The sequence below is a fragment of the Leptosomus discolor genome, chromosome 22 (genome assembly GCF_034619465.1).
Source record: "Leptosomus discolor isolate bLepDis1 chromosome 22, bLepDis1.hap2, whole genome shotgun sequence".
NCBI lineage: Eukaryota > Metazoa > Chordata > Aves > Leptosomiformes > Leptosomidae > Leptosomus > Leptosomus discolor.
Genome location: NC_141412.1, coordinates 8,223,767 through 8,293,363, shown reverse-complemented (window position 1 = coordinate 8,293,363; position 69,597 = coordinate 8,223,767). Strand labels below are relative to the sequence as shown.

General features: G+C 51.0%; 3 protein-coding genes and 1 pseudogene across 3 annotated transcripts in view; all 4 read left to right on the top strand.

Moving 5' to 3' along the window:
- LOC147413972 (uncharacterized) overlaps positions 1 to 2,458 on the top strand; it is a 16,554-nt gene extending 14,096 nt beyond the window's left edge. The window contains exons 23-25 of the mRNA XM_086476899.1: positions 1,880 to 1,942; positions 2,047 to 2,152; positions 2,343 to 2,458. Coding sequence (XP_086333025.1) covers positions 1,880 to 1,942; positions 2,047 to 2,152; positions 2,343 to 2,458 — 285 coding nt within the window. The remainder of the gene's footprint in view (positions 1 to 1,879; positions 1,943 to 2,046; positions 2,153 to 2,342) is intronic.
- Positions 2,459 to 12,849: 10,391 nt separating this feature from the next.
- Positions 12,850 to 22,884, top strand: LOC147413971 (phosphoribosyl pyrophosphate synthase-associated protein 1-like; annotated as a pseudogene).
- A 3,730-nt stretch (positions 22,885 to 26,614) lies between these two features.
- LOC147413970 (glutamine-rich protein 2-like) lies at positions 26,615 to 36,498 on the top strand. Its single transcript, XM_086476898.1, has 19 exons — positions 26,615 to 26,944; positions 27,979 to 28,083; positions 28,582 to 28,650; positions 28,803 to 28,913; positions 29,864 to 30,725; positions 30,856 to 30,950; positions 31,088 to 31,179; positions 31,317 to 31,431; positions 31,602 to 31,793; positions 32,061 to 32,186; positions 32,412 to 32,486; positions 32,794 to 32,958; positions 33,117 to 33,238; positions 34,263 to 34,319; positions 34,618 to 34,719; positions 35,273 to 35,392; positions 35,574 to 35,680; positions 35,813 to 35,917; positions 36,305 to 36,498. The coding sequence occupies exons 1-19, from the start codon at positions 26,615 to 26,617 to the stop codon at positions 36,496 to 36,498; spliced, it is 3,144 nt and encodes a 1,047-aa protein (XP_086333024.1).
- Positions 36,499 to 66,749: 30,251 nt separating this feature from the next.
- The window catches only part of LOC147413969 (glutamine-rich protein 2-like), a 9,916-nt gene continuing 7,068 nt past the window's right edge, over positions 66,750 to 69,597 (top strand). The window contains exons 1-4 of the mRNA XM_086476895.1: positions 66,750 to 67,079; positions 68,116 to 68,220; positions 68,719 to 68,787; positions 68,940 to 69,050. Coding sequence (XP_086333021.1) covers positions 66,750 to 67,079; positions 68,116 to 68,220; positions 68,719 to 68,787; positions 68,940 to 69,050 — 615 coding nt within the window. The remainder of the gene's footprint in view (positions 67,080 to 68,115; positions 68,221 to 68,718; positions 68,788 to 68,939; positions 69,051 to 69,597) is intronic.

Genomic DNA, 69,597 nt, shown 5'->3' with positions numbered 1-69,597 from the left:
CCCACGTGGTTCCTGGTACCCAGCTAAATTTAGCACCTTCCCCCCGCCTCCTGCCCAGCTGGAGGCGGATCGGGCCCCTTTTGCAGCCAGGCTCACAAGCAGAGGAACATCCCAGTGGGGACAACAACCACCTAGTCCAAAACTGGGTGGGCACCTGCCCTAAGGCCCCTGCCCCCTCTTTTATCTGGCAGGGAGCAGCGCTGTGCCAGGGGCTGCTCTGAGCACACGCGGGGGTGGGGGGCATCAGAAATAGCGACGCTTTGTCCAGCCCCGTCCCTGGGGGGAAAAACCTGTCTTAGGGGGCACTTCCCCCCATCAGAGCCATGGAGCAAAATTCCCCTGGGGTTGCACGGGGTATGTTGATGGGGAGGGGGGGGGGATGCATGGACCTGGAGGTGGTGGGTGCACGAGGGGGGACTTCACCCCTCTGGGTTAAATCCATCCCAAACCCCTGTTGCCCTCGTGGAGTCGGGGCCCGGGGCACAGCTCAGCAGCGCATCCCGCCGCTGTGCTGCTCACGGGGCTGTCAAGCAGCGCCGAGGGGCCGGGGCAGCATCTCCTGCCTCCAGCTTTTGCTGCCTTTAGCACCGGGGAATTGGGGAGACGCTTCTGACGAGGAGTAGCTGCTGCATCTTCCCCCTTCTGGGGCTTATCCCAGGATTTGCTCCTGGCTGCTGCTCAGCAGCCCCAGCTGCTTCCCCAGCAAACGCCCGAATCTTTCTTATAGGTTCCTCCTCATCCTCATCCCGGCCCCCCTTAGTGATCGCCGGCATCAGAGGAGCAGCTGGATGCACCGCAGGTGCTCCCCGCTCCCCTCTGCTGCAGCCAAACCCCAGCCAGGGGGGGTCCCAGCCGGAGCTGTTGGAAGACAGGGTGCTCCCCCAACCCCTCCGGCGGCCGGCAGACCCGTGCTGGCAGCGGGAGAGATGAGCTCCCATCAACCTGTGGAGCCGCTGCACCCCAAAAATGCGCTTTTTAATATAAATTTTTTTAATTTATTTTTAATTTAATTAATTTTTTAATTTAAAAACCCCAAAACCAAACAAGAAGAATTACCATGTAATTATTGCCTCGAATAAGGAGTGCCGTGCCCGTCCTTGATACGTCTGTGTAATACGTGGATACTGATAAGTAGTAAAGTTGGTACGTGGAAAGTAGAGTTGTGTGGTGAAGGAAGGAAAAGATAAGCGAAGGGTTCAGGTTTGAAAAACGAAAGATGGGGGGAGGAAAGAGAAAACCTTATGAAAAATCCCCTTTAGGATGTGTTCTGACGCATTGGAAAGATAGAGCAGGACAAGGGGGCCCAGAAAATAAGAAGTAGTTAAGGAAGTCTTGCAATCAATGGTGGCCGCTTTATAAGCTGGAAGATGGGGCAAAACGGCCTAAGGACGGTGGCACATTAGACTGTAAGACGCTCTGGCAGTTAATGCTGTTTCTGAGGAGAGAAGGGAAATGGGATGAAGTAACATACGCTGATATGTTCTTTGTTCTCCGGGACAATCCTGAGTGGCAACGGGCCTGCGGATTAGTACCCCCACGAACCCGGGGAAGGCAGATAACAGAAACAGTTCTCCAAGCTCCTCTCCGGGACGCAGTCGGACCGGATGGAGAAACAGTAAGAGTCAAAATACCATTCTCTTGTAACGATCCGAAGGAATGCAAAGATGCCGCCCGAAAATAGCGCAGTGACCCAGTAGGCGCTACTCAAAATCTCCAGTTTATAACAAAACAGTACAGCCCTGATTGGAATGACATGTAACTGTGATTGGACTGCTTAACCGAAACAGAAAAAGAGTTGGCTATAAAAACTGCAGGGGATTTGGCAAAAGAATATTGTGAGATAAAAGGGGGTGATGTTCAAGAATTCTTTCCCCTGCAGGACACAAACTGGGACCCTAATCGATCAGCTAGTGTGGAGACACTACAAGCATGCCGAGGACGGGTAGTGAAAGGAATGGAGAAAGCAATTCCAAAAACTATAAATTGGGCAGTGCTATATGCAGTGAAAAAAGGTCCCTCTGAGTCCCCTTCCGAATTTCTGGATAGACTAAGGGACGCAACGTGTCGTTATACACCACTGGACCCCGGGTCAGAAGTGGGAATACAACACCTGGTATCCCTATTTTAGGACAACTTCAGAATGATATCGGATGTAAATTGCAAAAATTACATCCACCAGATAGTTGAAACCTCAAAGTGTTATTGGAAGAAGCTTGGAGGGTGTTTAGCAACAGAGAGGACACTGATAAACAGAGGCGAGGCAAATTGATGGCGGTAGTTAGAGAAGAGAGAGAATAGAAACCTAAAGCCAGGATGAGATGCGGACCGTCGCCCATGAGCAGGGATCAACGTGCTATATGTAAAAAGACTGGACATTGGAAAAGGGAATGTCCGGAGCGACAGCGTCAGGGGAACGCTAGGTGGCGCGATAACCCAAGAAAAACGATCGCGCATGTGAAGGAGGACTGACTAGAGGATCCATTGATTGTAATGAAATTAGGAGAAAACCAAGAAAAAATGGAGGTTCTAGATGATACGGCGGCAACATACTCAGTTTTGAATCAAGCTTTAATGCCTTTAGGAAATGACTATGTCATGGTAAAGGGAGCAACTGGTCAGAGTGAAAAAGCTTATTTTTTGGAACCGTTAAACTATAAACTGGGCAAGCAGGTAGGCATCCATAAGTGTTTGTACACGCCAAACTCCCCGAATTCCCTGTTGGGAAAGAACCTATTGGAACAGCTGGGGGCCAGCATAAAATTCAAAAAGGGTGAGATTACTCTGGAGGTAAATGATGCTCAATAGGTACAAATAATGAGCTTGTCTTTGGTTAATATTCCCACAGAAGGAAAAATCGATGAGGAGATCATTTATCAGGTCTACCCTGGGGTTTGGGTGACTGATGTCCCAGGACGTGCCAAGAATGCCCAACCAATAATAATAAATTTGAAGGATGGACGGAGAGCGGTAAGAATCAAAGAATACCCACTAAAGAAAGAAGACAGGGAAGGGATTCGCCCGAAAATAGAGCGATTCCTAGAACTGGGCTTATTGAGGGAATGCGAATCGGAGTTCAATACCCCCATTCTCCCGGTCTGAAAACCAGATGGGTCCTATCAAACAGTCCAAGATCTGAGGGCCATTAACAAAATAACAGAGGATCTATACGCCGTGGTTTCCAATCCATATACCTTGCTAATCACCTTAACTCCTGATTTAATTTGGTTTACAGCTTTAGACGTAAAAGATGCCTTCTTTTGCCTCCCTCTCCATGAAGCCAGTCAGAAAATTTTTGCATTCAAGTAGGAAAACCCTAAGAGTGGTCGGAAGACCCAGCTCATGGGGACGGTGTTGCCATAAGGTTTCAAGAACAGCCCTACCATCTTCGGGAACCAACTAGCAAAAGATTTGGAGTTATGGGAACCACCATCGGAAGAAGGAAAGGTACTACAACACGTGGACGACATCCTCATCGCAACTAAAACCAGAGAAGCCTGTGCCACCTGGACTGTAAGTTTATTAATTTTTCTTGGGCTTCAGGGGTACCGAGTGTCCCAGAAAAAAGGCACAAGTGACTTTGCAGCAGGTTACATACCTAGGGTATGAGATCAGTGCAGGGCAACGGTCCTTGGGGCAAGCCCGGAAAGAAGCCCTATGCCAGACCCCTCGGCCACAGGCTGTAAAAGAGCTGCGGACCTTCCTGGGAATGACGGGGTGGTGCCGGCTCTGGATACATGACTGTGGCCTGCTGGTCAAACCACTGTATTCCCTGATGAAATCCAGTCAAAGGCACCTCCAATGGGATGCTGAGTCAGATCGGGCATTCCACCAGCTGAAGAAGGCCCTGATGTCAGCACCACCTGGTGCTGGGATTCCCTGATGTGAGTAGACCATTTCTCCTGTTTTCCCATGAAAAGCAGGGAATAGCATTAGGAGTACTGGCACAAGACCTGGGAGGACCATACAGACGAGCTGTGGCGTACTTCTCCAAACAATTGGACGCTGCTGCCAAAGGGTGGCCTGGCTGCCTAAGGGAGGTAGCAGCAGCCATCCTGAATGTTCAGGAACCTCGGAAGTTTACCCTGGGTCAGAAAATGACTGTTTTAATATCTCACACGGTGTCCACAGTCCTTGAAGTAAAAGGGAGACATTGGATCTCCCCACAGAGGTTCCTGAAATATCAAGCTATCGTGGTTGAGCAGGACCATGTTGAGATTGTGACCACTAACGTTGTCCACCCAGCTTCATTTCTTAGTGGGAAGACTGGAGAACCAGTGGACCACGACTGCCTCGAGATGATTGAGGCCACGTACTCTAGCCGCACTGGACCTAAAGGATACCCCCATGGATCGGGTAGAGCACTGGTTCACAGATGGGAGCAGCTATGTTCTGGGTGGAAAAGGACATTCCGGGTACGCCGTCACCACTACCGAAAAGGTAATAGACTCTGGACCACTACCGGCTGACACTTGAGCACAAAAGGCCGAGATCATAGCCCTCGCTCAGGCCCTGGAGAGGGCCGAAGGAAAGGCTGTGAATATTTGGACTGATTCTCAGTACGCCTTTGGAGTGGTACATGGCCATGGAGCAATTTGGAAGGAGCGAGGACTGTTGAACTCCCAAGGAAAGGCTATCAAGCACACAAAGGAAATTTTAAGACTTTGAATGCAGTCCAACTTCCTGAAAAGGTGGCGATTATGTACATTAGGGCACACCAGAAAGTGAGCACCGAATTGGAAAGAGGAAACGAGCTGGCGGACAGAGGCGCAAAACAGGCAGCTAAAGAAACGGTAAAGGTAGAGGGAGCACTAGTCCCAGACGCACAGATAACCCGAGAAGGTAAGCCAGAATACACTAAGGAGGATCGAAAGTTAATCACAGGTTTGGAAGGAACATCCAATGAGGACGGGTGGGCTGTAACATCACATGGGAAACTCATAGTCCCCTCTTATATGGTTTGGCCATTGGTCCGGGAGGAACACAAGAAGGGACGCTGGGGGACGGAGGCATTATACAAATACCTTCTCAGACATGTGACAGCTCGAAATTTATACATCACTGTCAGAAAAGTGACTCAGTAATGTGACCTTTGCCTCCAGACTAATCCAAAAATTGTCCCCAAACCAGAAATGGGTCAAACTGGGAAAGGAAATTGCCCGGGACAACACTGGCAAATTGATTTCTCGGAACTTCCTAGAAAAGGGGGGTATAAATACTTGCTTGTGCTAACTGATACCTTTTCAGGCTGGCCAGAAGCCTTCCCACGCAGAACAGCTAAAGCTCGAGAGGTGAGCAAGGTGTTGCTACAAGAAATCATCTCCAGGTTTGGAGTCCCAGCGGCGATGTCCTCAGATAGAGGGCCGCACTTCATCTCCAAAGTTGTGCAACAAATAAGCCACCATCTAGGGATCCACAATCCAGTGGCCAGGTGGAGAAAATGAATCACCTGATTAAACAACAGATTGTTAAATTAGGACAAGAAACCAATTGGGCCTGGCCACAATCTCTACCCCTAGCAATGCTACGGATACGAACTAGACCCCGAGCTAAAGAAGGGCTAAGCCCATTTGAAATCCCATATGGGCGACCCTATGGGGTACAAAAGGGAACCTCTTCACAAATTGGTGAAGAATTGATGACTTCCTATATGGTGGCATTAGGGAAACAGCTCCGTAAAACTGAAAAACAGGTGTTTGGAACCTGATGCAGGGGTTTGGAAGGGCCAGTGCCTAACATACAACCTGGAGACTATGTGTGTGTTAAGTCTCTTACAGAGAAAACTTTGGAGCCACAGGGGGAAGGACCATACCAAGTGCTTCTCACCTTTTTCACGGCAATCCAGATCAGGGAACAAAGCGCCTGGATTCACCACTCCCGAGTGAAGAATGCTCCTAAAACTCCCTGGAAAGTAACACAGGGTGAGGATGAACTGAAACTAAAGCTTCGCCAAGCGAAATGAGTATCTTGCACCCAGAAGTGTTTAGTAACTTGGCCTGCCAAGATTTAGTCAGGAAAATTATTGTATTTGTAGTTCTCGTAAGCCAAGGGTCGAACGGTAACACCCCAGAGTGGCCATGGACCCAAGCTCATAGTGAATATACTGGGGATATGGGACTGCTCTCTGATAGAAAAAGCTTAAGCCTTGCCACCGTGGTTATGCATAAAAATGAAGTGTACCCTGAAAATGATCGGAGCACAGACCTTCAGAGAACGATGCCCCAACTGCAGGGAATGCTGGGTCAAAACACAAGCGTAGGATGCCGAGTAATTAATGGAACTTCCTACGAAAGGGCAAACCAGATATCTGTATCCAATATAATAACAATATAATAACAAACACAACAAATAGAAAGCCTTGCAGTATCTTGGATTGTTGGCATAATTTTACTCTAACACAACCTGTCTTTGTAACATGTGTCTGGGCATGTGGTGGAATAGGATTATCATTGAAATTTAAGATAGATGCTGTACCTTCTACGACAAGGTACAGCCCTGCACAACCTATACAGCTGATACTAGCACTCAAACAGTCCAAACCCAAACCAAACTTGCATCTAAGATTTATGAGACTGGTCCGTATGTCATCAGAAATACAGGTCAGCAACAAGCATGATTTAACCCAGAGCGGTCTCTAAAAAGGGTGGAACTGATGATGCAAATGAATGTTTCAGAAATACAACCATTGTGTTCCCCTTTCTTACGGCCTTCCTATGAAGGGTGGACCACTTGGCTACGCAGGAGAACGGATAATTTTCAAAGGCGAATACCAAGGGACGTTAGGGACAGGACTTGGGGTTTTAAATACCACAGATTCAGAAGTAATAATGAACAAATAAGGTGCCTCTACTGCTGATCTGTCCAAATTACAACAGCCGTTACAATCCTCCCTATTAGCTCTAGGAGCTCACCACTGGTTGGTGTCAGAAGTTTTACCAGACTGGGAACGGATAAACATAAGGGATCGTAATATCATTATAGATGCAATTGGAGGGCTCCAAAGTAATATCTCATTAGCCCTGAGCTGTATCCAGGCAGGCCCAGCTGTGGATGCAATCAATAACTGCAATGTTATAAGGGAAGGAGAGGAAGGGGTCTTCCCCACAGAGATGAGGAAGGGGTCTTTCCCACAGATACACGGAAGACAGTTTGGGATAGTGCCACTGATAGGGAAAGAGAGCTCCAGTCCTGGTGGGAAGTGGTGAACTTTACCTATAACCCCACCACACACACAGTCACTGCCTTCGTGTTTTGCTCAACACAGGGACAACACAGCCTGTGGAGAACTTTTGTTTTACTGATTCAAACCCACCAGCTCCTCCCCTCACTCTCTTCCCCTTGAGTTGTGAATCATCCTGTGTTTGGAGTCATCTGCTCTGCTCCTTCCTATGTCTAAAAACAACAGTCAAGATGAAAGGAAAACCATCAGTCATTATTGTATATACTTTTCTTGTGCTTCCTTCTGTTAGATGCGTCTTTTGATTTTAAAAAATCGTGACTGAGTACATCAGAGATTTGAGACTTGAACAGTGAGTGCCACCGACTTTGCTGCAGGTGCAGGGGCAGCTGCCTGTGCTGGTTCGGGCTGGGATAAAGTTAATTTTCCTGATCGTAGCTGGTAGGGGGCTATGTTTTGGATTTGTGCTGGCAACAGTGTTGATAACACAGGGATGTTCTCTTTATTGCTGAGCAGGGCTTGCACAGAGTCAAGACCTTTTCTGCTTCTCACCCCACCCCACCAGCGAGTAGGCTGGGGGTGCACAAGGGGTTGGGAGGGGACAGAGCCGGGACAGCTGACCCCACCTGACCAAAGGGATATTCCATACCATGTGATGTCATGCTCAGCAATAAAACCTGGGGGAAGAAGAAGGAAGGAGGGAGACATTCGGAGTGATGGCATTTGTCTTCCCAGGGAACCATCATGCATGATGGAGCCCTGCTTTCCTGGGGATGGCTGAGCACCTGCCTGCTGATAGGAAGCAGGGCCTGAGTTCCTTCTTTTGCTTGTCTTGTGTGCGCTGCTTTTGCTTTACCTATTAAACCACCTTTATCTCAAACCGCGCGTTTTCTTATTTTTACCCTTCCGATTCCCTCCCCCACCCCGCTGCAGGGGTAGTGAGGGAGGGAGCAGCTGTGTGGTGCTTAGTTGCCGGCCTACAGCTGACAGAATCAGGCGGGACCCCTGGGAGATCAAAAAAGGCCAAATGTGGATCCCCACTGGGATCATCAACAACCCCAAGGAAGACAGAATATGAGGGATTTGAGAACATTAATCATACAGGGAATAAGGGAAGCAGTTCCCCGAGAGCAGAACATTAATAAAGCATTTAATGAACAACAAAGGAGAGATGAATCTCCAACAGAACGGTTGAAAAGATTGAGGAAAAGCCTACAGATATATTCTGGGATTGATCCGAATACAGTAGCCGGAACCGCACTCCTTAGAACACAATTTATAGCTAAATCCTGGGGGGATATAAGAAGGAAATTAGAAAAGCTGGAAGACTGGCAAGAAAGAGGATTAGAAGAGTTACTTAGGGAAGCACAGAAAGTATATGTTAGGAGAGATGAGGAAAAACAAAAAGTAAAAGCTAAAATCTGTGTAGCAGCAGTAAGAGAAAGTCAGGAAAATAAGATCCCGTCCAGAGAGAGGAGGGAAAAAGGAATAGAAAAAACACCCAGGGGACAGCCTTATCAAGAGAGACTCACAATTCCCGTCTGTTACTATTGCAACAAGAAGGGACATGTTCAGAGGAGCTGTCGTAAAGGGGAACAAGGTGAAAAAATGTTCACAGAAGAATAGAGGTCTCAGGGGCTATATCTTCTGGGGACTTCAACATCAACGGAGCCCTTGATGAAATTATTAATTGGTCCCCATAAAGAGGAAGTTTTCTTTTTAGTGGATACAGGGGCTGAAATATCCACTCTTCAAAAACTTCCAAAAGGAATAGAAAAAGGGAAGAGTTACACGTCAGTAGTAGGGGCAAAAGGAGAGCCTTTTAAAGTACCTGTTTTAAAAGATGTAGAAGTAGAAACAGAGGAGAAAATTTGCCTTAATGATTTACTTTTGCTCCCTGAAGCGGAATACAATTGATTAGGAAGGGATTTGATTTTGAAATTAAACTTGGGCATTCAGAGCCGAGGGGACAAATTGCAGATTAAATTATACACTCTCACACGAGAGGATGAAAAAGCCATGAATCCTTCAGTATGGTATAAGGAGGGGGAAACTGGAAAGAGAAAAATGGATCCCATAAGCGTTCAAACAATAGATCCACATCGCCCGATTAGAATCAAGCAATACCCTATACCCATGGAGGGTCGAAAAGGATTAAACCCCATAGTGGACAGACTTTTGGAAAAAGGAACTTCGGAACCATGCATGTCACCTCGTAATACACCCATCCTCCCCGTAAAGAAACCGGATGGGTCATACAGACTGGTACAGGACTTAAGGGCAGTAAATCAGCCAACGATCACTAAATTCCCTGTGGTGGTAAATCCTTATAGTTTATTAAGTCCTATTTCTCCCAGACATACTTGGTATAGTGTAATAGATTTGAAGGACACTTTTTGGGCCTGTCCTCTAGATGAGGGATCAAGAGATTATTTTGCTTCCGCGTGGGAGGACCCCGAGATGGGATGAAAACAACAATTAAGATGGATGGTATTACCACAGGGGTTTACAGAGTCACCAAATCTATTTGGGCAAACTTTAGAGACAATTTTACAGGATTTTACATTACCTCAGGAGGTAAAATTATTGCAATATGTAGACGATTTCTTAATAGCAGGAGAAACTGAAGGGGAGACCTGAGAAGCCACCATTAAATTGTTGAATTTCTTAGAGGAAAAGGGATTGAAGGTGTCCCGATCAAAGCTACAGTTTGTAGAACAGGAAGTGAAATACTTAGGCCATTGGCTGAGTAAGGGAAGGAAGAAGCTAGATCCTGACAGGATATCTGGGATTCTATCCTTAAGACCCCCACAAACTAAAAAGGAGATTCGGCAAACATTGGAATTATTAGGTTCTTGTAGGCCATGGCTTGAAAGCTAGAGTGAGAAAGTAAAATTCCTATACGAGAAATTAACTAATAACCAATTTCAGTGGTTTGTAGAAGATGATCAGAAATGTGAAGAAATCAAAAGAGCATTAACACAAGCGCCTGTATTGAGCCTCCCAGATATAGAAAAACCTTTTTATCTTGTTGTGAATACATCAAACCAGACCGCATATGGAGTTCTTACTCAAGACTGGGCAGGAATCAAAAAACCTGTGGAGGATTGTTCTAGGTTACTTGACCCAGTAAGTAGAGGGTGGCCTGCTTGTCTCCAAGCTTTGGTTGCTACAGCATTCTCAATAGAAGAAGTTGAGAAAATTCCCTTTAGTGCTCCTTTAAAGGTGTATACCCCACACAATGTTAGAAATGTTTTACAACAGAAGGTGGAAAAATGGTTAATGGACAGTCGGATCTTAAAGTATGAAGCAATACTAAGAGATTCCCCTGACTTAGAACTGAAGGTGACTTCTGCTCAGAGTCCAGCACAGTTTTTGTTTGGAGAGCCATTGGAGGAAGTACAACATAATTGTTTAGAGGTAATTGCGACTCAGACTAAGGTGAGGCCAGACTTAAGAGATACTGAATTGGAAAATGGAGAAGCATTGTTCATAGATGGCTTCTCCTGAGTGGTGGAAGGGAGGAGAAAATCGGGATATGCCATAATTAATAAGAATTAAGAACTTGTAGAATCAGGACCTCTGAGTCCCTCATGGTCAGCTCAAGCTTGTGAGCTGCATGCCCTTTGTAGGGCCCTGGAATTATTAAAAGGCAAAAGTGGGACTATCTTTACGGATTCTAACTATGCATATGGAGTGGTTCACACTTTTGGAAAAAATTGGGAAGAAAGAGGTCTAATTAACACTCAGGGGAGAAATCTAATACATCAAGAATTAATAGTGAAAATTTTAAAGGTATTAAGAGAACCAAAAGAGACAGCAGTGGTACATGTGAGAGGACATCAAAAGGCACTAGATTATCGAACCAGAGGAAATAACCTAGCAGATAAAGAGGCCCAGGAAGCAGCCCTGAAGACTCAGGTCGCTAAAATCAATGTAGTGCAAACACATTGAAAGGAAGACATTAGCAAAAAAAAAAAAAAAAAAAAAAAGAAAGAGAGAAGAAGTTTACCCCTGAGGAACAGGCAAAATTGGAGAAAATAGGAGCTAAGTTAGAACAGGGAAAATGGACTCTACCCAACGGGGGAGAGATGTTGCCAAAAGCCTATACTAGGCAAATATTGGAACATTTGCATGCACAAACACATTGGGGTACAAAGGCGTTAAGTGATCATTTCCTTAAACAATTTGGCTGCATTGGAATTTTTGAAATAGCAAAGCAAACTACAGAAGGTTGCTTAACTTGTCAAAAGAGAAATAGAAAGGTGTTTCGACAAGTGGCCACGGGAGGGAGAAAAATAGCTTACAGACCTTTTGAGAAAGTACAAGTTGATTTCACTGAATTGCCCGAAGTAGGGAGGATAAAATACCTGCTGTTAATAATAGATCATTTAACACAATGGATAAAAGCTTATCCTGTAGCACGAGCTACGGCACCAAGGGTGGTAAAATTTTTATTAGAACACTTGATACCTAGATATGGGATAATCGAGTACATCGATTCCAATCAGGGCACACGCTTTACTTCTGAAATAGTAAAATTATTATGTAAATCATTAGGTATTCAATGGGAATATCACATTCCGTGGCACCCACAAAGCTCGGGGAGAGTAGAAAGAATGAATCAAAGAATAAAAGAGGAATTGGCTAAATTAATGAGTGGGACACTGATGCCCTGGACAAAGTGCTTACCATTGGCACTATTAAACATAAGAACTAAGCCAAACAGTGAGACTGGATTATCACCATATGAAATGTTATATGGCATGCCTTACTCCCAAGGGATGTCTTTGGGGAGCAATGTAGTTGAAGATCATAGCATCCAAAAATATATAATGACCATTGGAAAAAGATTAAAAGAGCTGAGAGAGATTGGTAGGATGGCTCAAACACCACCATGAGGATTTGCAATTCATCAGTTAAAACCGGGAGATAAGGTTTTGATAAAAACATGGAAAGGAGAAACCCTGTCTCCCCTCTGGGAAGGACCTTTTCTTGTTTTATTAACTACAGAAACAGCTGTGAGAACTGCTGAAAAAGGGTGGCCACATGTGTCGCGAGTGAAAGATCCAGTACAGGAGTGGAGAGTCATCTCTGAGCCTGGAGAAACTAAGCTAACCATCAAACGGACTTAAAGAGGCCTTCATCAAAGAACAGAAAATAAATTGCTGTGGGAATTTCGTTACAACTACTCCCATAGAATTAATAAACAGGGATATTTTTGAATACATATCTATTAGGAAAGATAATTTGGTAATGACTGAGGGTTAATCTATTAGTGTATGGGAGGATTGGCAAGGAATCAAACCCTCTTAAATCCCTGGAGAAGGGCTGATACAAGGGCATGTCTGCTGTGTAACCGGTGTTCTTTGTTTTTAAGAGCAAAATATTCTAAATGTTCTAGGTATATCGTTTCCCCAGGGGGAAGACAAGGACATTATCTGAGGAACGGACTGGAATTCTTGAGCATTCACTGCTGTGAAGCCACCACCCCCTTATACAATTTACCGTGGGTGAGGTTTTATTGCTGCCAGTTTAACCAGGAAATATTTCTTGATTAAAGGTTACCTCTTAAAAGTGAAAAGGAGGAGGGCAAGACCGGAGGGGTACAAGTGGTGTGGCTTGAAAGGTCTGCCAAGGGCTGCAACCCCTTGAGGCTGTGACCGCCGATCACTATGGCCCTGACCGCCGATCACTATGGCCCTGGCCGGACCTCTTCTAGTCCTACTTGGGATAAGCTCCTTAACTCTGGTTATGGCAAGCAATTGCAGTCAATGCGTAGGAACTACTAGGAGAGGACGAATAAGCTCTCAGACCTTGGTTTCTCATACTATTTATGACTGTAAAGATCAGAAAATAGGACACTGCGTTTATAACCAAACCCAGTATGCTCTATGCAAAGAAAATGAAAAGATTGTATGCTATGATCCAAAGGAACTCCCCTATCAATATTGGGTAGAAATGAAGACAAATTCGGAAGTAGAAAGGTTCATTGGAACAAGTAAGGTTATAACCAATTTGAACCCCTGTGTGTCAGTAATTTTTGATGCATGTGCTATTATAGGTGATGATCTAGACACTAATTGTGGGAATTTAGAGTGGAGGCGATCCTATAAGGATCAGCCTAAATACATTTGTGCAGGCAACGGTGCTCCAGGATGCTCAGTAAAAGCCAATCGCGACCCATGAGTAACGGGAAGAGGACGCTTCTGTGGAAGAAAGGGATGGTCTTGTGTTTGTTGGGATACTGCAGGCTGGGGATATGATAGTCAATGTGGGGATTTATAAGCCCCCATCACTAGGGTGCAAACAGATAGTAATTGTACAGCCCGTGCCTGCCATTTAGTAAACTTAACCCTTATAGATTTAGAAACTTGGAAACAGAAAGAAGAACCAAAATTGGACTTAAGATATGAGGACCTGGAGAAGATCCAGGTGTAGTCACTAATATTGAAATAAAAGAAAAAATAAAGGAATCAGTACAACCTAGACTGTTGTTCAACACATTCTAACATGAATTGGAAACAGGAGTGAAAGATGAAATTCCCACAGTTGCTAAAAATTTATTCATAGAACTTGCTGAAAACATTGCTAAGTCGTTAAATATAACTAATCGTTGTGTTTGTGGTGGAACAAATCAAGGTGAACGATGGCCATGGGAGGCTATGGAGAGCAATATAAGCAATCCCCAAATATGGAAAACAATGGAGAGGGATAATAGGAAACAACAATGGGTACTTCAAACGAGTATAATTGGAAGGAGCTGTTGGCAAAATCTGAAAGAAAATGGAAGACAAAGAGGTAACCTGGAGTGTGAAGGAGGTTGCCTATGGAATGAAACTCAAAAGAGCTGGGATAAATGGGGAAGCCCACTAGAAATGAATAATCAATTTAAGAATTGGACCAATGGAACAAACATACCAAATGGTTGGCCAGCTCCTGGGGGACATTATTGGATTTGTGGCAAACTAGCCTATGCCTGTTTACCAAAGAACTGGACAGGATCCTGTGTATTAAGAACTATAAGACCCAGTTTTTTCCTATTACCCATAGATTGAGGAGAGCGGTTAGGAGTCCCAGTGTATGCTGAAGGTGATGAGCTAAGAAAAAGGCGCCATAAACGGAGCCTGCAAATTGGAAATTGGAAAGATAATGAATGGACTCCAGAGAGAATCATCGCCTACTATGATCCAGCTACATGGGCTGAAGAGGGATCCTGGAGCTATACAACCCCAATATATATGCTAAATAGAATAATTAGATTACAAGCTGCGGTAGAAATAGTTGTGAATAAAACTGGAGATGCACTTGGATTAATTGCAAAACAAAATACCAAGATGAGAACTGCTTTATATCAAAATCGCTTAGCTTTGGATTACTTGCTAGCACAAGAAGGAGTCGTCTGTGGAAAATTTAACCTTAGCGACTGTTGCTCAGAAATTGATGATGAAGGAAAAGCTGTAAGTGAACTTGTAAAAGAAATGAAGAAAATTGCACATGTCCCAGTACAAACTTGGAATGGGATCAATCTAGAAGGATTGTGGGGAGATCTTACGGGCAGTGATTGGCTTATTAAAATCGGAACAGTTGTATTGGGGCTATGTGGAGGATTGTTAATAATTCCATGCTTAATACCTTGTTTTACTAGAGGAATACATTCGGTTATACAGGGGATGCAAATATCTGCGGTACCTGTTGACCCAGAACCAGGGAAAGAGAAAGCTCATTCTCTGATGATAATAAAAACAAAAGAAGATCCAAAATTGATACCAATTCGGGAAGTGTTGACTCGATTGGAAAGGAAAACACGAATCAATACCATGAAAAAGCAGATGAGGGATTGTGAAATGTGCTCATCTGATTCGTGTTAAAAATAGAACGCATCTAACTTGGCATGGACAAACATATTCATTTTTCGCATATACAGGGGAACAAGTAGCAAAATTTTGGCATCATGAGAGCTTAAAATTGAGTCATGTAAGTTGATCTCCAAAAAAAAATAAGTTGAACAAGATCTTAAATCAATCCCAGGAACTTTGAGAACACATTCAAAAAAAAAAAAAAAAAAAAAAACCAAGGCGAAATAAACCACTAGCCGAGTCTATCGTTAGAACAGTGATAGCCGGAGACAGACTTGTTGGACTATCTAGTCAAATTAAACCTGATACTGCCCATCATGGGTGGGACATCTTTTCAGGATACTCACCCTCTGCAGAAAAGGCATTGAATGTTTTAATTCACCCACTTTTAATATTGCTAGTATTTGTCATTGTACTAACAGTCGCCATTTGCCTTTTGTGGTGTAAGATAAAGAGATTGCCTATGAGAGTTTGGGCTTTGCCTAAGGTAATGAAGTATGAAAACTTGGAACCTTTGTAAAGGCATTTACAAAGTTTAAAGGAAAGGGGGGGAAGGATGTTTTAGCTATTTGATGAGCAAAATTGGTTAATAGATAACATCTTGCCTAACACCTAGGAGACAAAGCTCCAGATATCAAGGAGCCATTACGGAGACATCAAGAAGATAAAGCTCCAGATATCAAGGAAACACACCTACACACCCAGGACACATCTACAGGATTGCTCCTTACAAGAGGAGTTTGCATCAGAAAAGGGGCCCTGGCTTGTGCTCAGAGAGGAAGATTCGACTAATGCAAGGAAGACTAAGAGCGATCAACAAGGATGATTATGAGGGAACACCGGAGGCGGAGAGGTTTTTTTTGGAAGAACACACCTATTATGAATATGTAATTAATGCTAGACTATAAAAGAAGTTGCTTTGTTTTTCACGGTGTGCCTCTTGGTTGAGCAGAGACTCCCGGCGCACCCAGCACTGTTTGCTTGCCTCTCTATCACCTAATAAATTGTAAACTTTAATTGGAATCCTCTTTGGGACAACATCATTTATCACAGTGTGGTTAGTCTTGGCCTTTTCCTTCCCCTCCTACTCTGAAGAGGATGCTGTCCTCCACAGTATCACAAGCTGATACTTGTCTGCTACCGGGGCATTGATGCAACTGTATATGGATTTCCAAGCATGTCACTTCAAGGAAGCTCAGCTGGGGGAGCTTGTGCTGCTGGAGAGCCTTGTAAGAGGTAGCTCATACAGAAAGGGGCCCTTGTCCGGTTTAGTTATAATTCCAGTGGAAAACTGGTTTCAGTCCTCACCTATCCAAATGCAAAGTAATTTGCTGTGTATCACCACTTTCTTACTTTATCTCCTGCAGAAACTCAAGCACTTGATAATGACCTTACATTCCTGCATGCCTTAGGCACAAATGTAAAACAATCCAGCTGTGGCTTGGTAGCTGTCTTTTGGCAAGATGTGGGGTAGATTATGGGGTGAACTTGTCCAGAACTCTCAGCAGAAAGTTGCTCTTCTCTCCAGTTTTCTAATCTGATGGGTACCTGGTTTTGAGTGAGACGGATAAAGTCTGTTACTGGAGGTGTAAAATACTGAGGTAACATCTGCCTAAAAGCAGCCTGTAAGCTTCTAGTGCATCCTGGTGGTGTGGCAGCATCTGCTGTGGAGCTGTGCTGTGCCAGGCAGAGGTGAAAATGCAGCTAGGCTTAGGGCATGCTGGGAGTGTCTGTACTTACCCTCTCTGCTACACGTTTTTTCTTGTCCAGTTGAGCGATTTGAAAAGTGTCTTCCCACCTCAAGTGGCCCGTCAAACCAACCCATTGATCAGCTCTTCCTGCTCTGTTTACCATCACCTGCAATTCTGGCGGTGTGAAGTCCGACGGCAGAGTGAAGCAGGGTTCAGCTTTGTCCCTGTGTTGCTGGTTGTGAAAGGTAGGACGTGTGCTACTCGCCCAGAGCTGTATGCTTCCCTACACCAAAACCGGACAGAAAAAACTCCGGTTGTTGAAACACAACCAATCTCCAGGTCTGCCTGGCTCAGCTCCCACAAAGCTGGGTCTGGGCAGTTAGGAGGTGGGGGTACTCCTGTGGCTGAGACTCACCGTGGAGCAGCCTGCTCCGGGCTACAGTGAGATCGGTGTGGAGCATCCTGTCCCCCCTCTCCAGGCTCTGCACTTCAGGATCCCTGGCAGTGGTGCTACAGCCAGAAGGGAGGTGAAAGCCGTGGCTGGGAGCAGCCCCAGAGCCCTACAGCGGTGACTTGTACTTTGTGCCGTTCTTTGTGGGCTTCGTAGTGAGTTGGCTGGGCTCCTGAGTCCTGGCTCGCACCTTTTCGCCCTGTTCTAGTAGAAATCATGTGCCTTGTTAATTAACGACTGTTATGCAGTGTAACGGCTGATTTATTGTCCTGAGAGTGTAGCCTGGTGTGATACCCAGATTTGGTATCCTATGGAGCCCTAACAGAAAAATGCCAAAGGTGCTTAAAATTGCCCTTCTTAAAGGGCTGCGCTAAAGCAGCAGCAACAGGTCACGTCACTCAAAACGCAGAAATCGGAGCCTTTGAGACAGGATGTCACTGCGAGGTTATGCTCTCTGATTGTGTGCTCTTTGTGTCTCAGAGCTTGCAGCTGGCTTGGGGCTGTGCTTTCACAAATGCCTGTGGACTCTGGATGTTTCCTCATCCTCAAGAAAAGGAGTGGAGCACCATCTGTTAAATCATTTCAGTGGCTTTGAAACTCAGTACTTTATACAGAGAGCTGATGGTCTGCTTCAGACCCAGAGCCCAGCAAACTGCCATGAAGGAGGAGAGTGCGGGTGAAAAACTGGAGTGAGCGTAGGTCTGTGCCTACTTCCCCACCCCCATCTCTTTCCTAGGTTTAGAGGGAGCACAGGGATGTTATCTGTCCTTCCAGCTCTATCTCTTCACAAAACACTTTGTTCTTCCCTCTTGCTCATAGACTCTGTTGTAAATGCAGCACTATTGTTCTTGGGGATTATCACTTTAATGCACACTGTTAGCTCCAGAGTTTCTTTTAGCATTTCTTAACCCATTTGTCAGCACTTCATGAAAGCAACAGGATTATGCACCTGGGAATGCTGCTTCTTCGTGCCAGTGATAGTCTTGCCTTGAACGTGTGGTGCTTTATTACTCACATCAGAACGAAAGCGCAAGTTAGAGTGTGCAGGTTATTTCCCCACCACCCCTCGGTGTTCTTTGGTATTCTTGTTTTATAAAAACGGTGGTTTGGGTTTTTTCTCTTCTCTCTTGTTTTTTTTTTTTTGTCTTTTTCCGCCCAGAAGGTAAGATACCACAAGCATCTTTTCTGACTCTCCAGAAAAAAAAACCAGCAACTCTTTTAACCAGCCTTGTAATCCAAGGGGTTGTGCCAGGCAGAAGTACAGCTGTGGCTTGCTTCTGTTGCCCTCTTTTGTCTATGTACAAATAGAGGTTTTGTGTCCGGGAGAAAAATGTTCTTTATTGTTTGAACCATTTTTTATGCCAACCTCTCGTAACAGTTCTGACTTGCACGTCTTGATATGTCCAAAGATTTTGAAGGAAAAGAAATGGACCGTGGTAACCTGTGCATAAGCTTTGATGTGGTTGTGGGTAGATCTTTGGCTTGCAATTTTTTTCTTTTCTTTGCAGAGAAAATTGAACAAGAAAAAGGGAGAACTTCTCTTTAGGATCCAGGTAGGTCTACATGTTGCCTACCATTCTCTAAAAGTAGAGCAAAATTGCATTTAAAACCAGACATTTGAAAACTTTGTTTAAAACCAGAGTGATGCAAAGCACTGCTGTTGTTGCTAGCTGATGTGTTAGCCTTTAAGCGTAGCAAGGAATGTGTCTGCTTTCTTTGTGGAACAGAAGGAAACTGATTGGCTGAAACGTCATGTGTTTGTGAGTAAAACAGTGCTGAATTTCAGCTCCCTAGGCCAGTACACCATTCGTTTAAAAAAGTGTTTTCCCTAGCCTGGCTGTTGTAAACAGAAATGGTGCTCATCTGTGGCTGCACACCAAGGGTGGGATGGCAGCCAGAGGTAATCCTTTTGGTGTTTCACGGCTCCTGCCAGGAGTTTTGTTACTGTCCAGACTAGATAATAAATTAATAACTCATCTAAGCAGGTAGGCAGTGCCTGTAATTGAAATTGATGGCCTGCTTCTCTCTTGTGATGCTTCATCTTAGTTTATTGCAAATATTCTTGCTTCTCATAAGAATATTTTCCCTTCAGGATTTAGAGGTGACTTTGCATTTGAAAGAGGACTCGGAAAGAGCAGTGCAGGGGAGGCTGGGGAATTTGTGTCCAAAGAGCAATCAACCCTTAAGTCCAAGGTAGCTGTGCCTTTAACTGCAAAACCTGGCAAGGAGTAAGGTCACTTTGGCCAAAAGAGAGCCATTGGACATCTTTTATAGAGTTCTGGTAGGTTTAGAGCAAACCAGCCTGTGGAGTAGGTCGTGTGTGGGAAGGACAGCTCTGCACATGAATCTCTGGAGCTGTGGTCCTTCTAAAGGACCTTCTTTCGTCACATCCCTCAGTCTGACTCGCTCACCCAGCTGGGCTTGCACTCTGGGCATTCCCAGGCACTGAGGAGTTGTGGGAGTAGTACTGGATCAGCCTGCTGTGCCGGATGAGGAGTTTGGTGTAGGACTTTTTTGACCCAGGAGGGCTGAAATCAATATTCAGATGGGCTTTTTGATGGGCAGTGGCTTGTGTTCTCATGCTGCTCAAGTGTTCTGTTGAAGGAGGTTACCTTCAAGGAGAGAAATCTGGCTATCTAGGGTGTCCAAAACGCCTCGGCTCTTGAGAAGCCTCTGTGGCCAGAATCCTGGCAAGACCTGAGCTGACGAAGAGGAGGGGTACCAAGTGCCTCGGTAGGACACTTTGCTGCGCTCCCTGTAGAGAGTATCAGTCCGGGGGGTGCAAGTGGGCCAGGTAAGTGTTACAAAATGCTGGATGTTCCTCTCTGCTTCAGTGGTTAGATCAGCCCAGATTACCACCTGGTGACACGTGCATGCCCACCACCACGTCCTTTCTGTGCTGGGAGGTTTTGTGCTGAGTTCACTACGTGAACCGGCACGCTCTGGCAAGTGAGAGGTCTGGCTCATGGACAGCAAGTCCCTGGGCTGTATCAGAGGCTGATTGCTGTTTGGTGTGAGTCTGAAGACTCTGTTACATCTGGACACTCTCAGTGCATCCTAGTTCATACCTCTGTTATTTTTTTATAAGGCTGCTGGAAGTTTTTCTGGATAAAGGTTAAAGCCTGTTACACATGTAGTTATTGCATGAACCATGTGAGTGCCAAAGTAGCGTCAGGAGGGAGTGGAGCCTTATTTCCCAGAGCATCTCTTCGCCATGTGTCAGGTAGCACAGCTTATCAGTGTATCTTTTTCCTTCTAATTGCTGGTTGCTCTGAGCTTGCAGAACTGCGTTTGAACTGGTGTTGTCCTGCTCTTGCCATTAATCCGGTTTAAAAACCAAAATCAGCAAATTTGTTTCTGCAAACTTCCTTCAGCTTTCTTTGCCTGAGCAGGTCTTTTTGAGGTCCTTACGCCCTCTGAAAGAGCCTTGTGTGTTTGGTGATATGAGAGAAAGCAAGCGAGCCACAGTGCGAGTCTCAAATCCTTCAGATGAACTAGTGAGTCCAGCAGGTGAAAACCAGCCCGGTGTAATAAAGCATGTGCCCTTGGAGAGGTGTTACTGGGAGAAGCCCATTTGTTGTTCCCAATCATGATACCTCTTTCTTCAAGTCCTGTTCTGGAGCACAAAGGAAGTCACTGCCATTTTCCATAAACTGGGTGCTGCTTTGTAGCTCTCCTTGCACAAGGGTCTGTTAGATATTTGGATTTGCTTACGGTCTCTGATGTCAGTGTGTGGTCTCCACAGAAACGGAGGGTTTCATCTTAATGTGGTGGTGCTGTTCATTTAAGGAGGAAAACGATGCTTAAACCAGTGGTTACCCACACAGGTGGGTGTCAGGATAACGTAAAGCACGTGTCTGTATCTGTGTGCCAATACAAGATGCAGTTAAGGGCTGGGCCCCTTGTGTGGTGGAGCTGTTGCGGTTTGACTCAGGACTAACTAACCTGGGCTGCTTTTTTTCTTCTTCTTTAGTGATGATGGCCAAGGAGAAACCGCCAATAACTGTGGTTGGAGATGTTGGAGGAAGAATTGCCATCATTGCGGTATGAGAGAGATGCGGGGGGGGGGGGGAGTGGCTTCCTCCCAGCATCTTTTCTTGAGCTGGTTTGTCCCAGAGGGTAGGAGGGATTGCTGATGTGGGGGTGGGAGTATCATTGTTACCACATTTTCTCCAGTTTTGCTGGTGGCTTTGGTGATTTCAGCTTCTGTTGAAAACCCTTTGTACTTCAATGTTTTAAGCCCTAAAATCTCCTTGAATCTACAAATGTCACATGTCTACAAGTACTCAACAAATACAGGACATGCAGAGAATTCTCCTGAAGTGTTTAAATAAAAAATAACCACCCAACAAACGAAACAAAAAAGCTTGCTAAGCCGCTCGTAATTGTGCTTGTGCTGCAGTGTACATAATCAACATGCAGCTACTATCACCGTGAAAAAAATACTTTGCTGAAGATAAGCTCTGTGTGTGTGTGTGCACATGCAGTGACTAATCTGTTTCCAAGACACACTATTTGTTCTGCACGCTAGCAAAAGCGTCCATGGATTAAGGAAATGGTGTTCACAGATTTCAGTTGTGCATGTGTCTGTCCTTGCATCTCAACAGCAGCTGAAGTAGCCAGGGGTGATTTTTTGTTCAGCTGCATGCACAGCCAAACTGCAGTGCCTTGCAGATCCACTCCTGCCCCGCAGCCACAGTGATCTTCTGGTTTTGATGTTACTTCTGTTTCTTCTCAGGATGACATCATCGATGATGTGGAAAGCTTTGTTGCTGCTGCAGAGATCCTGAAGGCGCACGGAGCCTACAAGATTTTTGTGATGGCTACTCATGGGCTCCTGTCAGCAGACGCCCCCCGTCTCATAGAGGAATCCTCCATCGATGAGGTGCGTCCGCTTTCTGGATTGCGGAGGAGGGGCTGGCGCTGCCGGCTGGGTTCCTTTAGAGCACCAAATGCCACAAACTGATGTTCTTCCCCTGCCACATGGCTCATCTCGGAAATGACTGGTTTCATCAGATGCTTTCAGTTAGCTGGTTCTTCACTGGGGGGGGAAGCCTGTGTGACTAATACTTGTTCAGGTCAGATCTGCTTCTCTGTGTGTGTTCTCTCCTGGTGCACAGAGAGTAGTCGCCCCCGCCTGGACGCTTCCCTTCCCACAGCTGGGTGCGTGGGACTGCTTGCTCACTGTACAGACCTCCTACCTTCCCTCTTCCCCCGCTGATGACGGGCTGCTGGGTACATGAAGAGGATGAGATTCCAAACCTCACCCCTAGTGACAAACATGTCAGATCCTGCCGTCTAAATGGACTCGTCAGCCTGGGTGGAGGTGGCTGTTGTAGAGTGCTGGTTGTGCCGGTCCCATAAGAGAATTCCTGTCCCATGGGGAAGACCGTTTCTCTTAATTTTTTTTTCTAGCATCCAAGGATTTCTCCTCCTGAACTGTGACACAGCAGGTGCACAGCCCTTGTGGAGTTCCTCTAGGGTGGCTGTTCAGTGAGAGGAGCCTATCAGCAGCACAACTAACAGACTTTGCTTTCTGTCGCTCCGTAGGTGGTGGCAACCAACACGGTTCCTCACGAGGTGCAGAAGCTGCAGTGCCCCAAGATAAAGACTGTGGATATCAGTTTGATTCTCTCTGAAGCCATCTGACGAATCCACAATGGCGAGTCCACGGCCTATCTCTTCCGCAACATCACTGTCGATGACTAGACCTGGCGCTGCCCTTGTCCTGGCTTCCACAAGAGGAGGAAATGTGCATGAAAAGGCAATCCCATGAATTATAGGCATAACCCAACTGTTTATTCTTGTAGGAGCATGAAGGTTTTCAGGGTCTTGAGCCGTGAGATCTAATAGAAAAAATCATCCTGACCAGCACTTTACAGGTGAATAGAAGAGGCAACTGGTAGTGGGGAGGATTACATCCTAATTAAGAGAGGTGGAGAAATGAGGTGGTGTTGAATTTTTAAGTTGCTTTAATTTTGTTTCCTTTTCTTTTTTTTTAGTGTGTTATCTCTTGCCCTGTAGGGGGGAGGGAGACAAGGGAAAAAAGAAGTAGTCAGCTTATGAGAAGGGACTAGAGAGGGCTCCTTGCCGTGTGGGCAGCATGAGGAGACAGCCTTTGGGTATCTGCTTCTGACTGCGACTCGCCTGAGGGCGCGGAAGGGAGGGCGCAGGCAGCTGGGCCGGGCTGCCGGCTGCTGGCAGAGCTGATCAGCAGAGCAGCTCCTTGCCAGCTGAGCAGCCTCTCGTCGCTTGCACAGCATAGCAAGGGCTTTCATCCAAACTAAGGCAGCGGAACATCCAGAAAGGGCAGCTTAGGGCAACCCATTCGCAGGGCTGCTCCCACCCTTGTGTCAAGGCGCTGGGAACAAGCTCACGTGTGCCTCCCAGCAGGGCAAGGGGTGCTAGTTAACGTGCTGGCCTTTGCATCATTTTGCTAGCCTTGGATCATTATTGTTCTTCAGTGGCAAGTGACGTGAGGGTCTAGTCCTCACTTGAATACTTGTCTGCACTGTGAAACCCCGCACAATTTCTGGAGCTGCCTGGGGCTGAGTTGTGGCAGTCTCGTGGGGAAGGAGAGTTGGAACGATACCTGCCTCTAATGCAGCTGTGCTCTCCACAACACTAACCCCAAACCTGCAATAAAAAGCACAGGATTTTTCATTTTTGGTGCTTCCTGTGAACCCTCTGAACAGCTGCTGCTGTGGCTGTACTGCGGGGCTGGTGCTGTAACCGGGCAGCTTGTAGCCGCCTTCCACGGGGAAGTAGGGCTTGCTGCTCGCTGCTTTCTTGAGTGACACTAATCCTTGGCTGGAGGGGACGCTTGAGAAAGCCGTACAAGGTGCTTGCGAAGGGCTTTGTCTGCAGGATGATACAAGAATAAATTCCCAAACTGTCATCTTCTCCCTTGATGAGGCCAACAAACACCCTCTGGTAAAACCTATACCACTCTCTAGCCAGCTGATGTGAGGAACAAATCCTGCTTGGAGGGAGCACTGCTGCTGACGGGCTGTCTCTAGCAGGCAGTTGTTTAGTTTTGCTTATCCTTCAACTTCTGCCTTCATCCTTCTCTTCCACTCCAGGATCTAAAATGGGTACGGTGCCAAGGGGCAGGCGGTGACTCTGAGAGCACGACTCTTGAACACCAGGCAGACAAGCGTGCCTTGGCACGGGGGCATTTGCCTTGCAGAATAGCGTCCTGCCTCGTAGCTGGTGAGGGTACACAAAAGCCCAGAGCGGCTGGATCATCCCCAGTGTCCAGCACAGGGGAAACCTCCCAGCCAGATCCCACGGGGGCTGCACAGGCCTGGATGAGGTCTTCAGGCTGTTGATGGTTTTCCTGCATTTGCCAAGTGCTACGGTCAGGTTGCAGCTGTGCTCCGTGACCACAGCGTGGGACTATCCCAGCCCTGCACTGTAGGTGTTACTGACGGGACCGACTGACGGGTGTGAAGTCTTTGCAGATGTCTCTGTGCCCCCTTGTTCCGAGCCAGTACCAGACCACGCTCTTTGTGCTGGAAGCCAGCGTTAAGAGTGTGAGCGGCACTGCTCTCGCCTCCCTCCCTCAAAGCGCTCGTCAGACCTGCCCGGAGCAAGGTCAGGACTGTTGAGCACTGGTGCCCCATTCAGGCTTGCTTTTGCTGGGCTGTGTTGGGGTAGAAACAGTGGATCCGCGGCACCAGCGAGCAGAGGGTTGTGCTGGTGTCACCTTGGTCGTACTGGGACCACAGCCCCAGTTATCCTTGGGCTTCACTTCAAACCTTACCCTGGCCGGAAGCTAAAAGCATTGGTCAAACTGAGGCCAGGAGACGTTCACGTCTCCAACTCCCTACCTGCTTTAGCAAACTGGCACCCTGTGTTCACTGGGCCCTCGAAGCCACAGGCAGATGGTGGGTTGGGGCCGGTGTAGGCTAGAACACAGCATCTGCCCGACCTGACCCAGCCTGGACCAGGTTGCCATCCCACCGGCATCAAACCCCCGCATTTTCCCTCCTGCCCCACCACCCTCCCTTTGCTGTTACTGTAGCACTGTGCTGGTGTGGCCCTGGGTGATTTGAGGTCTTGCAGCTTTTCCCGCCCGTCCTGAGGGCTGTCTGGAAAGCTTCCCCAGTCCCTGGGTGTAGCCTGAGAGCTCCTGAGCCTGCGACTCTGCCAGGGACTGGAGTTAGGGCTTGGGATCCCTCCTGCGAGGGTTAGCTGCTTGCTTCAGCACACCTTGTTCCCATCTCTCAATCTTCCTATTCCCTCTTTGAATTCAGTCATCCCAGCTTGGCAAAGGCAAATACACAGAGCAGAGCTGCATGCTTTGTTTTGAATGCCTGAAAACGGGTATCTCGTCTCTTCAAAAAGAGCACAAGTGTCTGTTCAGCTTCCTGCTTGCCCGCCCTCAACCCTTCTTGGAAATCATCTTTGAACGCCTCGCTGAAGGAGATGTCAGTGCTCCAACTGCGTGACAGTCGGACCTGGAGGTTTATTAAGGAAGAAGAAGTTCTTGTTGGTTATTTTTGTAAGCAATCTCCCCGGTTTAAAGATTTTTCCCCACCGTTCGAATTCCTCCCCGGGTTGGCTGGAGGCACACCTTCACCTGCATTTCTTATTCCCTTCTTCCACGGCTCTTTGCTTGGGTGCGTGGTGCTGGAGATGCATGTGTTGATGCGGGCAGCAGCTGCCTTCCACTGTTCCCGCCTGAGGGAGGGGTAAAGCCTGCCGGGCTGTTGGGTACAGCCGCCACATGGCGGTGTCTCAGCCGGGCCTGGGCTCCTCCTGGAGGCGTTCGGCCCGGCCTGGCCCGGCCGTCCGGCAGGTGTCGACTCTCTGCACGGGACGTGGCCCTTTGCAGCAACCTGTTTCCAAGCAGTGACGTCATCAGCTGCGTTGTGGGGGCTCAAGCGGAGAAGGCGGCGGGGCGCATCGGCCGCGCCTGGAGCGCAGGAGCGGGACGTCGCTTGGCAACGGGACACGCTGCACTAGCCCACCTGTAAACATGGGCAGGTGGGCAGCTGGCTCGGCCAATGGGTGGCGAGGAGCGGCGGGTGGCGGCCAGTGAGGAAAGGGCAAGGGCGGGCTGAGGGTGCAGAAAAAGGCCGCTGGGTGCAGGTGCAGGGCCACAACGAGCCGGGCTGAGGGTGCGGGATGGGGGGTCGGGCTGGGAGGGGGGGGCTGGAGGGTTGAGAGAGCGGGGCTGGGGCGCCGGGGTGGGGAGAGCTGGCTGGGGGAGTTGGAGGTGGCCAGGGTGGTGGGGAAGGGGACACTTCATCCCCCCCAAAGCGCTGCCCTCGGTGGGGGGCACCCTGGCAGCAGTTGGATGGGGTTTGGTTGCTTTCTGTGAGGAGGAGGAGGGCTGGCGGCTGCCCATGCCTCCTGTCCTCCCAGGACTCCAGGTAAAAAAGCTCCCGGCCTCCCCAGGTCGGGCTCTGTGTTTTCGGGCAGGGCAGCAGCGATGGCCCCGCTCAGCCTGTCCCAGCTCCTGGACATCGCCATCGGGACGCCCGAGATCGGGGCCGTCAACTTCACGGCGCTGTACAGCCTGCTGCAGGCCGTGCTCTGGCACCTGGGCCTGCAGGACCTGCCCGCACAGGAGCAGGGGGACCTCCTGGAGGGGGACCAGCCCACCAAGACACACCCCAAAGAAGGGGGACAGGGCGGAGGTCCTTCCCCTGGGAAGGACCCACTGCAGGGGACGGCAAGCAGCCCTGAGGTCGCCTCCATGGCTGCCGAAGTGGGGCAGAGGAAGGAGACTATCCAAGCGAACGTGAGCGGCATCTCCAAGGTAGAGGCTCTTCCCAGTCCCCTGGGTGCTCCCTAATGAGACGCTCCCTCCTCTGGGGTTTGCACTGCTGTTGTGCTTCCCTTAGACCAAGGTCTGGTTTAAGCCCAAGCTCTTGGCAGCACATGGGGCTTCACTATGGGAAGGGATGGAGTTTGGGGAGGAAGAGCTGAGGCTGAAATGCCGCTCCTCACGTTGCCATCAGCAAGTTGTGGTGGGTCCGATACAGCCCCTGGAGCCCTTGTCTCCGCTGCCCAGAGAGGCTCAGCACCTCTCGAGGTCCGTCCCCACCACCCTCTCCATCCCTCCCTTCCCTACTCCTGCCCTACGGCTGGGTACGGCGTCAGCTCCCCAGGCAGCTGAGAGGCTCCATCAGCGCCTCACGGGTCTCATCTCTCACCACAAATCCCCTTGACTCACCCGAGGGCTAGACCCAGCACCAGCGGGGACTGCAGAGGGGCCTCATCCTGCACTACACTGAGCTGCTCGTGGCCGTGCTTCACTTGGGCATCCCCAATGGGAAGAAATAAGCTCAGGTTCAAGGAAAGAGCCACTCTCAGCGCTGCAGGGCCGGATCCTGCCAGGGCTGGCACAGGGAGAAGGCAGCAGGGAGGGTTTCCCCGGATGGCTGAGCAGAGAGCGTTCACCCTGCTCAGGGCAGGCCCCTGCTTGATGGCTCCCCGCTTCGTTAGCAGCGGTTACTGCTGCCCTCCTGGGCCAGGCTGTGGTGGAGAGGGTGGCAGTGGCTCTTTGCTCTTTGGATTGGCTTCAGCGGTCTTGCACGGAGCCTGGCACAGGCAGGCAGGGCTGGACCCGTACCTGCTGATTAGGGTTGTGCGATAGGCTCCCCAGGGCAGGGCTGGGGGTGTCTGGGGAGGCGCTGCCCCTTCTTGGCTCTTGAAGATGTGAAGAATGGTCAGTGCTGCCCGCAGGGCCCTGCGCTGCCCCTCAGCTCTGTACAGACCACAGCAGGGGTGGAGCTTCTGGTCCCCAGGGACCCTCCTCTGGGTCTCACCCCCGCTGCCCCCCTCTCCTAGGCCACGGACCTCTCCCAGGATCTCCTCAAGGAGATCAGTGGGATGAAGGCGGCGCAGTCCCGCATGGGAGAGGACATCCGGACGATCCAGAAGGCGCTTGGCTTGGTAAGCTGCCGCCGAAGCCCCCTGGGAGGGAGCTGGGCCCTTTGTCCCCCTCCCTGCCCCTCTCCGGGTCACCCCGCTGCCCCTGCCTCATGGCCCTGGGTGTCAGCTGGCGGGCAGGGCACCAGGAGGGACGAGTGGGAAGGCTGTCCTGAGGGGGGAGCAGGGGAGCTCAGCCCACCCCACCTGGAGCCCCCCATCCTCCGCTTGCCAGGGCTGCCTGGGAAGGGCAGAAACGGGCACCGCTGCCTGCAGGTCAGGCTGGTGGTAGAGGTACCTGCGTCTGACAACCAAAGCGACGTTCAGGCACTCGTTAACTACACAGTCGTAGAGAAAGTGACAGAGGTGCTGGGAAGGAGGGGAGATAAAGTTCTACCCGTGTAATACAGCCACAGCCCTGCCCAGCCTCCCTCTGTCTTGTGCCCCAGTTAATTTGTGGATGCTTCTTTTAAACCCTGCTCCTGTGTCCCGATTGCCATCCTTCTCCTCACCCCTCTCCAGGAGAACCTCCAGGATGCTGCTGGACAGCTGCCAGGCCTCCATGACCAGACTGCGTTGGACAGTGATGTGGTACAGCTGCGTCCCCAGGGGACCAGTGCACCCAGTCCCTCTGTGACTGGGCACGGTGCTGGGCAGAGGTGGTGGGGGGTCAGCGCTCCTGTGGGTCCCGTCCTGCCTGGCTCCGTGGCCAGGGCTGACCCCTTGATCACCTCATTCCCCAGAAAAAGCTGAAGGAAAGGCTGAGCCTCTACCCCACCCCAGAGGAGGTGAGCGACATGGTGCGCTGGGAGGTGCTGGAGGATTGCCTGGTGGGCAGCAAAGCAGGAGGTGAAGAAGGAGGAGGAGGAGAAGCTGAAGAAGAAAGAGAAGGTGAAGTAGGAGGAGGAAGAGAAGGAGGAAGAGAAGGAGGAGGAGGAGGAGAAGGAGAAAGAGGCCAAGGTCTGCCAACGGTGAGTGCTGGGGGATCCTGGCTGCAGGAGAGGGACCAAGTGGGACCCCAGCCCCCGGTGCCACCAGCTGCTGCACAACCTGGGGCCTCTGCGGAGGTTTGCTCAGCACTTCTCTGCCCTGCACGTCCCACTGGGAGGCAGGACCTGGCACAGGCCGAGCCAGGGCAGCTCCTCGGCTGGCCAGACAGACGGACCTCCTCCATTGTTTATGCCATTGACGGCCCACAACAGCCCCTCCTGAAATCCTTGGGGTGACCACACAGCCCCGTGTCCTCGCTCAGTGTTGGGCAAGACCACGGCTCCCTGCTGTGCTGGTCTCTCTGGGGCTGGTAGGTGGGAGCAAGGGACAGCAGAGGGACATTTTGGGGCAAACCCCAGCATTTTGGATCGTGAGCCGGTTTCCAAATCCTGCCTGGGGCTGCTGCTCCTGAAACTTGGGTGCAGCCCGTTGGGCTGGGAAGTGGGTCTGGTCCAGCAGGTCTGGGGTACTGAATCCCGTCGCTAGAGGAAAAAATGCTGTTGTGTTAGGTGGCGTCAGTAGGGTGTTGGCTGATCCTCTGGATCGGCTGCTGAAACGACTCCGCAGGCACGAAGGCGACCAAAGGGCTAAGGGGGCTGGGGAGGGACCAGGAGGCCGTGGCTGCAGGAGTTTGGGGGGGTCTCCACAGGGTGGGCAGGCTTTGCCTTTGGGCTCTTGTCGGGTACTTGAGTTTGGCTTCATGAGCCGGGGGATGTGGGGACAGGGGCTGGGCACAGGGTGGGTGGGCCCTGGGTCTGCCCTTGCTGCTGCACTTCTGTCTGTAAACCTGCTCCCCTTTGCCTCCTCTTCCCAGGAGGGCAGTGGGGGCCAGTCTGCCCCTGCTGAGGCCCCCACTTCAGATGCAGGCACCCCACGTAGGCCAAGATCAACGTCGGCATTAAAGGGACCTGGGACACAGCCTGCACCAGGGACCAGCAAGGGGACTCCAGGGATGCAACCTGGCTCCCTCAGGATGCAAGCAGGGATGCAGAGAGCACCCAAGACCCCTGAGATGTGGGCAGGCGCTCCTTCAGATCAGACAAAGACTTCTGATGCCAGCAGCACCGCCCTAGGAACACAGCCAGGGTCCCCTGGCACCAAGACCACCACTCCAGGGATGCAGCCAGGATCCCCTGGCACCCAGACCACCGTCCCAGGGATGGAGCCAGGGACCCCCAGCAGCCAGACCACCATCCCGGGGACACAGCCAGTACCTCCAGGGACCCAAGGAGGAGGAAGAGGGGTTCGATCAAGCCCCCCCAGCCTGGAGCCCAGCCATCCTGCTACTGAGACAGTCCCTGCTGAAGCCACCCACGGTGCTCAGGAGATACAGATGGATGCCACAAGCCCCAAGGAGGGAGGCAAGGCTTTGCCCAGCGCACAACTTGCCCTGGCAGGCCACCCAGCAGTGGGCACCCTCTCACTGACAGCCCAGGAGATCGCCCTGGACGCCGCTCCCAGGGCCACATCCCCTTCTCAAGAGCTGGCGGTGCCCTGGGGGTCCTCGGGATCCAGCAGCACCTCCGAGCGCTACGCAGAGACGGTGGAGGCTCTCCGCCAGATCGGGCAGCTCAGCCATCTCTACACTGCCCTGAAGGAGCAGGTGGCCCAGCTGGAAGCCAGCAAGCCAGAGCATGCTGAGCTTGAGAAGCTGCGTCTGCTCTTCCTGGAGGGAGGTGAGAGCCCTGGCGGGGCTGGTAGGGGGATGATTTTCATGGGGACACCCTGGGTCAGGGGCTCCTCACCCCCAGAGCCTGGCCCCGAGGGTGATACCCCCTCGCTGACCCTTGGACCATGTCTTTCTAGACCAGGAGAGCATCACCAGTGTCCTGGCCAACCTCCGGGACTGGGTGTCCTCCCTGCAAGGCCTGGCCAGCGATCTGCAGGACCAGAAGGGGAAGGTGAGCCAGTGGCAGACCCCGAGGGGGCTGCAGGGATGCCAGGGGGGCTTGGGTAGGGACGGGGCAGGTGAAGGGCTCCCATGCTGGGACGACAGGGGGGAGCCATGCCCTAACTCTGCCACTACTGCGGTTCCCAGATCAGGCAGCTGGAGGATGCCCTTGGGAAGCTGGGGGTAGTTGGAGCCGACCAGCAAGCGGATGGCATTGGCCAGATCATCCAGCAACTGGGGTAAAAGAATGGGAGAGGGTTTCCTACCCCATGGGGTTGCAAGGGAGCCCCCCACATTCCAGTCTGGGGGGCGATGGACACCCCCCAAGCAGCCTCGTGGAGGCTAAGCCTGCCTGTGTCCCTGCCTCGTTGGCCAGGTCCACGCTGCAGGAGGTAAAGCAGGAGCTGAAGGATCTGGGAGAGCAGCAGGAGATGTCCAAAGCCATGCTGGAGCAGCTGGTGACCAAGACGGCCAACCAGCTGCAGGAGCAGGTGAGGTCCAGGGGAAGCGCTCCCACCGCCCGCCAGCTCGGTGGGGTGGTCGTGTCAAAGGTCCTGGTCACATCCCCTGGCTGGCTGGGGCCATCGAGCCTCAGCGTCACCAAGGCTGGTTGGCTGCATCCGTCCCATCTCAGAGCCGATTCCTTCTCCCCTTCCTGCAGCTGGACAAGCTGAGGGTGATGGTGGAGAGTGCGGGGCAGGAGCAGGCAGCGTGCCCCACCTGCAGCACGGACATCAGCATGCAGGTGGGACAGCTCCTCCAGCGCTACGAGAAGCTCCAGGAGGTGGTGGACTCCTTCATGTCGCAGCAGCCCGTGGGCAAGGTGGTGAGGCAGCTGCCGGGGAGGAGCCAGGTAGGGAGATGCCAGCATGGGGGGCTTGGGAGGGGGTTGCCAGGACCACCCCTGGCTTGTCATACTTCGCTGTAACATGGGGCAGCCCCTCGCTGCCCCCCACGTTGGCTTGTACGCGTCAGCAGCATGCAAGGAAATGAAAACCTTGATGCAAATGTCCTGTTGGCACTGAGAGCCTGGGGCCACTGGCCGAGTACCCTGGGTCTGTCCCACTGGGCAGCCAGCCCCTCCTTGCATGGCACCACCTTGTCGTCTTCCTCCCTGAAGCAGGACGAGTTGCTGCTGAAGCACATTGAGGCCACCCTCGTGAAGGTGCAAGGGGACTACGAGAAGCTCAGGTCTGTCACGGGGAACCTCCTGGATGACCAACACCAGAAGCAGATAGATATCGAGGTAGGTGGCTGAAACTCCCGTAGGGTCACAACATCCTCCGGGCAGACCCCAGGCTGGGGACCACAAGGGAGTTGTCCCCCTGCCAACCTGCTCGCAGCCCCGTGGAGGTTCAAAGTACCTTTCCTGGAGGTTTTTTGGGCGGCGGGTGGCAGAGCAGGGAGTGCTCATCTGCCTGGGAGGCTCCGACCCTGCTGTGGTGCCATGGGCTGCTTTCTGTGTTGGAAGGCTCTGTTCCAGTCCCTGGAGAGGCTGAAGAAGGAGAAAGCGGACAAGGAGGACCTGCTGCTGGCAATTGATGTGGTATGGCCCCGAGGGGCTCTGGCGCCAGCCAAGGGGGTCCCAAGCAGGGTGACAAACACCCCTTGTTCCCTGGGGCTCGGTGGCAGAACCAGCCAGGGGGAGGGAGGATTTCCAGACCAGCTGTGGGTCCCTTGTCAGGTCCCTCTGTCTCCCTCCAGGTCCCTTCGGCTGGTGGGACCAGCCTCACAGGGGTGATGAGGCAAGCAGGCCACGTAGCCGCTTCTCCCTCTCCTCCCAACACAAGCTGGCCCTGCCCATTGTACCTCCAGCCTTTCCTTACCCCTCTCCCGCCTTGCCCTGTTGCTAGAAAGCAGACAAATCCGCCCTGGCCAGCAAAGTCAGTCACACCCAGTTTGAGGCAAGCATGGAGCGGCTGAATGAGGCGATCCAGGAGATGCTGAGCCGGATGACGTGCCAGGAGCAGGGTTGGCAGCAGGCCCAGAGGCAGCTGAGTGAGGAGATGGACTCGAAGGTGAGGGGTGGCTCGTCCCAGCGGTGTGAAGTTGGCACTTTGGGGGCTTGGCAGCCCAAGGCAGCATCCCTCTGAGGGTCCCCCCCTCCTGGCTTTTCCCTGGGGACCATGATGTCCCAGCCCGGGGCAGTCAGCTGAGGGTGTGCGTCCGTCCGCAGCTGGACCGCCTGGAGCTGGGGCCTTTCCGGCAGCAGCTGGAGGAGCACTGGAAGGGGATCCTGGAGCAGCTCAAGGAGAAGCTGAAACCGCCGGACACTGACAGCGCGGCTGGGATTAAGAAGTGAGTGCGATGGGGACGGGGACGGCTTTGGGGACAGCACTCGCCCCCTTCCCTCTGGCTATCACAGCCAGTGTCTGAGTGGCCCCCCAGTATCTGCCCAGTGTAGCCAGCGAACCGTGGGGATGCTGGCAAAGGAGCTATGCCTTCTCCTCCCAGTAGCAGGTTCCTGCCTAGGAGGGGGCACCTGCAAGAGGGAGCCCTCCTGAACCGAAACTGGGGTGTGGGTGCAAAGGCTTCCTGGAGCAAGGGCAGGGAACAGCGGCTCGTCCCCCTGGGCAGGGGTGCGACGCTCAGCGCTGCGGAGCTGGGTTATGACCTGCCCTCCTGGCAAGGTGCAGGGGGGTAATTAGCGCTGACGAAGCGATGAAAGCGAGGCGAGGGCTGGTTCGGACGGCAGGCCTGGGCACCTGGGCCCTTCACCTCGCCTCCTCGCCCACCCTGGGCAGCCACAGGCACCTGCCAAGTTTTGGAGGTGCCAGCGGGGCCAAGGCGAGCGTGTCCCAGTCCTTGGGGCAGTTGTGATGAAGCTCGTCCTAAAAAACCGTGGGAATCCTGCATCCCTCAGGTCTGGCAGCTGCTCCCAGGCTGGGAGCATCCCACTCCAGCAAGAGGTACAGGAAAACCCCCATTTTGTCTTTCCCATCACCCCCAGTTCCCATGGAACTGGGGTGCTGTGGGTGTCCTTGGGATTAGTTCCCACGGCAGTGGTGGTTTTTGGGTGCTCCCCTCTGCGGATTCTCTGGTGCCTAATAGGAGGTGGAGGTTTCTCCTAGGTGGGAGCCCATGAACAACCACTCTCCCCCATCGTACCCTCTTTAGTTTATAACCAGCCAGCAGGCTGGGACCTTACTGGGATGGTGGGGGATAAAGCAGGCTCGAAACCCCATGGTTCCCCCCTGCAAATGCTGTAACTCGCCACAGCGAAGTGCCCAGCACCTTGCTGCTGCCTGCAAGCCACCTGCCTGCATGCGGGCCGGTCTGTGTGCCCCCCAGCAGCTCACCCTGCCCTTTTCTCCCCATTCAGGGCCCATTTCCACTGCTTGTCCTGCGACCGGCCCCTCAGCATGCTGATGCCTGGCCAGTGAGTAGCACCAAGCACGGGTGCACTGGGGGGGGCTGCATGGGTGGGATGGGGAGGACATGGGTGCTGGCAGTGCCCTGCTGTGCCAGGCACGGGGGGGTGGCTGCCTGGGGGGGTCTGAGCCTGCCCAGCCCCTCTGCAGCACTGCCCATCAGCGGAGGGACGGGGACACCTCCTCGGGGGGCAGCAGGCAGGGGGAATGCTGTGGGGTAAAAGCCCGTGGGTTTTGGGGCATAGCCCCGAGCTGGGGTGGGTCATTTGTCCCCTGTCACCCACCTGCGGCTCCTGCCCTTCCCAGGAGCATCGTGGCCCTCCCGGCCATGCAGCCGCTGCCGTCCCGCCATGCCGGGCGCCCCCACACCGTCCTTGAGCAGGAGCAAACACAGCAGCGCAGGTACAGGTAGGGAACGCGGGGACCCATCCCTGGCCCCTGGGGTGCAGGGGCACCCTGCCCCGGGGAGGGAGAGCTCTTCCTCGGGTGGGGGCGGAGGGGTTCAGGGGGGCCTGGGCAGGGGAGCAGATATGCTACGGGGCTGTGCTTGCCCCAGGTCTGTGGGGTTTTACAGCCCGCTCTGCGCTGCCCCGTCTAGCCCAGGTCTCGGTCTCAATGGTGCCGAAGCCACATGTCACAAGCTGTGTCTGGTCTCAGCCTGACCTCAGGCTCAATGGGGATTCAGGTGCCTCCTGTGAAACAGGTCACTGAAATTAGGCGCTGCAGCTGGGACAGCCCAGCTCCTGCCTCCTGGTGTCCTGGGTGTGGGGTGCATGGACCTGCCCTGGCCATGACCAGCTCGCCGGGGCTGTGGGGAAAGAGCAGATCCAGCACAGTTGTGGGGGGAGCCGGGAGGGACCTCACTGGGGAGCAGCCCCCTGGCCCCCTCCTCAGTGTAGCAGGGTGAAGCACGGGGTGCCACAGTGCTGGGTGCTGAGCATCCCCGTGCCCTGTCCCACAGGGAGCGGGCAGCCGAGTGCAGGTACCCCAGCGTGCCACGGTCCTGCGGGGGCCGGCACACCGTCGGCGAACAGCTGCAGCGGGGCCCTCGCAACCAGCCCAGCACCCGACGGCTGCTCCAGTCCCCAACCGTGCTCTCCCGCAAGGTAGGGACGTCAAAGGTAGGGATACGGCAGGAGCGACCAAGGCTGGGAGGGTGATGCTGAGTGTCCGGAGGGAATCTGTGCCTCAGTTTACCCGGGGAGAGCTGGGTGTGGGAGGGTTGCGTGGGGATGCTGAATTCGGTCCTGTGTTTCAGCCAGCCCTCTCTCTCCTTCCCAGCACACCGAGATGGAGCTATTGGGTCAGGACGGCCGCATCTACAGGGGCCGGAGGGACGAGCAGGTGCCTGTGCTTGTGGGTAAGGACGGTAAGGCCGGGGATCCGCTGGGTGTGAAGGGAACAGCCAGGCGGGCAAGGCACCCGTGGGGTGCCAGGTTTTCCCCCACCCCTGTTCCCCCTGGCTCCCCCTACCCCAGCTCCCTCTGGTCTCTCCTGCCAGGCTTCCTGAGGGAAAAGCCCACACTGTCCCCAAGGCAGTGGGACATCCAGGACACTGGCCTCCTGCTCTCACAGCCCCAGAGCGCTGGGTCCTCACTCAGCCAGACGGCTATGTCCCTCTCAGGGCACCGGGGGAGGGGGGGAACAGGGCACCCTGCTGTCTCCTGGTGGGTGGGGGCAATCAGGGGACTTCACCTGCGGCCGGGAAGGGTGGAATGGGGGTCTGGGGTAGGATGGGGAGAGGCAGGATGGAGGGGGAGGACCGGAGGATGGGGCAAGCAGTCCCCACCTTGGAGGTGGAGTGAGGTGGGGGGCCATGGGGGGCTTGGTCCTGGCCAGTGTCTGCTTCAGGGTGGGGGCCAGGACCCCATTTCTGGGTGTCTCTGGCCAGGCAGGTGCCCCTGTTGCCTGCTCCGTCCTGGGCTGGCAGAGCTGCCTGCAGCCGGTGCCTGCCCCGTGGGCTGCAGGGGGGCTAACCCCTGCCCCTCGCCCCCAGGCACCACCACCCCGCTGCAGCACAGGCCAGCCTCGTCCCATAGCCACCTCTCCCAGGCGTTGAAGTTCCTTCGGCCCCACCAGGATGGATCCAGCGCCCCAGCAGCCCGGTGGGACTGGGGGTCCCTGGCCGAACACCCACCATCCCCACCACCGAGCAGGCGAGCGAGTGGCTCCAGCTACTGGCAATAAAGGGTGATGGGCAGCCAAGCGCCTGCATGGCCTGAATGGGGTGGCCCTGGGTGGGGATCTTCCCATCATGCACAAGGAAGGGTCAGCAGCCTCCCTGGTCCTGCGGCCACATGTCAGCGGAGGAGCTGAAGCCACCCCCTGTCCAACCCCCTCCCAGGGTCTGTGCTGGCCCCGCGTTGCCGTGCTCCCCCTGACACCCCCTGGCCTCCACGAGCCCCGACGGCCCCTGCCAGGGGAGCTGGTGGCCCCAAAGAGAGTCTGGGGGAGCAGGAGGTTGATGCTGCTGCTGAAGGAGGTGTAACATGGGGACCTCAGTGGGAAGGGTGGCGGCAGGACAAGGCTTAAGGCCAGAAGCAAATCCCGCCCCAAGCCCCCAAGTTTGCTGTCGCTTATCCCAAGGGATGAGCTTCACCGAGCTCGTTTCCTTATCTCCTAGTGGAGAAATCCCCTTTCTCACCCCCTTGTCCCTCTTCCAACGCTGCCATTGATGGGAAAATGAAGGCACCGACCCCGCTGCCGCCCAGTTCAGGGGCAGCTGGTGCTTCCCACCTCCAGAGCAAAGCACCAGAACCCCTTCTTTGCCCCCAACCCTGGGGGGACACGTCCCCTCCTTTCCTTTATGCCACCCCCATGGCTTGGGGCCGCTTTTCCCCAGCCCCTTTCTGCCACCCATTCCGTGAGAGAAAGCCCCGCTGCGTGCTGAGACCTAGCCCAATTTGTGTCAGGAGTGGAGAGGTACCAGGAAAGAAACCCCCTGGAAGCAGTGCGGGGAAGTGTGGCCATGCACGTGGGGACAGCCCTGGCTCCCCCAGGCAGGCATGCAACGACACGTGGCCGGGGGCAGGGATGGGACAAAGCTGGTGGGACTTCTTGGGTGAGCAGGAGGGTGAGAAACCCTGAGGGGAACCCCAGAGGCAGCCTGGGGGGACGCAGGCATCCGGGGAGCATCCCTTCACATGCACACGCACACGCACGCGTGCACACTCCACCCCCACCCCCCCACACCCCCACCCACTGTGCTGTGTCCCTGGGGGCTTCCCCATGAAAATCCTGCTCTCCTGGTAGATCTTCTCCCCAAATTCAGAGGGGGAGCCCCAAAACTTACACACACACCCCCCCTCCATTAGCAGCTGTGAGACCCCATCCCTGCCCACCCCGCTGCAGTCCCAGGCAGCCACCTCCCAGGGATGCTTTCCAGAAAAAAAATGGGCGTTAAAAACCTGCTTTGGGGGTGCCCAGGTGGATCCAGTAGGATCTGGTGTCCCCCCCTAAGCCACCTCCAGTGAGATAACTGGGAATACACAGAGCAAACCAGTTGGCACCAGAATAGAGCCAGCAAAGGACCACTCTGCACCCCACGGTGTGGTCAGGTGTTGATGGGCTTAAAAACACCCCCAGGACTAATTGTATCTGCAGGATATGGCCCAGCTGGGGCTGATCCCTTTGGTGCTCCCCACCGCGCCGCCACCGCCGCCGCCGCCGCTGTCACCGCTGCCTCCACTGCTGCCGCCACCACCCCCCCACCCCAGCTCAGCCCCTCTCCCACCCACTGCCCCTTTTGCTGTTGCTGGGTCCCAGCTGCACCCTACAACCCCCCGCTGCCCCTATAAACATGAGCACCCAGTCCCACATCCCTCCTTGGGTCCTGCCTGCGCTGCTGGAGAGGGTGAGTAGTCCCAGCTGGGTGGGGTTTTTCTTCCTTTTTTCCTTGGAGGGTGTGCTGTTTTGGGGGAGAATCTCCCCAACTCTGAGGATGCTTTACTGCTGTGCCTTGAGCCCCCTGGCCCTTACTGGCAGCTCCAGAGCTGCTGCATTCCCATTTTGGGGGTGTGTGTTTACCCCAGTTGCGTGTTGTGTGAGCTGTGTGGCAGTGGGGGCTGGGTTCTTTATTCAATTTTAATTTAGTTTGGCCATTTAAGCACCAAACGAGGGACTGGCGTGTTGTCTGGAGTCATTGGAAGGCTGGTGGCACAGCGAGCGGCTTGGGAGGTTGGTGCCCAGGGTTGAGCAGTGCTGAGGCTCTGCCTGTCCCATGGGGCAGGAGGGGGGAGTCGGGGGCTGGCGAGCCCCCACATCCTTGGGCTGGTGTCCCATCTGCAGTGGGGGGCATTCAGAAGGCACCACCCCCAGCACAGGGTTTGCCTAAAAGCCTGGCAGCCCCCGAGAATCGCAGGTGGGACTGGGTGGCCCTACAGGGCTGAGGCCTGGAGGGGGACTCATCACACAAGTGGGTGATGGCACCAAGGCGGGGTGACGACGACTGGCTGTTGCGGGGGTTTTGCAAGCCACAATATTTTGCAAGGGTGCAGGATGGGGTTTTGGCTGCACCCCAGCACATGGGGGTCCTTGCTGTGCCAGCATGGCACCCCCCCCAGCTCTGGGGTCTCCCCTTCCCTCTGCCTCCCCCCCCCACCCCGGGGACAGCAGCAGTGGCGAGTGCAGGCAGCAAGGGGCACTTGCTGCAGGTTCCTGGGGTGGGCTCACTCCCATTCTCAGTGCCCTGCCAGGGACATCCAGCAAAGAGAAAAGACAGAGACAGCTGGTGTTAAAAAAGTGATTTTTGGTTTTGGTTTATTGTTTGGGTTTTTTTTTTTTTTAAATTAATAAAAAACCTTCAACCTGTTTTTTCCTTTTTTTTTTTTTTTTTAAGCAAGATTGATTTGAAAAGTAACAAACCCCCAAGCTCCCCTCTCCCTGGGGAAGGGCCATGAACCACGGTTGCAGGGATGGGGCGGGGGGGTAAATCCCCTTGGGCCCTGGGGGTGCTGAAGAAGGACGGGGTTGCGGGGGGGGCATCCTGGGGCACGGGGGGCGGGTCTGTGCAAGAAGCTGGGCTGAATTTCGGAAGCCAGAGAGGCGCGTTTGCTCTGGGTGCTGCAACAAGTGTCCGGGAAATCCAAAGCCAGGGGTGGGGGGGTGGGGGCACCCAGGAGCTCTATGCCCCCATGGCCGTGATCTGGGGTGCCGACAGCTGCCTCCATCCTTATTTTTTCTTACCCCACCCCTCCCCTCCTTCCCTCTCCTGCCCTGCTGCAGGGATGCTGGGGAGGGGGCAAGTCATGAGAACCTTCCCCCTCTGCCCCACAGCAGCCTCCTCCACGCTGCTGCTCCTTCTCTCTAGATTTATATACATTAGATAGATTTATATACATTAGATATATTGAAAAAAAAAAATCGGGGAGAGAAAAGATCAGCTAGCAACTCTTGCAGAGGCTCTCGTGGGCCAGTGCCCTCCCTGGCACCGTGTTCCCCCCCGCTAAAAATAACAATAAAACCTAGAAAAACTGATTCCAGTGCGTTTCTCAGGGAGCCCCTGCTCCCAATGCCCTGGCTTGGACACCACCCCCCAATTTCCCCCTTCCATGCCCTTCCCCCCCCCCAACCCAGTCTTGTCTCTGGCCATTCATGGTGGCCACGGCTTTCGGGGCGGGGGGGGGGGGGGGGGGGGGCAGCAGTCGGGGGGGCAGCGGGGGGCCAGGCGGGCTGTGGGTGGTGCAGGTGATGGTGGAGGCGGTGGGCGAGGAGGGGGGCAACCAGGCGTGTTGGTGGCTGGGAGGCCCAGAAGGGGCTGAAGCTGCCCAGGGTGGGGAGCAGGCCATGGAGGTGATGGGGCTGTTGCTGCTCTGCAGGCTCTCGGAGGTCCGCAGCTTGGAGAACATGGCCAGAGCGTCCGGGAGGTTGGGTGGCGTGGCTGGCGTGTTGCTGGGGGTGCACATCTGCGGGAGGGAAAGAAGAAGGTGGATGTCAGACCGGTCATGGATGCTTTTGGAGTTCCTAACCTGCCTGCAGGAGCTGGACCTGTCACAGGGGATCCTGCATCCCACACCTGCGACCCCTCCCCCCCCCCCCCCCTCCGCCCTAGGGGATGCTCGAACCCAGGTCTGGCTGGTATTGGGGTATCAGCAGCCCCCAAGGGGCTGGGTGGCTCCCCCAAAGTTGTGGGGGCTTCATGGGGAGGGTCTCCAGCCCAGGCTGGGAAGGACATTCGGACCATCCAGGCTGCAAAAAGCGCTGGGGTGAGGCAGGTTTGGGGAGGGGGCCGCTGCTCTGGTGCCAGGAGGGGAGCAGCAGGGATGGGGCTGATGCAATGGAGTCCAGCATGATGGGTGGGGAGGGTGCTGGGGTCCCACCTGACCCCACAGGACCCCCCCCTTCACCCAACCGCCTTCGCACCGTGTTAGGGCAGAGAGAGCGGAAGGCAGGCAGGGCCCCCCCCGCCGAGACACGAGGCGGCAGCCGGGCCCCACGTGGTTCCTGGTACCCAGCTAAATTTAGCACCTCCCCCCCGCCTCCTGCCCAGCTGGAGACGGATCGGGCCCCTTTTGCAGCCAGGCTCACCAGCAGAGGAACATCCCAGTGGGGACAACAACCACCTAGCCCAAAACTGGGTGGGCACCTGCCCTAAGGCCCCTGCCCCCTCTTTTATCTGGCAGGGAGCAGCGCTGTGCCAGGGGCTGCTCTGAGCACACGCGGGGGTGGGGGGCATCAGAAATAGCAACGCTTTGTCCAGCCCCATCCCTGGGGGGAAAAAACTGTCTTAGGGGGCACTTCCCCCCATCAGAGCCATGGAGCAAAATTCCCCTGGGGTTGCACGGGGTATGTGGATGGGGAGGGGGGGGGGGATGCATGGACCTGGAGGTGGTGGGTGCACGAGGGGGGACTTCACCCCTCTGGGTTAAATCCATCCCAAACCCCTGTTGCCCTCGTGGAGTCGGGGCCCGGGGCACAGCTCAGCAGCGCATCCCGCCGCTGTGCTGCTCACGGGGCTGTCAAGCAGCGCCGAGGGGCCGGGGCAGCATCTCCTGCCTCCAGCTTTTGCTGCCTTTAGCAACGGGGAATTGGGGAGACGCTTCTGACGAGGAGTAGCTGCTGCATCTCCCCCCTTCTGGGGCTTATCCCAGGGTTTGCCCCTGGCAGCAAACGCCCGAATCTTTCTTATAGGTTCCTCCTCATCCTCATCCCGGCCCCCCTTAGCGATCGCCGGCATCAGAGGAGCAGCTGGATGCACCGCAGGTGCTCCCCGCTCCCCTCTGCTGCAGCCAAACCCCAGCCAGGGGGGGTCCCAGCCGGAGCTGTTGGAAGACAGGGTGCTCCCCCAACCCCTCCGGCGGCCGGCAGACCCGTGCTGGCAGCGGGACAGATGAGCTCCCATCAACCTGTGGAGCCGCTGCACCCCAAAAATGCGCTCCCGGCCAGGCTGGCACTGAAAGAGTTCGTGGTGAGCCAGGGATGTTCCTCCCTCGCTGCACACAGGCTTTAGGAGATCTCATTTCTGAGCTCACCTCAGAGCAGTGGTAAGCCAGCTTTTGAGTTGGTTTGTTTTTTAAAGAAAATTGACTGTATAAATTTGGCAGTACCTAAAAAGATACTTGTTGCAAAAAAAAAGAAATGCAAAAACTTCAAGTGGCTGTGTTTTGAAAAAACCAAGCAGCACCACAGCCACGCGATTGAGGCTGGACACGATGCTGGAGGGGGGACGCAGCTCTGAGCTTCTGGGGTCGTGTTGGCCAGATTAATTTAAAAACCCCAAAACCAAACAAGAAGAATTGCCATGTAATTATTGCCTTGAATAAGGAGTGCCGTGCCCGTCCTTGATACGTCTGTGTAATACGTGGATACTGATAAGTAGTAAAGTTGGTACGTGGAAAGTAGAGTTGTGTGGTGAAGGAAGGAAAAGATAAGCGAAGGGTTCAGGTTTGAAAAACGAAAGATGGGGGGAGGAAAGAGAAAACCTTATGAAAAATCCCCTTTAGGATGTGTTCTGACGCATTGGAAAGATAGAGCAGGACAAGGGGGCCCAGAAAATAAGAAGTAGTTAAGGAAGTCTTGCAATCAATGGTGGCCGCTTTATAAGCTGGAAGATGGGGCAAAACGGCCTAAGGAAGGTGGCACATTAGACTGTAAGACGCTCTGGCAGTTAATGCTGTTTCTGAGGAGAGAAGGGAAATGGGATGAAGTAACATACGCTGATATGTTCTTTGTTCTCCGGGACAATCCTGAGTGGCAACGGGCCTGCGGATTAGTACCCCCACGAACCCGGGGAAGGCAGATAACAGAAACAGTTCTCCAAGCTCCTCTCCGGGACGCAGTCGGACCGGATGGAGAAACAGTAAGAGTCAAAATACCATTCTCTTGTAACGATCCGAAGGAATGCAAAGATGCCGCCCGAAAATAGCGCAGTGACCCAGTAGGCGCTACTCAAAATCTCCAGTTTATAACAAAACAGTGCAGCCCTGATTGGAATGACATGTAACTGTGATTGGACTGCTTAACCGAAACAGAAAAAGAGTTGGCTATAAAAACTGCAGGGGATTTGGCAAAAGAATATTGTGAGATAAAAGGGGGTGATGTTCAAGAATTCTTTCCCCTGCAGGACACAAACTGGGACCCTAATCGATCAGCTAGTGTGGAGACACTACAAGCATGCCGAGGACGGGTAGTGAAAGGAATGGAGAAAGCAATTCCAAAAACTATAAATTGGGCAGTGCTATATGCAGTGAAAAAAGGTCCCTCTGAGTCCCCTTCCGAATTTCTGGATAGACTAAGGGACGCAACGTGTCGTTATACACCACTGGACCCCGGGTCAGAAGTGGGAATACAACACCTGGTATCCCTATTTTAGGACAACTTCAGAATGATATCGGATGTAAATTGCAAAAATTACATCCACCAGATAGTTGAAACCTCAAAGTGTTATTGGAAGAAGCTTGGAGGGTGTTTAGCAACAGAGAGGACACTGATAAGCAGAGGCGAGGCAAATTGATGGCGGTAGTTAGAGAAGAGAGAGAATAGAAACCTAAAGCCAGGATGAGATGCGGACCGACGCCCATGAGCAGGGATCAACGTGCTATATGTAAAAAGACTGGACATTGGAAAAGGGAATGTCCGGAGCGACAGCGTCAGGGGAACGCTAGGTGGCGCGATAACCCAAGAAAAACGATCGCGCATGTGAAGGAGGACTGACTAGAGGATCCATTGATTGTAATGAAATTAGGAGAAAACCAAGAAAAAATGGAGGTTCTAGATGATACGGGGGCAACATACTCAGTTTTGAATCAAGCTTTAATGCCTTTAGGAAATGACTATGTCATGGTAAAGGGAGCAACTGGCCAGAGTGAAAAAGCTTATTTTTTGGAACCGTTAAACTATAAACTGGGCAAGCAGGTAGGCATCCGTAAGTGTTTGTACACGCCAAACTCCCCGAATTCCCTGTTGGGAAAGAACCTATTGGAACAGCTGGGGGCCAGCATAAAATTCAAAAAGGGTGAGATTACTCTGGAGGTAAATGATGCTCAATAGGTACAAATAATGAGCTTGTCTTTGGTTAATAGTCCCACAGAAGGAAAAATCGACGAGGAGATCATTTATCAGGTCTACCCTGGGGTTTGGGTGACTGATGTCCCAGGACGTGCCAAGAATGCCCAACCAATAATAATAAATTTGAAGGATGGACGGAGAGCGGTAGGAATCAAAGAATACCCACTAAAGAAAGAAGACAGGGAAGGGATTCGCCCGAAAATAGAGCGATTCCTAGAACTGGGCTTATTGAGGGAATGCGAATCGGAGTTCAATACCCCCATTCTCCCGGTCTGAAAACCAGATGGGTCCTATCAAACAGTCCAAGATCTGAGGGCCATTAACAAAATAACAGAGGATCTATACGCCGTGGTTTCCAATCCATATACCTTGCTAATCACCTTAACTCCTGATTTAATTTGGTTTACAGCTTTAGACGTAAAAGATGCCTTCTTTTGCCTCCCTCTCCATGAAGCCAGTCAGAAAATTTTTGCATTCAAGTAGGAAAACCCTAAGAGTGGTCGGAAGACCCAGCTCATGGGGACGGTGTTGCCATAAGGTTTCAAGAACAGCCCTACCATCTTCGGGAACCAACTAGCAAAAGATTTGGAGTTATGGGAACCACCATCGGAAGAAGGAAAGGTACTACAACACGTGGACGACATCCTCATCGCAACTAAAACCAGAGAAGCCTGTGCCACCTGGACTGTAAGTTTATTAATTTTTCTTGGGCTTCAGGGGTACCGAGTGTCCCAGAAAAAAGGCACAAGTGACTTTGCAGCAGGTTACATACCTAGGGTATGAGATCAGTGCAGGGCAACGGTCCTTGGGGCAAGCCCGGAAAGAAGCCCTATGCCAGACCCCTCGGCCACAGGCTGTAAAAGAGCTGCGGACCTTCCTGGGAATGACGGGGTGGTGCCGGCTCTGGATACATGACTGTGGCCTGCTGGTCAAACCACTGTATTCCCTGATGAAATCCAGTCAAAGGCACCTCCAATGGGATGCTGAGTCAGATCGGGCATTCTACCAGCTGAAGAAGGCCCTGATGTCAGCACCACCTGGTGCTGGGATTCCCTGATGTGAGTAGACCATTTCTCCTGTTTTCCCATGAAAAGCAGGGAATAGCATTAGGAGTACTGGCACAAGACCTGGGAGGACCATACAGACGAGCTGTGGCGTACTTCTCCAAACAATTGGACGCTGCTGCCAAAGGGTAGCCTGGCTGCCTAAGGGAGGTAGCAGCAGCCATCCTGAATGTTCAGGAACCTCGGAAGTTTACCCTGGGTCAGAAAATGACTGTTTTAATATCTCACACGGTGTCCACAGTCCTTGAAGTAAAAGGGAGACATTGGATCTCCCCACAGAGGTTCCTGAAATATCAAGCTATCGTGGTTGAGCAGGACGATGTTGAGATTGTGACCACTAACGTTGTCCACCCAGCTTCATTTCTTAGTGGGAAGACTGGAGAACCAGTGGACCACGACTGCCTCGAGATGATTAAGGCCACGTACTCTAGCCGCACTGGACCTAAAGGATAACCCCATGGATCGGGTAGAGCACTGGTTCACAGATGGGAGCAGCTATGTTCTGGGTGGAAAAGGACATTCCGGGTACGCCGTCACCACTACCGAAAAGGTAATAGACTCTGGACCACTACCGGCTGACACTTGAGCACAAAAGGCCGAGATCATAGCCCTCGCTCAGGCCCTGGAGAGGGCCGAAGGAAAGGCTGTGAATATTTGGACTGATTCTCAGTACGCCTTTGGAGTGGTACATGGCCATGGAGCAATTTGGAAGGAGCGAGGACTGTTGAACTCCCAAGGAAAGGCTATCAAGCACACAAAGGAAATTTTAAGACTTTGAATGCAGTCCAACTTCCTGAAAAGGTGGCGATTATGTACATTAGGGCACACCAAAAAGTGAGCACCGAATTGGAAAGAGGAAACGAGCTGGCGGACAGAGGCGCAAAACAGGCAGCTAAAGAAACGGTAAAGGTAGAGGGAGCACTAGTCCCAGACGCACAGATAACCCAAGAAGGTAAGCCAGAATACACTAAGGAGGATCGAAAGTTAATCACAGGTTTGGAAGGAACATCCAATGAGGACGGGTGGGCTGTAACATCACATGGGAAACTCATAGTCCCCTCTTATACGGTTTGGCCATTGGTCTGGGAGGAACACAAGAAGGGACGCTGGGGGACAGAGGCATTATACAAATACCTTCTCAGACATGTGACAGCTCGAAATTTATACATCACTGTCAGACAAGTGACTCAGCAATGTGACCTTTGCCTCCAGACTAATCCAAAAATTGTCCCCAAACCAGAAATGGGTCAAATTGGGAAAGGAAATTGCCCGGGACAACACTGGCAAATTGATTTCTCGGAACTTCCTAGAAAAGGGGGGTATAAATACTTGCTTGTGCTAACTGATACCTTTTCAGGCTGGCCAGAAGCCTTCCCACGCAGAACAGCTAAAGCTCGAGAGGTGAGCAAGGTGTTGCTACAAGAAATCATCTCCAGGTTTGGAGTCCCAGCGGCGATGTCCTCAGATAGAGGGCCGCACTTCATCTCCAAAGTTGTGCAACAAATAAGCCACCATCTAGGGATCCACAATCCAGTGGCCAGGTGGAGAAAATGAATCACCTGATTAAACAACAGATTGTTAAATTAGGACAAGAAACCAATTGGGCCTGGCCACAATCTCTACCCCTAGCAATGCTACGGATACGAACTAGACCCCGAGCTAAAGAAGGGCTAAGCCCATTTGAAATCCCATATGGGCGACCCTATGGGGTACAAAAGGGAACCTCTTCACAAATTGGTGAAGAATTGATGACTTCCTATATGGTGGCATTAGGGAAACAGCTCCGTAAAACTGAAAAACAGGTGTTTGGAACCTGATGCAGGGGTTTGGAAGGGCCAGTGCCTAACATACAACCTGGAGACTATGTGTGTGTTAAGTCTCTTACAGAGAAAACTTTGGAGCCACAGGGGGAAGGACCATACCAAGTGCTTCTCACCTCTTTCACGGCAATCCAGATCAGGGAACAAAGCGCCTGGATTCACCACTCCCGAGTGAAGAATGCTCCTAAAACTCCCTGGAAAGTAACACAGGGTGAGGATGAACTGAAACTAAAGCTTCGCCAAGCGAAATGAGTATCTTGCACCCAGAAGTGTTTAGTAACTTGGCCTGCCAAGATTTAGTCAGGAAAATTATTGTATTTGTAGTTCTCGTAAGCCAAGGGTCGAACGGTAACACCCCAGAGTGGCCATGGACCCAAGCTCATAGTGAATATACTGGGGATATGGGACTGCTCTCTGAGAGAAAAAGCTTAAGCCTTGCCACCGTGGTTATGCATAAAAATGAAGTGTACCCTGAAAATGATCGGAGCACAGACCTTCAGAGAACGATGCCCCAACTGCAGGGAATGCTGGGTCAAAACACAAGCGTAGGATGCCGAGTAATTAATGGAACTTCCTACGAAAGGGCAAACCAGATATCTGTATCCAATATAATAACAATATAATAACAAACACAACAAATAGAAAGCCTTGCAGTATCTTGGATTGTTGGCATAATTTTACTCTAACACAACCTGTCTTTGTAACATGTGTCTGGGCATGTGGTGGAATAGGATTATCATTGAAATTTAAGATAGATGCTGTACCTTCTACGACAAGGTACAGCCCTGCACAACCTATACAGCTGATACTAGCACTCAAACAGTCCAAACCCAAACCAAACTTGCATCTAAGATTTATGAGACTGGTCCGTATGTCATCAGAAATACAGGTCAGCAACAAGCATGATTTAACCCAGAGCGGTCTCTAAAAAGGGTGGAACTGATGATGCAAATGAATGTTTCAGAAATACAACCATTGTGTTCCCCTTTCTTACGGCCTTCCTATGAAGGGTGGACCACTTGGCTACGCAGGAGAACGGATAATTTTCAAAGGCGAATACCAAGGGACGTTAGGGACAGGACTTGGGGTTTTAAATACCACAGATTCAGAAGTAATAATGAACAAATAAGGTGCCTCTACTGCTGATCTGTCCAAATTACAACAGCCGTTACAATCCTCCCTATTAGCTCTAGGAGCTCACCACTGGTTGGTGTCAGAAGTTTTACCAGACTGGGAACGGATAAACATAAGGGATCGTAATATCATTATAGATGCAATTGGAGGGCTCCAAAGTAATATCTCATTAGCCCTGAGCTGTATCCAGGCAGGCCCAGCTGTGGATGCAATCAATAACTGCAATGTTATAAGGGAAGGAGAGGAAGGGGTCTTCCCCACAGAGATGAGGAAGGGGTCTTTCCCACAGATATACGGAAGACAGTTTGGGATAGTGCCACTGATAGGGAAAGAGAGCTCCAGTCCTGGTGGGAAGTGGTGAACTTTACCTATAACCCCACCACACACACAGTCACTGCCTTCGTGTTTTGCTCAACACAGGGACAACACAGCCTGTGGAGAACTTTTGTTTTACTGATTCAAACCCACCAGCTCCTCCCCTCACTCTCTTCCCCTTGAGTTGTGAATCATCCTGTGTTTGGAGTCATCTGCTCTGCTCCTTCCTATGTCTAAAAACAACAGTCAAGATGAAAGGAAAACCATCAGTCATTATTGTATATACTTTTCTTGTGCTTCCTTCTGTTAGATGCGTCTTTTGATTTTAAAAAATCGTGACTGAGTACATCAGAGATTTGAGACTTGAACAGTGAGTGCCACCGACTTTGCTGCAGGTGCAGGGGCAGCTGCCTGTGCTGGTTCGGGCTGGGATAAAGTTAATTTTCCTGATCATAGCTGGTAGGGGGCTATGTTTTGGATTTGTGCTGGCAACAGTGTTGATAACACAGGGATGTTCTCTTTATTGCTGAGCAGGGCTTGCACAGAGTCAAGACCTTTTCTGCTTCTCACCCCACCCCACCAGCGAGTAGGCTGGGGGTGCACAAGGGGTTGGGAGGGGACAGAGCCGGGACAGCTGACCCCACCTGACCAAAGGGATATTCCATACCATGTGATGTCATGCTCAGCAATAAAACCTGGGGGAAGAAGAAGGAAGGAGGGGGACATTCGGAGTGATGGCATTTGTCTTCCCAGGTAACCATCATGCATGATGGAGCCCTGCTTTCCTGGGGATGGCTGAGCACCTGCCTGCTGATAGGAAGCAGGGCCTGAGTTCCTTCTTTTGCTTGTCTTGTGTGCGCTGCTTTTGCTTTACCTATTAAACCACCTTTATCTCAAACCGCGCGTTTTCTTATTTTTACCCTTCCGATTCCCTCCCCCACCCCGCTGCAGGGGTAGTGAGGGAGGGAGCAGCTGTGTGGTGCTTAGTTGCCGGCCTACAGCTGACAGAATCAGGCGGGACCCCTGGGAGATCAAAAAAGGCCAAATGCGGATCCCCGCTGGGATCATCAACAACCCCAAGGAAGACAGAATATGAGGGATTTGAGAACATTAATCATACAGGGAATAAGGGAAGCAGTTCCCCGAGAGCAGAACATTAATAAAGCATTTAATGAACAACAAAGGAGAGATGAATCTCCAACAGAATGGTTGAAAAGATTGAGGAAAAGCCTACAGATATATTCTGGGATTGATCCGAATACAGTAGCCGGAACCGCACTCCTTAGAACACAATTTATAGCTAAATCCTGGGGGGATATAAGAAGGAAATTAGAAAAGCTGGAAGACTGGCAAGAAAGAGGATTAGAAGAGTTACTTAGGGAAGCACAGAAAGTATATGTTAGGAGAGATGAGGAAAAACAAAAAGTAAAAGCTAAAATCTGTGTAGCAGCAGTAAGAGAAAGTCAGGAAAATAAGATCCCGTCCAGAGAGAGGAGGGAAAAAGGAATAGAAAAAACACCCAGGGGACAGCCTTATCAAGAGAGACTCACAATTCCCGTCTGTTACTATTGCAACAAGAAGGGACATGTTCAGAGGAGCTGTCGTAAAGGGGAACAAGGTGAAAAAATGTTCAAAGAAGAATAGAGGTCTCAGGGGCTATATCTTCTGGGGACTTCAACATCAACGGAGCCCTTGATAAAATTATTAATTGGTCCCCATAAAGAGGAAGTTTTCTTTTTAGTGGATACAGGGGCTGAAATATCCACTCTTCAAAAACTTCCAAAAGGAATAGAAAAAGGGAAGAGTTACACGTCAGTAGTAGGGGCAAAAGGAGAGCCTTTTAAAGTACCTGTTTTAAAAGATGTAGAAGTAGAAACAGAGGAGAAAATTTGCCTTAATGATTTACTTTTGCTCCCTGAAGCGGAATACAATTGATTAGGAAGGGGGTTGATTTTGAAATTAAACTTGGGCATTCAGAGCCGAGGGGACAAATTGCAGATTAAATTATACACTCTCACACGAGAGGATGAAAAAGCCATGAATCCTTCAGTATGGTATAAGGAGGGGGAAACTGGAAAGAGAAAAATGGATCCCATAAGCGTTCAAACAATAGATCCACATCGCCCGATTAGAATCAAGCAATACCCTATACCCATGGAGGGTCGAAAAGGATTAAACCCCATAGTGGACAGACTTTTGGAAAAAGGAACTGTGGAACCATGCATGTCACCTCATAATACACCCATCCTCCCCGTAAAGAAACCGGATGGGTCATACAGAATGGTACAGGACTTAAGGGCAGTAAATCAGCCAACGATCACTAAATTCCCTGTGGTGGTAAATCCTTATACTTTATTAAGTCCTATTTCTCCCAGACATACTTGGTATAGTGTAATAGATTTGAAGGACACTTTTTGGGCCTGTCCTCTAGATGAGGGATCAAGAGATTATTTTGCTTCCGCGTGGGAGGACCCCGAGATGGGATGAAAACAACAATTAAGATGGATGGTATTACCACAGGGGTTTACAGAGTCACCAAATCTATTTGGGCAAACTTTAGAGACAATTTTACAGGATTTTACATTACCTCAGGAGGTAAAATTATTGCAATATGTAGACGATTTCTTAATAGCAGGAGAAACTGAAGGGGAGACCTGAGAAGCCACCATTAAATTGTTGAATTTCTTAGAGGAAAAGGGATTGAAGGTGTCCCGATCAAAGCTACAGTTTGTAGAACAGGAAGTGAAATACTTAGGCCATTGGCTGAGTAAGGGAAGGAAGAAGCTAGATCCGGACAGGATATCTGGGATTCTATCCTTAAGACCCCCACAAACTAAAAAGGAGATTCGGCAAATATTGGAATTATTAGGTTCTTGTAGGCCATGGCTTGAAAGCTAGAGTGAGAAAGTAAAATTCCTATACGAGAAATTAACTAATAACCAATTTCAGTGGTTTGTAGAAGATGATCAGAAATGTGAAGAAATCAAAAGAGCATTAACACAAGCGCCTGTATTGAGCCTCCCAGATATAGAAAAACCTTTTTATCTTGTTGTGAATACATCAAACCAGACCGCACATGGAGTTCTTACTCAAGACTGGGAAGGAATCAAAAAACCTGTGGAGTATTGTTCTAGGTTACTTGACCCTGTAAGTAGAGGGTGGCCTGCTTGTCTCCAAGCTTTGGTTGCTACAGCATTCTCAATAGAAGAAGTTGAGAAAATTCCCTTTAGTGCTCCTTTAAAGGTGTATACCCCACACAATGTTAGAAATGTTTTACAACAGAAGGTGGAAAAATGGTTAATGGACAGTCGGATCTTAAAGTATGAAGCAATACTAAGAGATTCCCCTGACTTAGAACTGAAGGTGACTTCTGCTCAGAGTCCAGCACAGTTTTTGTTTGGAGAGCCATTGGAGGAAGTACAACATAATTGTTTAGAGGTAATTGCGACTCAGACTAAGGTGAGGCCAGACTTAAGAGATACTGAATTGGAAAATGGAGAAGCATTGTTCATAGATGGCTTCTCCTGAGTGGTGGAAGGGAGGAGAAAATCGGGATATGCCATAATTAATAAGAATTAAGAACTTGTAGAATCAGGACCTCTGAGTCCCTCATGGTCAGCTCAAGCTTGCGAGCTGCATGCCCTTTGTAGGGCCCTGGAATTATTAAAAGGCAAAAGTGGGACTATCTTTACGGATTCTAACTATGCATATGGAGTGGTTCACACTTTTGGAAAAAATTGGGAAGAAAGAGGTCTAATTAACACTCAGGGGAGAAATCTAATACATCAAGAATTAATAGTGAAAATTTTAAAGGTATTAAGAGAACCAAAAGAGACAGCAGTGGTACATGTGAGAGGACATCAAAAGGCACTAGATTATCGAACCAGAGGAAATAACCTAGCAGATAAAGAGGCCCAGGAAGCAGCCCTGAAGACTCAGGTCGCTAAAATCAATGTAGTGCAAACACATTGAAAGGAAGACATTAGCAAAAAAAAAAAAAAAAAAAAAAAGAAAGAGAGAAGAAGTTTACCCCTGAGGAACAGGCAAAATTGGAGAAAATAGGAGCTAAGTTAGAACAGGGAAAATGGACTCTACCCAACGGGGGAGAGATGTTGCCAAAAGCCTATACTAGGCAAATATTGGAACATTTGCATGCACAAACACATTGGGGTACAAAGGCGTTAAGTGATCATTTCCTTAAACAATTTGGCTGCATTGGAATTTTTGAAATAGCAAAGCAAACTACAGAAGGTTGCTTAACTTGTCAAAAGAGAAATAGAAAGGTGTTTCGACAAGTGGCCACGGGAGGGAGAAAAATAGCTTACAGACCTTTTGAGAAAGTACAAGTTGATTTCACTGAATTGCCCGAAGTAGGGAGGATAAAATACCTGCTGTTAATAATAGATCATTTAACACAATGGATAGAAGCTTATCCTGTAGCACGAGCTACGGCACCAAGGGTGGTAAAATTTTTATTAGAACACTTGATACCTAGATATGGGATAATCGAGTACATCGATTCCAATCAGGGCACACGCTTTACTTCTGAAATAGTAAAATTATTATGTAAATCATTAGGTATTCAATGGGAATATCACATTCCGTGGCACCCACAAAGCTCGGGGAGAGTAGAAAGAATGAATCAAAGAATAAAAGAGGAATTGGCTAAATTAATGAGTGGGACACTGATGCCCTGGACAAAGTGCTTACCATTGGCACTATTAAACATAAGAACTAAGCCAAACAGTGAGACTGGATTATCACCATATGAAATGTTATATGGCATGCCTTACTCCCAAGGGATGTCTTTGGGGAGCAATGTAGTTGAAGATCATAGCATCCAAAAATATATAATGACCATTGGAAAAAGATTAAAAGAGCTGAGAGAGATTGGTAGGATGGCTCAAACACCACCACGAGGATTTGCAATTCATCGGTTAAAACCGGGAGATAAGGTTTTGATAAAAACATGGAAAGGAGAAACCCTGTCTCCCCTCTGGGAAGGACCTTTTCTTGTTTTATTAACTACAGAAACAGCTGTGAGAACTGCTGAAAAAGGGTGGCCACATGTGTCGCGAGTGAAAGATCCAGTACAGGAGTGGAGAGTCATCTCTGAGCCTGGAGAAACTAAGCTAACCATCAAACGGACTTAAAGAGGCCTTCATCAAAGAACAGAAAATAAATTGCTGTGGGAATTTCGTTACAACTACTCCCATAGAATTAATAAACAGGGATATTTTTGAATACATATCTATTAGGAAAGATAATTTGGTAATGACTGAGGGTTAATCTATTAGTGTATGGGAGGATTGGCAAGGAATCAAACCCTCTTAAATCCCTGGAGAAGGGCTGATACAAGGGCATGTCTGCTGTGTAACCGGTGTTCTTTGTTTTTAAGAGCAAAATATTCTAAATGTTCTAGGTATATCGTTTCCCCAGGGGGAAGACAAGGACATTATCTGAGGAACGGACTGGAATTCTTGAGCATTCACTGCTGTGAAGCCACCACCCCCTTATACAATTTACCGTGGGTGAGGTTTTATTGCTGCCAGTTTAACCAGGAAATATTTCTTGATTAAAGGTTACCTCTTAAAAGTGAAAAGGAGGAGGGCAAGACCGGAGGGGTACAAGTGGTGTGGCTTGAAAGGTCTGCCAAGGGCTGCAACCCCTTGAGGCTGTGACCGCCGATCACTATGGCCCTGACCGCCGATCACTATGGCCCTGGCCGGACCTCTTCTAGTCCTACTTGGGATAAGCTCCTTAACTCTGGTTATGGCAAGCAATTGCAGTCAATGCGTAGGAACTACTAGGAGAGGACGAATAAGCTCTCAGACCTTGGTTTCTCATACTATTTATGACTGTAAAGATCAGAAAATAGGACACTGCGTTTATAACCAAACCCAGTATGCTCTATGCAAAGAAAATGAAAAGATTGTATGCTATGATCCAAAGGAACTCCCCTATCAATATTGGGTAGAAATGAAGACAAATTCGGAAGTAGAAAGGTTCATTGGAACAAGTAAGGTTATAACCAATTTGAACCCCTGTGTGTCAGTAATTTTTGATGCATGTGCTATTATAGGTGATGATCTAGACACTAATTGTGGGAATTTAGAGTGGAGGCGATCCTATAAGGATCAGCCTAAATACATTTGTGCAGGCAACGGTGCTCCAGGATGCTCAGTAAAAGCCAATCGCGACCCATGAGTAACGGGAAGAGGACGCTTCTGTGGAAGAAAGGGATGGTCTTGTGTTTGTTGGGATACTGCAGGCTGGGGATATGATAGTCAATGTGGGGATTTATAAGCCCCCATCACTAGGGTGCAAACAGATAGTAATTGTACAGCCCGTGCCTGCCATTTAGTAAACTTAACCCTTATAGATTTAGAAACTTGGAAACAGAAAGAAGAACCAAAATTGGACTTAAGATATGAGGACCTGGAGAAGATCCAGGTGTAGTCACTAATATTGAAATAAAAGAAAAAATAAAGGAATCAGTACAACCTAGACTGTTGTTCAACACATTCTAACATGAATTGGAAACAGGAGTGAAAGATGAAATTCCCACAGTTGCTAAAAATTTATTCATAGAACTTGCTGAAAACATTGCTAAGTCGTTAAATATAACTAATCGTTGTGTTTGTGGTGGAACAAATCAAGGTGAACGATGGCCATGGGAGGCTATGGAGAGCAATATAAGCAATCTCCAAATATGGAAAACAATGGAGAGGGATAATAGGAAACAACAATGGGTACTTCAAACGAGTATAATTGGAAGGAGCTGTTGGCAAAATCTGAAAGAAAATGGAAGACAAAGAGGTAACCTGGAGTGTGAAGGAGGTTGCCTATGGAATGAAACTCAAAAGAGCTGGGATAAATGGGGAAGCCCACTAGAAATGAATAATCAATTTAAGAATTGGACCAATGGAACAAACATACCAAATGGTTGGCCAGCTCCTGGGGGACATTATTGGATTTGTGGCAAACTAGCCTATGCCTGTTTACCAAAGAACTGGACAGGATCCTGTGTATTAAGAACGATAAGACCCAGTTTTTTCCTATTACCCATAGATTGAGGAGAGCGGTTAGGAGTCCCAGTGTATGCTGAAGGTGATGAGCTAAGAAAAAGGCGCCATAAACGGAGCCTGCAAATTGGAAATTGGAAAGATAATGAATGGACTCCAGAGAGAATCATCGCCTACTATGATCCAGCTACATGGGCTGAAGAGGGATCCTGGAGCTATACAACCCCAATATATATGCTAAATAGAATAATTAGATTACAAGCTGCGGTAGAAATAGTTGTGAATAAAACTGGAGATGCACTTGGATTAATTGCAAAACAAAATACCAAGATGAGAACTGCTTTATATCAAAATCGCTTAGCTTTGGATTACTTGCTAGCACAAGAAGGAGTCGTCTGTGGAAAATTTAACCTTAGCGACTGTTGCTCAGAAATTGATGATGAAGGAAAAGCTGTAAGTGAACTTGTAAAAGAAATGAAGAAAATTGCACATGTCCCAGTACAAACTTGGAATGGGATCAATCTAGAAGGATTGTGGGGAGATCTTACGGGCGGTGATTGGCTTATTAAAATCGGAACAGTTGTATTGGGGCTATGTGGAGGATTGTTAATAATTCCATGCTTAATACCTTGTTTTACTAGAGGAATACATTCGGTTATACAGGGGATGCAAATATCTGCGGTACCTGTTGACCCAGAACCAGGGAAAGAGAAAGCTCATTCTCTGATGATAATAAAAACAAAAGAAGATCCAAAATTGATACCAATTCGGGAAGTGTTGACTCGATTGGAAAGGAAAACACGAATCAATACCATGAAAAAGCAGATGAGGGATTGTGAAATGTGCTCATCTGATTCGTGTTAAAAATAGAACGCATCTAACTTGGCATGGACAAACATATTCATTTTTCGCATATACAGGGGAACAAGTAGCAAAATTTTGGCATCATGAGAGCTTAAAATTGAGTCATGTAAGTTGATCTCCAAAAAAAAATAAATTGAACAAGATCTTAAATCAATCCCAGGAACTTTGAGAACACATTCAAAAAAAAAAAAAAAAAAAAAAAACCAAGGCGAAATAAACCACTAGCCGAGTCTATCGTTAGAACAGTGATAGCCGGAGACAGACTTGTTGGACTATCTAGTCAAATTAAACCTGATACTGCCCATCATGGGTGGGACATCTTTTCAGGATACTCACCCTCTGCAGAAAAGGCATTGAATGTTTTAATTCACCCACTTTTAATATTGCTAGTATTTGTCATTGTACTAACAGTCGCCATTTGCCTTTTGTGGTGTAAGATAAAGAGATTGCCTATGAGAGTTTGGGCTTTGCCTAAGGTAATGAAGTATGAAAACTTGGAACCTTTGTAAAGGCATTTACAAAGTTTAAAGGAAAGGGGGGGGAATGAAAGAGCTAAACCCTGGCTATCCCTGACTAAGGCCCCACTCTGATCTGTTTAGTTTCGCTTGCGTCTTTGTTCCCCTGAGTTTTCCTTTCCCCCACAAGGATGTTTTAGCTATTTGATGAGCAAAATTGGTTAATAGATAACATCTTGCCTAACACCTAGGAGACAAAGCTCCAGATATCAAGGAGCCATTACGGAGACATCAAGAAGATAAAGCTCCAGATATCAAGGAAACACACCTACACACCCAGGACACATCTACAGGATTGCTCCTTACAAGAGGAGTTTGCATCAGAAAAGGGGCCCTGGCTTGTGCTCAGAGAGGAAGATTCCACTAATGCAAGGAAGAGTAAGAGCGATCACCAAGGATGATTATGAGGGATCACCGGAGGCGGAGAGGTTTTTTTTGGAAGAACACACCTATTATGAATATGTAATTAATGCTAGACTATAAAAGAAGTTGCTTTGTTTTTCACGGTGTGCCTCTTGGTTGAGCAGAGACTCCCGGCGCACCCAGCACTGTTTGCTTGCCTCTCTATCACCTAATAAATTGTAAACTTTAATTGGAATCCTCTTTGGGACAACATCATTTATCACAGTGTGGTTAGTCTTGGCCTTTTCCTTCCCCTCCTACTCTGAAGAGGATGCTGTCCTCCACAGTATCACAAGCTGATACTTGTCTGCTACCAGGGCATTGATGCAACTGTATATGGATTTCCAAGCATGTCACTTCAAGGAAGCTCAGCTGGGGGAGCTTGTGCTGCTGGAGAGCCTTGTAAGAGGTAGCTCATACAGAAAGGGGCCCTTGTCCGGTTTAGTTATAATTCCAGTGGAAAACTGGTTTCAGTCCTCACCTATCCAAATGCAAAGTAATTTGCTGTGTATCACCACTTTCTTACTTTATCTCCTGCAGAAACTCAAGCACTTGATAATGACCTTACATTCCTGCATGCCTTAGGCACAAATGTAAAACAATCCAGCTGTGGCTTGGTAGCTGTCTTTTGGCAAGATGTGGGGTAGATTATGGGGTGAACTTGTCCAGAACTCTCAGCAGAAAGTTGCTCTTCTCTCCAGTTTTCTAATCTGATGGGTACCTGGTTTTGAGTGAGACGGATAAAGTCTGTTACTGGAGGTGTAAAATACTGAGGTAACATCTGCCTAAAAGCAGCCTGTAAGCTTCTAGTGCATCCTGGTGGTGTGGCAGCATCTGCTGTGGAGCTGTGCTGTGCCAGGCAGAGGTGAAAATGCAGCTAGGCTTAGGGCATGCTGGGAGTGTCTGTACTTACCCTCTCTGCTACACGTTCTTTCTTGTCCAGTTGAGTGATTTGAAAAGTGTCTTCCCACCTCAAGTGGCCCGTCAAACCAACCCATTGATCAGCTCTTCCTGCTCTGTTTGCCATCACCTGCAATTCTGGCGGTGTGAAGTCCGACGGCAGAGTGAAGCAGGGTTCAGCTTTGTCCCTGTGTTGCTGGTTGTGAAAGGTAGGACGTGTGCTACTCGCCCAGAGCTGTATGCTTCCCTACACCAAAACCGGACAGAAAAAACTCCGGTTGTTGAAACACAACCAATCTCCAGGTCTGCCTGGCTCAGCTCCCACAAAGCTGGGTCTGGGCAGTTAGGAGGTGGGGGTACTCCTGTGGCTGAGACTCACCGTGGAGCAGCCTGCTCCGGGCTACAGTGAGATCGGTGTGGAGCATCCTGTCCCCCCTCTCCAGGCTCTGCACTTCAGGATCCCTGGCAGTGGTGCTACAGCCAGAAGGGAGGTGAAAGCCGTGGCTGGGAGCAGCCCCAGAGCCCTACAGCGGTGACTTGTACTTTGTGCCGTTCTTTGTGGGCTTCGTAGTGAGTTGGCTGGGCTCCTGAGTCCTGGCTCGCACCTTTTCGCCCTGTTCTAGTAGAAATCATGTGCCTTGTTAATTAACGACTGTTATGCAGTGTAACGGCTGATTTATTGTCCTGAGAGTGTAGCCTGGTGTGATACCCAGATTTGGTATCCTATGGAGCCCTAACAGAAAAATGCCAAAGGTGCTTAAAATTGCCCTTCTTAAAGGGCTGCGCTAAAGCGGCAGCAACAGGTCACGTCACTCAAAACGCAGAAATCGGAGCCTTTGAGACAGGATGTCACTGCGAGGTTATGCTCTCTGATTGTGTGCTCTTTGTGTCTCAGAGCTTGCAGCTGGCTTGGGGCTGTGCTTTCACAAATGCCTGTGGACTCTGGATGTTTCCTCATCCTCAAGAAAAGGAGTGGAGCACCATCTGTTAAATCATTTCAGTGGCTTTGAAACTCAGTACTTTATACAGAGAGCTGATGGTCTGCTTCAGACCCAGAGCCCAGCAAACTGCCATGAAGGAGGAGAGTGCGGGTGAAAAACTGGAGTGAGCGTAGGTCTGTGCCTACTTCCCCACCCCCATCTCTTTCCTAGGTTTAGAGGGAGCACAGGGATGTTATCTGTCCTTCCAGCTCTATCTCTTCACAAAACACTTTGTTCTTCCCTCTTGCTCATAGACTCTGTTGTAAATGCAGCACTATTGTTCTTGGGGATTATCACTTTAATGCACACTGTTAGCTCCAGAGTTTCTTTTAGCATTTCTTAACCCATTTGTCAGCACTTCATGAAAGCAACAGGATTATGCACCTGGGAATGCTGCTTCTTCGTGCCAGTGATAGTCTTGCCTTGAACGTGTGGTGCTTTATTACTCACATCAGAACGAAAGCGCAAGTTAGAGTGTGCAGGTTATTTCCCCACCACCCCTCGGTGTTCTTTGGTATTCTTGTTTTATAAAAACGGTGGTTTGGGTTTTTTCTCTTCTCTCTTGTTTTTTTTTTTTTGTCTTTTTCCGCCCAGAAGGTAAGATACCACAAGCATCTTTTCTGACTCTCCAGAAAAAAAACCCAGCAACTCTTTTAACCAGCCTTGTAATCCAAGGGGTTGTGCCAGGCAGAAGTACAGCTGTGGCTTGCTTCTGTTGCCCTCTTTTGTCTACGTACAAATAGAGGTTTTGTGTCTGGGAGAAAAATGTTCTTTATTGTTTGAACCATTTTTTATGCCAACCTCTCGTAACAGTTCTGACTTGCACATCTTGATATGTCCAAAGATTTTGAAGGAAAAGAAATGGACTGTGGTAACCTGTGCATAAGCTTTGATGTGGTTGTGGGTAGATCTTTGGCTTGCAATTTTTTTCTTTTCTTTGCAGAGAAAATTGAACAAGAAAAAGGGAGAACTTCTCTTTAGGATCCAGGTAGGTCTACATGTTGCCTACCATTCTCTAAAAGTAGAGCAAAATTGCATTTAAAACCAGACATTTGAAAACTTTGTTTAAAACCAGAGTGATGCAAAGCACTGCTGTTGTTGCTAGCTGCTGTGTTAGCCTTTAAGCGTAGCAAGGAATGTGTCTGCTTTCTTTGTGGAACAGAAGGAAACTGATTGGCTGAAACGTCATGTGTTTGTGAGTAAAACAGTGCTGAATTTCAGCTCCCTAGGCCAGTACACCATTCGTTTAAAAAAGTGTTTTCCCTAGCCTGGCTGTTGTCAACAGAAATGGTGCTCATCTGTGGCTGCACACCAAGGGTGGGATGGCAGCCAGAGGTAATCCTTTTGGTGTTTCACGGCTCCTGCCAGGAGTTTTGTTACTGTCCAGACTAGATAATAAATTAATAACTCATCTAAGCAGGTAGGCAGTGCCTGTAATTGAAATTGATGGCCTGCTTCTCTCTTGTGATGCTTCATCTTAGTTTATTGCAAATATTCTTGCTTCTCATAAGAATATTTTCCCTTCAGGATTTAGACGTGACTTTGCATTTGAAAGAGGACTCGGAAAGAGCAGTGCAGGGGAGTCTGGGGAATTTGTGTCCAAAGAGCAATCAACTCTTGAGTCCAAGGTAGCTGTGCCTTTAACTGCAAAACCTGGCAAGGAGTAAGGTCACTTTGGCCAAAAGAGAGCCATTGGACATCTTTTATAGAGTTCTGGTAGGTTTAGAGCAAACCAGCCTGTGGAGTAGGTCGTGTGTGGGAAGGACAGCTCTGCACATGAATCTCTGGAGCTGTGGTCCTTCTAAAGGACCTTCTTTCGTCACATCCCTCAGTCTGACTCGCTCACCCAGCTGGGCTTGCACTCTGGGCGTTCCCAGGCACTGAGGAGTTGTGGGAGTAGTACTGGATCAGCCTGCTGTGCCGGATGAGGAGTTTGGTGTAGGACTTTTTTGACCCAGGAGGGCTGAAATCAATATTCAGATGGGCTTTTTGATGGGCAGTGGCTTGTGTTCTCATGCTGCTCAAGTATTCTGTTGAAGGAGGTTACCTTCAAGGAGAGAAATCTGGCTATCTAGGGTGTCCAAAACGCCTCGGCTCTTGAGAAGCCTCTGTGGCCAGAATCCTGGCAAGACCTGAGCTGACGAAGAGGAGGGGTACCAAGTGCCTCGGTAGGACACTTTGCTGCGCTCCCTGTAGAGAGTATCAGTCCGGGGGGTGCAAGTGGGCCAGGTAAGTGTTACAAAATGCTGGATGTTCCTCTCTGCTTCAGTGGTTAGATCAGCCCAGATTACCACCTGGTGACACGTGCATGCCCACCACCACGTCCTTTCTGTGCTGGGAGGTTTTGTGCTGAGTTCACTACGTGAACCGGCACGCTCTGGCAAGTGAGAGGTCTGGCTCATGGACAGCAAGTCCCTGGGCTGTATCAGAGGCTGATTGCTGTTTGGTGTGAGTCTGAAGACTCTGTTACATCTGGACACTCTCAGTGCATCCTAGTTCATACCTCTGTTATTTTTTTATAAGGCTGCTGGAAGTTTTTCTGGATAAAGGTTAAAGCCTGTTACACATGTAGTTATTGCATGAACCATGTGAGTGCCAAAGTAGCGTCAGGAGGGAGTGGAGCCTTATTTCCCAGAGCATCTCTTCGCCATGTGTCAGGTAGCACAGCTTATCAGTGTATCTTTTTCCTTCTAATTGCTGGTTGCTCTGAGCTTGCAGAACTGCGTTTGAACTGGTGTTGTCCTGCTCTTGCCATTAATCCGGTTTAAAAACCAAAATCAGCAAATTTGTTTCTGCAAACTTCCTTCAGCTTTCTTTGCCTGAGCAGGTCTTTTTGAGGTCCTTACGCCCTCTGAAAGAGCCTTGTGTGTTTGGTGATATGAGAGAAAGCAAGCGAGCCACAGTGCGAGTCTCAAATCCTTCAGATGAACTAGTGAGTCCAGCAGGTGAAAACCAGCCCGGTGTAATAAAGCATGTGCCCTTGGAGAGGTGTTACTGGGAGAAGCCCATTTGTTGTTCCCAATCATGATACCTCTTTCTTCAAGTCCTGTTCTGGAGCACAAAGGAAGTCACTGCCATTTTCCATAAACTGGGTGCTGCTTTGTAGCTCTCCTTGCACAGGGGTCTGTTAGATATTTGGATTTGCTTACGGTCTCTGATGTCAGTGTGTGGTCTCCACAGAAACGGAGGGTTTCATCTTAATGTGGTGGTGCTGTTCATTTAAGGAGGAAAACGATGCTTAAACCAGTGGTTACCCACACAGGTGGGTGTCAGGATAACGTAAAGCACGTGTCTGTATCTGTGTGCCAATACAAGATGCAGTTAAGGGCTGGGCCCCTTGTGTGGTGGAGCTGTTGCGGTTTGACTCAGGACTAACTAACCTGGGCTGCTTTTTTTCTTCTTCTTTAGTGATGATGGCCAAGGAGAAACCGCCAATAACTGTGGTTGGACATGCTGGAGGAAGAATTGCCATCATTGCGGTATGAGAGAGATGGGGGGGGGGGGGGTGACTTCCTCCCAGCATCTGTTCTTGAGCTGGTTTGTCCCAGAGGGCAGGAGGGATTGCTGGTGTGGGGGTGGGAGTATCATTGTTACCACATTTTCTCCAGTTTTGCTGGTGGCTTTGGTGATTTCAGCTTCTGTTGAAAACCCTTTGTACTTCAATGTTTTAAGCCCTAAAATCTCCTTGAATCTACAAATGTCACATGTCTACAAGTACTCAACAAATACAGGACATGCAGAGAATTCTCCTGAAGTGTTTAAATAAAAAATAACCACCCAACAAACGAAACAAAAAAGCTTGCTAAGCCGCTTGTAATTGTGCTTGTGCTGCAGTGTACATAATCAACATGCAGCTACTATCACCGTGAAAAAAATACTTTGCTGAAGATAAGCTCTGTGTGTGTGTGTGCACATGCAGTGACTAATCTGTTTCCAAGACACACTATTTGTTCTGCACGCTAGCAAAAGCGTCCATGGATTAAGGAAATGGTGTTCACAGATTTCAGTTGTGCATGTGTCTGTCCTTGCATCTCAACAGCAGCTGAAGTAGCCAGGGGTGATTTTTTGTTCAGCTGCATGCACAGCCAAACTGCAGTGCCTTGCAGATCCACTCCTGCCCCGCAGCCACAGTGATCTTCTGGTTTTGATGTTACTTCTGTTTCTTCTCAGGATGACATCATCGATGATGTGGAAAGCTTTGTTGCTGCTGCAGAGATCCTGAAGGCGCACGGAGCCTACAAGATTTTTGTGATGGCTACTCGTGGGCTCCTGTCAGCAGACTTGTAGGAGCATGAAGGTTTTCAGGGTCTTGAGCCGTGAGATCTAATAGAAAAAATCATCCTGACCAGCACTTTACAGGTGAATAGAAGAGGCAACTGGTAGTGGGGAGGATTACATCCTAATTAAGAGAGGTGGAGAAATGAGGTGGTGTTGAATTTTTAAGTTGCTTTAATTTTGTTTCCTTTTCTTTTTTTTTAGTGTGTTATCTCTTGCCCTGTAGGGGGGAGGGAGACAAGGGAAAAAAGAAGTAGTCAGCTTATGAGAAGGGACTAGAGAGGGCTCCTTGCCGTGTGGGCAGCATGAGGAGACAGCCTTTGGGTATCTGCTTCTGACTGCGACTCGCCTGAGGGCGCGGAAGGGAGGGCGCAGGCAGCTGGGCCGGGCTGCCGGCTGCTGGCAGAGCTGATCAGCAGAGCAGCTCCTTGCCAGCTGAGCGGCCTCTCGTCGCTTGCACAGCATAGCAAGGGCTTTCATCCAAACTAAGGCAGCGGAACATCCAGAAAGGGCAGCTTAGGGCAACCCATTCGCAGGGCTGCTCCCACTCTTGTGTCAAGGCGCTGGGAACAAGCTCACGTGTGCCTCCCAGCAGGGCAAGGGGTGCTAGTTAACGTGCTGGCCTTTGCATCATTTTGCTAGCCTTGGATCATTATTGTTCTTCAGTGGCAAGTGACGTGAGGGTCTAGTCCTCACTTGAATACTTGTCTGCACTGTGAAACCCCGCACAATTTCTGGAGCTGCCTGGGGCTGAGTTGTGGCAGTCTCGTGGGGAAGGAGAGTTGGAACGATACCTGCCTCTAATGCAGCTGTGCTCTCCACAACACTAACCCCAAACCTGCAATAAAAAGCACAGGATTTTTCATTTTTGGTGCTTCCTGTGAACCCTCTGAACAGCTGCTGCTGTGGCTGTACTGCGGGGCTGGTGCTGTAACCGGGCAGCTTGTAGCCGCCTTCCACGGGGAAGTAGGGCTTGCTGCTCGCTGCTTTCTTGAGTGACACTAATCCTTGGCTGGAGGGGACGCTTGAGAAAGCCGTACAAGGTGCTTGCGAAGGGCTTTGTCTGCAGGATGATACAAGAATAAATTCCCAAACTGTCATCTTCTCCCTTGATGAGGCCAACAAACACCCTCTGGTAAAACCTATACCACTCTCTAGCCAGCTGATGTGAGGAACAAATCCTGCTTGGAGGGAGCACTGCTGCTGACGGGCTGTCTCTAGCAGGCAGTTGTTTAGTTTTGCTTATCCTTCAACTTCTGCCTTCATCCTTCTCTTCCACTCCAGGATCTAAAATGGGTACGGTGCCAAGGGGCAGGCGATGACTCTGAGAGCACGACTCTTGAACACCAGGCAGACAAGCGTGCCTTGGCACGGGGGCATTTGCCTTGCAGAATAGCGTCCTGCCTCGTAGCTGGTGAGGGTACACAAAAGCCCAGAGCGGCTGGATCATCTCCAGTGTCCAGCACAGGGGAAACCTCCCAGCCAGATCCCACGGGGGCTGCACAGGCCTGGATGAGGTCTTCAGGCTGTTGATGGTTTTCCTGCATTTGCCAAGTGCTACGGTCAGGTTGCAGCTGTGCTCCGTGACCACAGCGTGGGACTATCCCAGCCCTGCACTGTAGGTGTTACTGACGGGACCGACTGACGGGTGTGAAGTCTTTGCAGATGTCTCTGTGCCCCCTTGTTCCGAGCCAGTACCAGACCACGCTCTTTGTGCTGGAAGCCAGCGTTAAGAGTGTGAGCGGCACTGCTCTCGCCTCCCTCCCTAAAAGCGCTCGTCAGACCTGCCCGGAGCAAGGTCAGGACTGTTGAGCACTGGTGCCCCATTCAGGCTTGCTTTTGCTGGGCTGTGTTGGGGTAGAAACAGTGGATCCGCGGCACCAGCGAGCAGAGGGTTGTGCTGGTGTCACCTTGGTCGTACTGGGACCACAGCCCCAGTTATCCTTGGGCTTCGCTTCAAACCTTACCCTGGCCGGAAGCTAAAAGCATTGGTCAAACTGAGGCCAGGAGACGTTCACGTCTCCAACTCCCTACCTGCTTTAGCAAACTGGCACCCTGTGTTCACTGGGCCCTCGAAGCCACGGGCAGATGGTGGGTTGGGGCCGGTGTAGGCTAGAACACAGCATCTGCCCGACCTGACCCAGCCTGGACCAGGTTGCCATCCCACCGGCATCAAACCCCCGCATTTTCCCTCCTGCCCCACCACCCTCCCTTTGCTGTTACTGTAGCACTGTGCTGGTGTGGCCCTGGGTGATTTGAGGTCTTGCAGCTTTTCCCGCCCGTCCTGAGGGCTGTCTGGAAAGCTTCCCCAGTCCCTGGGTGTAGCCTGAGAGCTCCTGAGCCTGCGACTCTGCCAGGGACTGGAGTTAGGGCTTGGGATCCCTCCTGCGAGGGTTAGCTGCTTGCTTCAGCACACCTTGTTCCCATCTCTCAATCTTCCTATTCCCTCTTTGAATTCAGTCATCCCAGCTTGGCAAAGGCAAATACACAGAGCAGAGCTGCATGCTTTGTTTTGAATGCCTGAAAACGGGTATCTCGTCTCTTTGAAAAGAGCACAAGTGTCTGTTCAGCTTCCTGCTTGCCCGCCCTCAACCCTTCTTGGAAATCATCTTTGAACGCCTCACTGAAGGAGATGTCAGTGCTCCAACTGCGTGACAGTCGGACCTGGAGGTTTATTAAGGAAGAAGAAGTTCTTGTTGGTTATTTTTGTAAGCAATCTCCCCGGTTTAAAGATTTTCCCCACCGTTCGAATTCCTCCCCGGGTTGGCTGGAGGCACACCTTCACCTGCATTTCTTATTCCCTTCTTCCACGGCTCTTTGCTTGGGTGCGTGGTGCTGGAGATGCATGTGTTGATGCGGGCAGCAGCTGCCTTCCACTGTTCCCGCCTGAGGGAGGGGTAAAGCCTGCCGGGCTGTTGGGTACAGCCGCCACATGGCGGTGTCTCAGCCGGGCCTGGGCTCCTCCTGGAGGCGTTCGGCCCGGCCTGGCCCGGCCGTCCGGCAGGTGTCGACTCTCTGCACGGGACGTGGCCCTTTGCAGCAACCTGTTTCCAAGCAGTGACGTCATCAGCTGCGTTGTGGGGGCTCAAGCGGAGAAGGCGGCGGGGCGCATCGGCCGCGCCTGGAGCGCGGGAGCGGGACGTCGCTTGGCAACGGGACACGCTGCACTAGCCCACCTGTAAACATGGGCAGGTGGGCAGCTGGCTCGGCCAATGGGTGGCGAGGAGCGGCGGGTGGCGGCCAGTGAGGAAAGGGCAAGGGCGGGCTGAGGGTGCAGAAAAAGGCCGCTGGGTGCAGGTGCAGGGCCACAACGAGCCGGGCTGAGGGTGCGGGATGGGGGTTCGGGCTGGGAGGGGGGGGCTGGAGGGTTGAGAGAGCGGGGCTGGGGCGCCGGGGTGGGGAGAGCTGGCTGGGGGAGTTGGAGGCGGCCAGGGTGGTGGGGAAGGGGACACTTCATCCCCCCCAAAGCGCTGCCCTCGGTGGGGGGCACCCTGGCAGCAGTTGGATGGGGTTTGGTTGCTTTCTGTGAGGAGGAGGAGGGCTGGCGGCTGCCCATGCCTCCTGTCCTCCCAGGACTCCAGGTAAAAAAGCTCCCGGCCTCCCCAGGTCGGGCTCTGTGTTTTCGGGCAGGGCAGCAGCGATGGCCCCGCTCAGCCTGTCCCAGCTGCTGGACATCGCCATCGGGACGCCCGAGATCGGGGCCGTCAACTTCACGGCGCTGTACAGCCTGCTGCAGGCCGTGCTCTGGCACCTGGGCCTGCAGGACCTGCCCGCACAGGAGCAGGGGGACCTCCTGGAGGGGGACCAGCCCGCCAAGACACACCCCAAAGAAGGGGGACAGGGCGGAGGTCCTTCCCCTGGGAAGGACCCACTGCAGGGGACGGCAAGCAGCCCTGAGGTCGCCTCCATGGCTGCCGAAGTGGGGCAGAGGAAGGAGACTATCCAAGCGAACGTGAGCGGCATCTCCAAGGTAGAGGCTCTTCCCAGTCCCCTGGGTGCTCCCTAATGAGACGCTCCCTCCTCTGGGGTTTGCACTGCTGTTGTGCTTCCCTTAGACCAAGGTCTGGTTTAAGCCCAAGCTCTTGGCAGCACATGGGGCTTCACTATGGGGAAGGGATGGAGTTTTGGGGAGGAAGAGCTGAGGTTGAAATGCCGCTCCTCACGTTGCCATCAGCAAGTTGTGGTGGGTCCGATACAGCCCCTGGAGCCCTTGTCTCCGCTGCCCAGAGAGGCTCAGCACCTCTCGAGGTCCGTCCCCACCACCCTCTCCATCCCTCCCTTCCCTACTCCTGCCCTACGGCTGGGTACGGCGTCAGCTCCCCAGGCAGCTGAGAGGCTCCATGAGCACCTCACGGGTCTCATCTCTCACCACAAATCCCCTTGACTCACCCGAGGGCTAAACCCAGCACCAGCGGGGACTGGAGAGGGGCCTCATCCTGCACTACACTGAGCTGCTCGTGGCCGTGCTTCACTTGGGCATCCCCAATGGGAAGAAATAAGCTCAGGTTCAAGGAAAGAGCCACTCTCAGCGCTGCAGGGCCGGATCCTGCCAGGGCTGGCACAGGGAGAAGGCAGCAGGGAGGGTTTCCCCGGATGGCTGAGCAGAGAGCGTTCACCCTGCTCAGGGCAGGCCCCTGCTTGATGGCTCCCCGCTTCGTTAGCAGCGGTTACTGCTGCCCTCCTGGGCCAGGCTGTGGTGGAGAGGGTGGCAGTGGCTCTTTGCTCTTTGGATTGGCTTCAGCGGTCTTGCACGGAGCCTGGCACAGGCAGGCAGGGCTGGACCCGTACCTGCTGATTAGGGTTGTGCGATAGGCTCCCCAGGGCAGGGCTGGGGGTGTCTGGGGAGGCGCTGCCCCTTCTTGGCTCTTGAAGATGTGAAGAATGGTCAGTGCTGCCCGCAGGGCCCTGCGCTGCCCCTCAGCTCTGTACAGACCACAGCAGGGGTGAAGCTTCTGGTCCCCAGGGACCCTCCTCTGGGTCTCACCCCCGCTGCCCCCCTCTCCTAGGCCACGGCGCTCTCCCAGGATCTCCTCAAGGAGATCAGTGGGATGAAGGCGGCGCAGTCCCGCATGGGAGAGGACATCCGGACGATCCAGAAGGCGCTTGGCTTGGTAAGCTGCCGCCGAAGCCCCCTGGGAGGGAGCTGGGCCCTTTGTCCCCCTCCCTGCCCCTCTCCGGGTCACCCCGCTGCCCCTGCCTCATGGCCCTGGGTGTCAGCTGGCGGGCAGGGCACCAGGAGGGACGAGTGGGAAGGCTGTCCTGAGGGGGGAGCAGGGGAGCTCAGCCCACCCCACCTGGAGCCCCCCATCCTCCGCTTGCCAGGGCTGCCTGGGAAGGGCAGAAACGGGCACCGCTGCCTGCAGGTCAGGCTGGTGGTAGAGGTACCTGCGTCTGACAACCAAAGCGACGTTCAGGCACTCGTTAACTACACAGTCGTAGAGAAAGTGACAGAGGTGCTGGGAAGGAGGGGAGATAAAGTTCTACCCGTGTAATACAGCCACAGCCCTGCCCAGCCTCCCTCTGTCTTGTGCCCCAGTTAATTTGTGGATGCTTCTTTTAAATCCTGCTCCTGTGTCCCGATTGCCATCCTTCTCCTCACCCCTCTCCAGGAGAACCTCCAGGATGCTGCTGGACAGCTGCCAGGCCTCCATGACCAGACTGCGTTGGACAGTGATGTGGTACAGCTGCGTCCCCAGGGGACCAGTGCACCCAGTCCCTCTGTGACTGGGCACGGTGCTGGGCAGAGGTGGTGGGGGGTCAGCGCTCCTGTGGGTCCCGTCCTGCCTGGCTCCGTGGCCAGGGCTGACCCCTTGATCACTTCATTCCCCAGAAAAAGCTGAAGGAAAGGCTGAGCCTCTACCCCACCCCAGAGGAGGTGAGCGACATGGTGCGCTGGGAGGTGCTGGAGGATTGCCTGGTGGGCAGCAAAGCAGGAGGTGAAGAAGGAGGAGGAGGAGAAGCTGAAGAAGAAAGAGAAGGTGAAGTAGGAGGAGGAAGAGAAGGAGGAAGAGAAGGAGGAGGAGGAAGAGAAGGAGGAAGAGAAGGAGGAGGAGGAGGAGAAGGAGAAAGAGGCCAAGGTCTGCCAACGGTGAGTGCTGGGGGATCCTGGCTGCAGGAGAGGGACCAAGTGGGACCCCAGCCCCCGGTGCCACCAGCTGCTGCACAACCTGGGGCCTCTGCGGAGGTTTGCTCAGCACTTCTCTGCCCTGCACGTCCCACTGGGAGGCAGGACCTGGCACAGGCCGAGCCAGGGCAGCTCCTCGGCTGGCCAGACAGACGGACCTCCTCCATTGTTTATGCCATTGACGGCCCACAACAGCCCCTCCTGAAATCCTTGGGGTGACCACACAGCCCCGTGTCCTCGCTCAGTGTTGGGCAAGACCACGGCTCCCTGCTGTGCTGGTCTCTCTGGGGCTGGTAGGTGGGAGCAAGGGACAGCAGAGGGACATTTTGGGGCAAACCCCAGCATTTTGGATTGTGAGCCGGTT

What these genes read in the sequence shown, in the direction of transcription:
- LOC147413970 (XM_086476898.1), top strand. Translation starts at nt 26,615, where the DNA reads ATGGCCCCGCTCAGCCTGTCCCAGCTCCTGGACATCGCCATCGGGACG. An exon ending in TCCAGAAGGCGCTTGGCTTG is followed by an intron (nt 28,084 to 28,581) that starts GTAAGCTGCCGC and finishes ACCCCTCTCCAG; the next exon opens with GAGAACCTCCAGGATGCTGC. An exon ending in TGCTGCTGGCAATTGATGTG is followed by an intron (nt 32,487 to 32,793) that starts GTATGGCCCCGA and finishes CCCTGTTGCTAG; the next exon opens with AAAGCAGACAAATCCGCCCT.